The 72,089-nt window shown below is 38.6% G+C and overlaps 1 protein-coding gene and 4 non-coding genes across 5 annotated transcripts; 3 read left to right on the top strand and 2 right to left on the bottom strand.

Annotated features, from left to right (window-relative positions):
- Window positions 1–12,056: 12,056 nt before the first annotated feature.
- Window positions 12,057–12,160, top strand: LOC148581027 (small nucleolar RNA R71). Its single transcript, XR_015895047.1, has one exon. It is a non-coding gene; the product is annotated as a small nucleolar RNA R71 (small nucleolar RNA).
- A 9,512-nt stretch (window positions 12,161–21,672) lies between these two features.
- LOC148581028 (small nucleolar RNA R71) lies at window positions 21,673–21,779 on the top strand. Its single transcript, XR_015899542.1, has one exon. It is a non-coding gene; the product is annotated as a small nucleolar RNA R71 (small nucleolar RNA).
- A 6,804-nt stretch (window positions 21,780–28,583) lies between these two features.
- LOC107620642 (uncharacterized) lies at window positions 28,584–29,021 on the top strand. The gene has a single exon (XM_016322774.1). It carries the CDS (start codon window positions 28,584–28,586, stop codon window positions 29,019–29,021), a length of 438 nt encoding a protein of 145 aa, XP_016178260.1.
- Window positions 29,022–33,280: 4,259 nt separating this feature from the next.
- Window positions 33,281–33,388, bottom strand: LOC148581029 (small nucleolar RNA R71). The gene has a single exon (XR_015895612.1). It is a non-coding gene; the product is annotated as a small nucleolar RNA R71 (small nucleolar RNA).
- A 14,773-nt stretch (window positions 33,389–48,161) lies between these two features.
- LOC148581030 (small nucleolar RNA R71) lies at window positions 48,162–48,265 on the bottom strand. The gene has a single exon (XR_015899701.1). It is a non-coding gene; the product is annotated as a small nucleolar RNA R71 (small nucleolar RNA).
- Window positions 48,266–72,089: the final 23,824 nt, after the last annotated feature.

The raw sequence follows: 72,089 nt of genomic DNA on the forward strand, positions 1-72,089 counted from the left end.
ATCCATCCACTCTTCCCCATAAACCTACCTCATAAACCCCACCTACCTTCAAAATTCAAAACCAATTTCCCACCCAAACCCACCCATATGACCGAAACCTTCCCCCCTACCTTCCCTATATAAAGCCCTCCATTCTTCTTCAAATTCACACAACACAACCCCTCTATACCCTTCTTGGCCGAACCACATCACCTTCTCCCTCTCCTCCATTTCTTCTTCTTCTTCATCTATTCTTTCTTCTCTTGCTCGAGGGCGAGCAAAATTCTAAGTTTGGTGTGGTAAAAGCATAAGCTTTTTGTTTTTTCATTACCATTGATGGCACCTAAGACCGGAGAATCCTCTAGAAAGGGGAAGGGGAAGACAAAAGCTTCCACCTCCGAGTCATGGGAGATGGAAAGGTTCATCTCTAAAGCCCATCAAGACCACTTCTATGATGTTGTGGCCAAGAAGAAGGTGATCTCTGAGGTCCCTTTCAAACTCAAAAGAAATGAGTATCCGGAGATCCGACATGAAATTCAAAGAAGAGGTTGGGAAGTTCTAACAAATCCCATCCAACAAGTCGGCATCCTAATGGTTCAAGAGTTCTATGCTAATGCATGGATCACTAAGAACCATGATCAAAGTAAGAACCCGAATCCAAAGAACTATGTTAAAATGGTTCGGGGGAAATACTTAGATTTTAGTCCGGAGAATGTGAGGTTGGCGTTTAACTTGCCCATGATGCAAGGAGATGAACGCCCCTACACTAGAAGGGTCAACTTTAATCAAAGGTTGGACCAAGTCCTTATGGACATATGCGTGGAAGGAGCTCAATGGAAGATTGACTCCAAAGGCAAGCCGGTTCAACTAAGAAAATTGGACCTCAAGCCTGTAGCTAGAGGATGGTTGGAGTTCATTCAATGCTCAATTATTCCCACTAGCAACCGGTCTGAAGTTACTATAGACCGGGCCATCATGATCCATAGCATCATGATTAGAGAAGAGGTGGAAGTTCATGAGATTATACCTCAAGAACTCTACAAGGTGGCTGACAAGTCCTCCACTATGGCAAGGTTAGCCTTTCCTCACCTCATTTGCCACCTATGCAATTCAGCTGGGATTGACATAGAGGAAGATATCCTAATTAAAGAGGACAAACCCATCACTAAGAAAAAGATGGAACAAGCAAGAGAGCCCAGTCATGGAGCTCAAGAGGCGCAAGAAGCTCATTACCATGAGATCCCGGAGATGCCTCAAATGCACTTTCCTCCACAAAATTATTGGGAGCAAATCAACACCTCCCTAGGAGAATTGAGTTCCAATATGGGACAACTAAGGGTGGAACATCAAGAGCACTCCATCATGCTTCATGAAATAAGAGAAGATCAAAAAGCAATGAGGGAGGAGCAACAAAGACAAGAAAGAGACATAGAAGAGCTCAAGGACATCATTGGTTCCTCAAGAAGGAAACACCACCATCACTAAGGTGGATTCATTCCTTGTTCTTATTTCTTCTGTTTTTCGTTTCTATTTTATGTGCTTATCTGTGTTTGTGTCTTCATTACATGATCATTAGTAGTTAGTAACTGTGTCTTAAAGTTATAAATGTCCTATGAATCCATCACCTCTCTTAAATGAAAAAAATGTTTTAATTCAAAAGAACAAGAAGTACATGAGTTTCGAATTTATCCTTGAACTTAGTTTAATTATATTGATGTGGTGACAATGCTTCTTGTTTTCTGAATGTATGCTTGAACAGTGCATATGTCTTTTGAAGTTGTTGTTTAAGAATGTTAAATATGTTGGCTCTTGAAAGAATGATGACTAGGAGACATGTTATTTGATAATCTGAAAAATCATAAAAATGATTCTTGAAGCAAGAAAAAGCAGCAAAGAACAAAGCTTGCAGAAAAAAAAATTTAGGCGTGTAAATCATGTTGCTTGTATGCGAAGTTTGTATTCGTAGGTTTTGATGAATGACAAACCAACAAACGACATGAAAGACAAACCAACAAATAACTTGAATGAACAAGCATGTTGAAAGATCAACCAACATTCAACGTTGAGGAATGAAGAATTGAAAGCAACACAACAACAACAAGAAACTCAAGTCCACAACATTTGAAGACAAGTATAGTGTCTTAGGACTTAGGTAACTTCTTGTTAAGAACCAATTGCTAAATCTCTCAACACACACTCACAAAATGTTTTGATGCACATCTTGCAATTCGATGCTAGCCAAATGGTTTAAAAACTTGTTTTCAAAGGTACAAAAGCATAGGAATTGACTCCAACAAGTTTGAGATCAATCCTAAGTATTTTGAAGTGATTTTAAGCCATTCTTTAAGGTTTGCATCGATGCACACTCATCTTGCATCGATGCAAAGCATGCGACGACTTGTTGCATCGATGCAAAGATGTTTGCATCGATGCAACCTAGCTGAAAATTCAAATTTCAGCTTCAAAGACACATTTGCATCGATGCAAAGTGTTATGCATTGATGCAAATGATTCAAAAACATAAAAAACGGCTAGTTTTGACAAAAAGGCTCCATCCCATTAACTCCCCAGCGTTTCTAAGGTTTGGGGAGTCTATAAATAGATGGATTGAAGCCTTATTTCATATACTTGAGTATTTGCAAACTATCTTGTTCATATTTTTTCATTCTACACATTTTTTTAAGGTGTTATAATACACAATTTGAGAGAGCAATATCAATTGGTTCAATAGTGCTAAACTTGTAATCATACACTCTTCTAGAGAGTACTCATTTCGTCTCAACAATTCTTTGAGAATTGTTTTCTTGTACACTTTGTAAATTGGAGTGTGATCTCCAAGGTTGAGTCAAGAGTTATAAACACTATAGTCGGTGAGGATACCAAAGAAGTATACTAAGTACTCAAGGCAAATCTTAGAGAAGGTATCTCTAAGTGGAGTGGGTTAGTATACGAGTGGTGATCATATACCGTGAGGTGTTAGAAACTAAGGACTCGGATTGTAAAAGGTTTTGCGCGAGCACCTTGAAGCTTGGCAATAGTGGAACTTCTCAATAGCGATTGAGAAAGAAAGTGGACGTAGGACAAGGATTGTGCCGAACCACTCTAAATAGCGTTTGCATCTCTCCAAACTCATCTCTTCAATATTATTGTCTTTTACCTTTGAGCAAATAAATTGTGATCGAAAAGTAGCTTCGTAAGTACTTAAGGAATAGCTTAAGTCCGATTGGTGAAAAGCTTGATCAATTTATTTGAGTTGGTGTCTATTGGAAAGTAAAAGCTCCTTATAAATGCTTAGCAATTGAGTTAAGCTCTTGGAAAAATACTAGTACAATAACACTTTTGTATATTGTCTTTAACTTTCGCAAAAAGATTCATTGTTGTTGCAATACTCAATTCACCCCCCCTCTTGAGTAATTGTGCATAGGTTCTACAAGGCGAAAAAAAAATAGAAAGAAAAAGAAAAAGCAAGCAGAAAAAGCCAAAAGCTCTTAAAACCAAAAGGCAAGAGAAAAAAGCCAATAACCCTTAAAACCAAAAGGTAAGGGCAAATAAAAAGGATCCCAAGGCTTTGAGCATCAGTGGATAGGAGGGCCTAAAGGAATAAAATCCTGGCCTAAGCGGCTAAACCAAGTTGTCCCTAACCATGTGCTTGTGGCGTGTAGGTGTCAAGTGAAAACTTGAGACTGAGCGGTTAAAGTCAAGGTCCAAAGCAAAAGAAGAGTGTGCTTAAGAACCCTGGACACCTCTAATTGGGGACTTTAGCAAAGCTGAGTCACAATCTGAAAAGGTTCACCCAATTATGTGTCTGTGGCATTTATGTATCCGGTGGTAATACTGGAAAACAAAGTGCTTAGGGCCACGGCCAAGACTCATAAAGAAGCTGTGTTCAAGAATCATCATACTGAACTAGGAGAATCAATAACACTATTGGTGCACAAATTGTGAATCACACTTTTCACAACTCGTACCACTGACCAGCAAGTGCACTGGGTCGTCCAAGTAATACCTCACGTGAGTAAGGGTCGAATCCCACGGAGATTGTTGGTTTGAAGCAATCTATGGTTATCTTGTAAATCTTAGTTAGGAAGTCAATTATGTTTATCAGTTGAATTGCAAATAAACAAGAGAGCATGGATTAAAGGTTACTTGTTATGCAGTAATGGAGAATATGTTGGAGTTTTGGAGATGCTTTGTCTTCTGAATCTCTGCTTTCCTCTGTCTTCTTGTTCACGCACGCACGTCCTCCTATGGCAAGCTGTGTGTTGGTGGATCACCGTTGTCAATGGCTACCTTCCATCCTTCCAGTGAAAACTATGCTCACGCGCTCTGTCACAGCACGGCTAATCACTGGTTGGTTCTCGATCCGGTTGGAATAGAATCCCTTGATTCCTTTGCGTTTGTCACTAACGTCCAGCCTTCAGGAGTTTGAAGCTCGTCACAGTCATTCAATCCTTGAATCCTACTCAGAATACCACAGACAAGGTTTAGACTTTCCGGATTCTCATGAATGCCGCCATCAATTCTAGCTTATACCACGAAGATCCTGATTAAGAGATCTAAGAGATACTCATTCAATCGTATATAGAACGGAGGTGGTTGTCAGGCACACGTTCATGGTTTGAGGAAGGTGATGAGTGTCACAGATCATCACCTCCATCACAGTTAAGCGCGAATGAACATCTTAGATAGGAACAAGCGTGTTTGAATGAAAAACAGAAATACTTGCATTAATTCATCGAGACACAGCAGAGCTCCTCACCCCCAACAATGGAGTTTAGAGACTCATGCCGTCAAAGAGTACAAAGTTTAGATCTAAAATGTCATGAGATGAAAAATAAGTCTCTAAAAGTTGTTTAAATACTAAACTAGTAGCCTAGGTTTACAAAAAATGAGTAAACTATGATGGATGATGCAGAGATCCACTTCTGGGGCCCACTTGGTGTGTGCTGGGGCTGAGATTTAAGTAATTCACGTGCAGAGGCCATTTGTGGAGTTGAACGCCAGTTTTTGTGCCAGTTTGGGCGTTCAACTCCAGCTTTTGATCCTTTTCTGGCGCTGGACGCCAGAATTGGGCAGAGAACTGGCGTTGAACGCCAGTTTACGTCGTCTATCCTTGTGAAAAGTATGGACTATTATATATTGCTGGAAAGCCCTGGATGTCTACTTTCCAACGCAATTGGAAGCATGCCATATCGAGTTTTGTAACTCCAGAAAATCCACTTTGAGTGCAGGGAGGTTAGAATCCAACAGCATCAGCAGTCCTTTTTCAGCCTAAATCAGATTTTTGCTCAGCTCCTTCAATTTCAGCCAGAAAAATACCTGAAATTACAGAAAAACACACAACTCATAGTAAAGTCCAGAAATATGAATTTTTCCTAAAAACTAATGAAAATAGACTAAAAACTAACTAGAACATACTCAAAACTATATGAAATTAACCCCAAAAAGCGTATAAAATATCTGCTCATCAACTATCTGAACCCTGAGTTCCTATAGATGCCAATCGTTCTGAACCTCAATGGATAGAGTGAGATGCCAAAACTATTCAAGAGGCAAAAAGCTATAAGTCCCGCTCATATGATTGAAACTATGTTTCATTGATAGTTTGGAATTTATAGTATATTCTCTTCTTTTTATCCTAATTGATTTTTAGTTTCTTGGGGACAAGCAACAATTTAAGTTTGGTGTTGTGATGAGCGGATAATTTATACGCTTTTTGACATTGTTTTTAGTATGTTTTTAGTAGGATCTAGTTACTTTTAGGGATGTTTTCATTAGTTTTTATGTTAAATTCACATTTCTGGACTTTACTATGAGTTTGTGTGTTTTTCTGTGATTTCAGGTATTTTCTGGCTGAAATTGAGGGACTTGAGCAGAAATCAGATTCAGAGGTTGAAGAAGGACTGCTGATGCTGTTGGATTCTAACCTCCCTGTACTCAAAGTGGATTTTCTGGAGCTACAGAACTCGAAATGGCGCGCTTCCAATTGCGTTGGAAAGTCGACATCCAGGGCTTTCTAGAAATATATAATAGTCCATACTTTGGCCAAGAATAGATGACATAAACTGGCGTTCAACGCCAGCTTTCTGCCCAAATCTGGCGTCCAACGCCAGAAAAGGAGCCAAAACCAGAGTTGAACGCCCAAACTGGCACAAATACTGGCGTTCAACTCCAAGAAGAACCTCTACACGTGCAACACTCAAGCTCAGTCCAAACACACACCAAGTGGGCCCCGGAAGTGGATTTATGCATCAATTACTTACTTCTGTAAACCCTAGTAACTAGTTTATTATAAATAGGACCTTTTACTATTGTATTAGACATCCTGGATTGTATTTTGATCCTGTGATCACGTTTTGGGGGCTGGCCTCTCGGCCATGCCTGGACCTCTCACTTATGTATTTTCAACGGTAGAGTTTCTACACTCCATAGATTAAGGTGTGGAGCTCTGCTGTTCCTCAGAGATTAATGCAAAGTACTACTGTTTTCTATTCAATTCATCCTATTTCGCTTCTAAGATATTCATTCGTACTTCAATCTGAATGTGATGAACGTGACAATCATCATCATTCCCTATGAACGCGTGCCTAACAACCACTTCCGTTCTACATTAGAATTGAATGAGTATCTCTTAGATCTCTTAATCGGAATCTTCGTGGTGTAAGCTAGAATGATGGCGGCATTCAAGAGAATCCAGAAGGTCTAAACCTTGTCTGTGGTATTTCGAGTAGGATTCAATGATTGAATGACTGTGACGAGCTCGAAACTCGCGATTGCAGGGCGTTAGTGACAGACGCAAAAGGATAGTAAATCCTATTCCAGCATGATCGAGAACCGACAGATGAATAGCCGTGCCATGACAGGGTGCGTTGACCATTTTCACTGAGAGGATAAGATGAAGCCATTGACAAGGGTGATGCCTCCAGACGATTAGCCGTGCCGTGACAGGGCATTGGATTATTTTCCCGAGAGATGACCGAAAGTAGCCATTGACAGTGGTGATGTATCACATAAAGCCAGCCATGGAAAGGAGTAAGACTGATTGGATGAAGATAGCAGGAAAGCAGAGGTTCAGAGGAATGAAAGCATCTCCATTCGCTTATCTGAAATTCTCACCAATGAATTACATAAGTATTTCTATCCCTATTTTATTATATTATTTTCGAAAACTTCATAACCATTTGATATCCGCCTGACTGAGATTTACAAGGTGACCATAGCTTGCTTCATACCAACAATCTCCGTGGGATTCGACCCTTACTCACGTAAAGTATTACTTGGACGACCCAGTGCACTTGCTGGTTAGTTGTGCGAAGTTGTGAACCATGGTATTGGCATCATATTTTTGGCGCCATTACCAGGGAAAGAAAGAGCGATGAATTTTACATAATTAAAGTGTAATCACAATTTCTGCGCACCAATGGTACTTTACTTTGGGGTTTTCCCCCATGTTGCCCAGATAATGCTTGAGTCTTTGTCCATTCACTGTAAAAGTCCTCTCTGAACCTTCATCCGTGATTTCGATGTGGCCATATGGTGATACTTTTGTAACCATGAAAGGTCCGGACCACCTTGACTTGAGTTTTCCTGGGAACAGCCTTAATTTAGAATTGTAAAGGAGTACTTGCTACCCTTTTTCGAAACTCCTGGGTGCCAGATGCATGTCATGTTTTCTCTTTGCCTTCTCTTTATACATCTTAGTGTTTTCATAGGCTTGTGACCTGAATTCCTCCATCTCTTGCAGCTGCAAGATCCTTTTTGCACCAGCAGCAATACTGTCAAAATTTAGTATCTTGATAGCCCAAAGAGCTTTTTGTTCCAGCTCCAGTGGTAAATGACAAGCCTTCCCATAGACTAGTTGATATGGAGACATTCCAAGTGGAGTTTTGAATGCTGTTCTGTATGCCCAAAGAGCATCATCCAACTTCTTCGACCAATCTTTTCTAGATGCGCCCACAGTCTTTTCCAGGATCCTCTTCAACTCTCTGTTGGATATCTCAGTTTGCCCACTTGTTTGAGGATGGTAAGGTGTGGCTACTTTGTGTTTTACCCCATATCGTAAGAGGAGAGCTTCTAGTGGTTTGTTACAAAAGTGGCTCCCTCCATAACTGATAAGGGCTCTTGGGACTCCAAACCGGCTAAAGATATTCTTCCTGAGGAAGTTCATGACTACCTTGTTATCATTAGTTGGGGTTGCAATAGCCTCTACCTACTTGGAAACATAATCCACTGCTACCAGGATGTACTTGTTTGCATATGAGGTTGGGAATGGTCCCATGAAATCAATTCCCCAAACATCAAACAGTTCCAGTTCCAAGATGAAATTTTGTGGCATGGCGTTTCTTTTGGGCAGGTTTCCAGATCTTTGGCATTCATTGCAGCTTTTTACTAGTTCCTTGGCATCTTTGAAAAGGGTGGGCCAAAAGAATCCGCTTTGTAACACCTTTGCTGCAGTTCTGTCCCCTCCAAAGTGCCCGCCATAGCATGAACTGTGGCAGTTCCACAGGACTTCTCTCCCTTTCTCTTCCGAAACACATCTTCTAAGAATTCCATCTGAACATTTCTTGAAGAGATATGGCTCGTCCCAGACAAAGTATTTTGTATCATTCATGAGCTTCCTCTTTTGATGTTTATTGATCCCTGGGGGTAATGCCCCAGTTGCCTTGAAATTTGCAATATCTGCGAACCATGGTGCTTTGTGAACTGTCATCAACTGCTCATCAGGGAAGAGCTCGTTCACATTTGTATCATTTTCTCCACCTTGGTCATCAGAGATTCTGGATAGGTGATCTACCACCTTGTTCTCCACTCCTTTCTTGTCTCTGATTTCAATATCGAATTCCTGCAACAATAAGATCCACCTTATTAGTCTTGGCTTTGATTCTTGCTTGGCAAACAAATATTTAAGTGCTGTGTGATCTGTAAAAACAATCACTTTAGCACCAATGAAGTATGATCTAAATTTGTCAAATGCAAAAACTATTGCTAGCAACTCCTTTTCAGTAGTGGTATAATTTCTTTGAGTTTCATTAAGGACTTTGCTAGCATAGTATATCACACGAACTAGGTTATCTTTTCTTTGTCCTAACACTGCCCCAACTGCAAAATCAGATGCATCGCACATCAATTCAAATGGTAGGTTCCAATCAGGTGGGGAAATGATAAGAGCAGAGGATAACCTCATTTTCAAATGTGCAAATGCTAGCATGCATGTTTCATCAAAGATGAATGGTGTATCAGATACATGGAGATTGCTTAAGGGCTTGGCTATCTTTGAAAAATCTTTAATGAACCTTCTGTAAAAACCAGCATGCCCTAAAAAACTTCTAATTGCCTTGACATCACTGGGTGGGGGTAGTTTTTCAATAAGTTCTACTTTAGCTCTATCAACCTCAATGCCTTGGTGAGAGACCTTGTGACCAAGGACTATTCCTCTTGTCACCATGAAGTGGCATTTTTCCCAGTTCAAGACCAAATTGGTCTCTTGGCATCTTTTCAATACCAAGGCGAGGTGATGTAGGCAACTAGGAAAAGAATCTCCGAATACCGAGAAATCATCCATAAAAACTTCAATGAATTTTTCTATCATATCTGAAAAGATAGAAAGCATGCAGCGTTGGAAAGTTGCAGGGGCATTACATAATCCAAATGGCATGCGCCTATAGGCAAACACTCCATACGGACAGGTAAATGAGGTTTTCTCTTGGTCTCTTGGATCAACCACTATTTGGTTATATCCTGAATAACCGTCGAGAAAACAATAATATGCGTGCCCTGCAAGTCTTTCCAACATCTGATCCATGAATGGAAGGGGAAAATGGTCCTTTCGTGTAGCCTCATTGAGTTTCCTGTAGTCTATGCACATCCGCCATCCTGTGACGGTCCTTGTAGGTATGAGCTCGTTTTTCTCATTGGTAACCACAGTGATCCCTCCCTTCTTTGGCACAACATGTATGGGGCTAACCCAAGGGCTGTCCGAAATTGGGTATATGACCCCTCCTTGCCAAAGCTTCATAACCTCTTTCTGTACCACTTCCTTCATGATTGGGTTCAGCCTTCTTTGGGATTGAATGGATGGCTTGGCATCGTCTTCCAACAGTATTTTATGCATGCATATGGCTGAACTGATTCCCTTCAAGTCAGCAAGGGTCCATCCAATGGCATCCTTATGCTCCCGCAGCACCTTGAGTAGCTCGTCCTCTTGATCTTGACTGAGGGATAAATTTATGATCACTGGGTAGTTTTCATTTTCTCCTAGATATGCATATTTGTGAGTGGGTGGCAATGCTTTGAGTTCAGGTTTGGGTGCTTCTGATTTTTTGTTCCCTTCCTTTGGTGCATCTGGTATATGTATTTCTGCTGTAGCTACCTCTTCACTTGATTCAGATTCTTCCTCCACCAATCTCTCATTCTCTTCAGGTTCATCTTCTTCAAAATTCTCCTGCACTTCATCCTCAAGTGCATCTAACCTCATGCATTCCCTCAATTGTTCCGGTGGATAACTCATGGCCTTGAACACATTGAATGTCATCTTTTCATTGTGTAATCTCAGGGTGAGGTCACCCTTCTGGACATCAATGACAGCTTCAGCAGTGGCCAAGAATGGCCTTCCCAAGATGATGGAGGTCTTGGCGTCTTCCTGCATGTCCAGCACCACAAAATCTGCTGGGAATATGAAATCTCCTACTTTTACTAGCAAATCCTCTACTATCCCGTGAGGGAATTTGAACAACCGGTCTGCCAGTTGTAGAGCCATTTTTGCTGGTTTAGACTCCTCAATTTTTATCTTTCTCATCATAGCTACTAACATCAAATTGATGCTGGCCCCTAAGTCACAAAGAGCCTTTTCTACTGTGATTTCTCCTATAATGCAAGGGATCTGAAAACTCCCAGGATCCTTCAGTTTCTGAGGTAGTTTATGCTGAATGATAGCACTGCACTCTTCAGTTAGTATCACAGTCTCATTGTTCTTCCAGCTTCTCTTCTTAGTCATTAGCTCCTTCAAAAACTTGGCATAAAGTGGCATTTGTTCTATGGCTTCAGCAAATGGTATGTTGATTTGTAGCTTCTTGAATATTTCCAAGAATCTCAAGAACTGGTTGTCATCTTCCTTTTTCTTCAATAGCTGGGGGTATGGAGCTCTTGAGACGTTCAGTTGGGGTATCTTTTTTCTTTCTGCAGACTTGGCGTAGGGGGTTGCATCCCATCTTGCTCTTCTTCCTTTTCATTTGAGCCTTCTTCTTGTGGTTTTTGGGGATGTTCCTTCAGTTCCTTCCCACTCCTAAGTGTGATAGCTTGACACTCCTCCCTTTTGCTTGAATGGGCATCATAGCAAAAATTGTGGTTAGGAAGCTGGTTAAACAGATAGCTGATTTGTGTCTCCAGTTTTGTGATGGCAGCATTTTGATTCTGCATGTTTGACTGCACTTCCTCTCTGAATGCTTTACTGTCTTGAATGTCTCTGCATATTCCTTCAATGAAGGTTTCGATCTTAGAGAGCTTGTCATCAATTGATGGGTGATTCGGAACAGATGTGCTATTTTGATTTTGATAATCATATGAAGAAGTGTTGTTGTAGGGGTGTTGAGACGTCCTCTGTGCGACTTGCTTTTGATCTTGCTCACTTCCCCACCCAAAGTTTGGGTGGTTTCTCCATCCAGGGTTGTTAAGTCTTGGAATATGGATCATAGTTTTTCCTTGGTGAATTCCCAATGTAGTAGGCTTGCTCCTGACTCCCCTCTGCTTCTTCATTCACTCCTTCTTGGATTGTTGATGAAGATGAGATTGTTGCTACTTGGTTCCTCTCCATCTTCTTGGTGAGGTCAGCCAGCTGCTAGGTAATGAGCTTGTTTTGGGCCAACAGAGCATCTACATTGTTTAGCTCCATCACTCTTCTTGTGTTCCCTCTTTCGGAAGCATAGAAGTAGTCGTTTTCTGCTACTGTTTCAATAACATCTATGGCTTCCTCAATGGTCTTCTTCTTGTTCAAGGATCCTCCAGATGAATGGTCTACGGCCTTCTTTGACTCATAAGAGAGCCCTTCATAGAAAATGTGCAGCTGGACCCATTCGTTGAACATGTCAGGTGGACACCTCCTTGTTAAGTCCTTGAACCTCTCCCATGCTTCATACAGAGTCTCACCATCTTGTTGCCTGAAAGTTTGAACCTCAGCTCTCAGCCTATTGATTCGTTGAGGAGGGTAGAATCTTGCTAAGAATTTGTTCACCACATCCTCCCAAGTTGTCAAGCTCTCCCTTGGGAAGGATTCCAGCCACTTGGCTGCCTTGTCCCTGAGTGAGAAGGGAAATAAGAGCAGTCTATAGGCGTCAGGATGAACACCATTAGATTTCACTGTGTCACATATTCTCAGGAAGGTGGTCAAATGTTGATTGGGGTCTTCTTGAACACCTCCTCCAAATGAACAGTTGTTCTGAACAAGGGTGATGAGCTGTGGTTTAAGTTCAAAGTTGTTGGCATGGATTGTTGGTTTTTGGATGCTACTTCCACAATTGCCTGGGTTTGGATTGATGTAAGAGCCCAAAACTCTTCTATCCTCCCCAGCATGATTTGCTCCACCTCCTCTGCCATGGTTGTGAGTCTCTTCTTCATGATGATTTTCCATGTTTTCTTCCATGTTAGGTTCAAAGTATTCCTCAAAGTGTTCCTCCTCTTCTTCAGTACCAACTACACGTTTTTCTTTTGCCTCCCTCCTTAGTCTAAGGAAGGTTCTCTCAGGTTCAGAATCAAAGGAAGTTGAAGCCCCGCTTCTTCTCCCTGTCATACAACCAACAAGTACAAGCAAAGAGAATAGGTGCAGACAGTATTTGTGTCAGAATTGCTGTTAGTTGTGGGTGATACAATATATTAAACAGTTAGTGGGTTAGCAAACAGAATTGAAAATAACAAAGAAAAACAAAAGAGTAGAGGGGGAAGGGAAGAAGTTTAACTAAAACAAAAAGCAAATCACTCAAACAGAAAAATAAAATTCACAAAATAAAAATGCTCAATCTAGTGATCTTCCAATTTAATCATTGTTGATGCACAATCAATCCCCGGCAATGGCGCCATAAACTTGATGCACGGAAAATATGTCTCTCAACAAATCTCCCTTCGGCAAGTGTACCGAATTTGTCGTCAAGTAAAAACTCACAATAGAGTGAGGTCAAATCCCACAGGGATTGATTGATCAAGCAAATTTAATTAGAAGAATGTTCTAGTTGAGCGAATCCAGAATTTGGGTTGAGAGTTGCAGAAAATAAAATGGCAGGAATGTAAATAACAGAAAAGTAAATGCTTGAATTAAAGGACTGGAAGTAAATGACTGAAAATAAATTGCAGAATTGTAAATGGGAATGGGGGATTTGCTCATAAAAGTAAATGGCAGAAATTAAAGAGAATGGGTAAGATCAGAGATTGGGAGTTCATTGGGCTTAGGAGATGTTGCAATTCTCCGGATTAAGTTCATTTTCATCTCTTCCTCAATCAATGCACTCATTGATCTCCTTGGCAATCTTAAGTGATTGAATTACAATTTCTTGCAATTCAATCTCTCAAATCTTGATCAATAGCCAATTCCTTGGTCAATTGCTCATGAGAAGAGATGAAGTATGGTCACTGATTATACCACATGCATTTCCCAAATCAAGTATTGAGAGGGTTATAGTCACATACCCATCCAAACCCAATTTGGTCCAGCATGAGAAAGCATTTCTAGCTTGATCTCTTCATTCCTCTTTCAAGGTTCAAAAGAGATCCAAGTTTGAATAGCTTCTCTTCCAAGATAACTACTCAATTAGATGAAGATCGAAAGCTTTCAAGTAAAATCAAGAGGAAAGATAGAAGAAGAATAATGAAAATTAGTATTGATCCATCAAATTACAACAGAGCTCCCTAACCCAATGAAAGGGGTTTAGTTGTTCATAGCTCTTGAAAATGAAAACAAAGATGAAGAATACATCATAAAACTAGAAATTGCAAAGAAAGTAAAATACAGAGAGTAGTTCTCTTTTTCCTAGCCTCCAGAACTTCTTCTCAATTCAAAGCTACTCCTATATATACTACTCTTCTCAGCTTCTAGTGTGATTCTTCAAGTCTTGGGCCTTTGGATCTTGAGTTTCAAGCAATTCCTTTCTTTATTTGGGCTTGGCTTTACTTGCAGAGAGAAAGTGCGAAGTGGGCGGAGACTTTAGTTCAGGACGTTAGGGGTGTTAATATTTAGTGAGAATATAAGTTCGAGAACGTTAGTGACACTTAACATTGTCACTAACGTTCCAATGCACCCCTTTGCCTCACGTTAAAACCCACGTTAACTAGGTTAACGTGGCTTTTAAAGTTGCCTTGTTAACCTTCGAGAACGTTAGTGACACTCAACATTGTCACTAACGTTCCAGTGTGCCCCTTCTTGCTTCACATTAAAGCCCACGTTAACTAGATTAACGTGGCTTCTAACATGGCCCTTGCCATCCTTCGAGAACGTTAGTGACATTCAACATTGTCACTAACGTTCCAATGTGCCCCTAGGTCTCATGTTAGAGTCCACGTTAACTAGGTTAACGTGGCGTCTAATGTGGCCATCTTTAGCCATCCCAACGTTAGTGACAATGTTGAGTGTCACTAACGTTGGCTCATCCTTCATTCCTCATCGTTAGCTTCCACGTTAACCAAGTTAACGTGGAAGTTAACGTGACTCTTGGGGGTTGTGTGGTTGCTTCAACGTTAGTGACAATGTTGAGTGTCACTAACGTTGTCGACAACTCTTCATCCTTTACGTTAGTTCCCACGTTAACCAAGTTAACGTGGGAGTTAACGTGGTACTTTGCACCATAGGCCAACGTTAGTGACAATGTTGAGTGTCACTAACGTTGGCTTCTCTTCCCCCCTTAACGTTAGAGGCCACGTTAACTAGGTTAACGTGGCTTCTAACGTGGCCACTTATGAGTAATTGCCAACGTTAGTGACAATGTTAAGTGTCACTAACGTTGGCTCAACTTCTCTTCTCCATGTTAGAGTTCACGTTAACTTAGTTAACGTGACTCTCTAACGTGGGCATTGATGGCTTTTTTCTTGAGAGTGTTATTGGCAATCACTTTTCTCATTAACCATGCAAGTTACCTCCCCTTTTCTTGCTTCCTTTTGGTCTTGAAATCAAGCAATAAAGTGCATCAAAACTCTAGTCCAAGTCATGAGTAATGCAACATAATATTTGTCACTAAACTTATGCAAAATCCTCATGAAATTATGTAAAATGCACAATGTATGCTTGAATCAAGGCATAAGTGAATATCTACCCAAAACTAGCTTATTTCCTAAAGAAATGCATGAAACTAACCTAAAAACAGTAAAGAAAAGGTTAGTGAAACTGGCCACGATGCCCTGGCATCACAACACCAAACTTAAAGCTTACTTGTCCCTAAGCAAGTACTGGAACAAGAAAATGATGAATGGAATATCCAGAGGAATGAGTCATTCTTGTGGAGGTCATGTTACTGATTTTATGGTGGTTTCATGCATAGCAACTTAGGTTCATTCCATTACTGGCTTTCAGACCTTTATCATGTCCCTAAACACCCACTTTGTTTATATCCTATGAGACTTTTATTCATTGATCCTTTTATTGTTATTTCAAGGGTTATTTGTGTTATTTAGGCTAAGTGCTCTGTACGGGGGCAACTCTTTAAGATAAGTTTTCAGCCAACACTCCCGAACCAGTTGGTTCAAGGTGCTAGGTGTTGAAGCACCCCTAAGGACTTACTCCCTCAAGTCTCTCCCCCATACATACACACCACAGGCATATAGTTTGTTTATTTTCTTTTCTTGAGACCTTGGTGTCTAGCACCTCTTTGGATTACTAAATGCTCTGTAGTGAGGGTTACTCTTGATAGTGGATTTTCAGCTGATAATCCCGGGTTAGTTAACCCAAGTTACCAAGTGATAAGGCACCCCTAAGAGCTTATTCATCCAAGTAGATCCCTCACACAGGAGCACCACAGACACTTGCCTCAAGATTAAAACCATTGATGCCTAGCCTTATTGCTTACTCTTTTTCTTTTGTTTTTCACTTCCATTGTTCTTTCCCTTTTCTCTTCTTAGGATCTTGTTATTAACTTAGTCTCATGAGTGTATCCAAAGCAAAGTATTTAGGCCAGATAATTGTCATCCCAGCCTTGTAGTTGAACCAACTTAGCTAACTTATGACTACCCCAAAGATTCATGAATGCACTTCCACAATATGAACTCTACCCTGGTCTTTTGAAAACAATCATTCTCTTTTTATTTGATTTAAAGGGACAAGCATACAAGTAAGTTAAGTGATGGTGCAGTAACATAAAGACTAGTGCACATAGACCTATTCAGAACTTAAAAGACAGAATTTAAAAAGGGTTCAACTACGAGTAACTACAAATCAAAAGTGCATTCAGACTTCCAACTTTCAACAATTCTGAGTACAATGGAATTAGGTAACAATACAACCTTCGAGTGATGATCTCTTTGTCATCATCCTAGTTCTTGCTGCCTCGCTTCTTTGGGTGAAGGTGCACCATTTCCTTATAAGATTCCTACAAGGTTACTGGAAGTTGCTTGTTCCCAAAGCACTTGAGACATAGTTAGCTTACATGTATGCTTGTGCCTCTCGAGCTCAATTTGGTGTGTGAACACCAAACTTAGTTCTTTGCCCAGTACAAAACATTGCATATATGCAGAGACCCTCATATCTTGTTATCAACAAAGCAATGATCACCTATAGTCTAACTACATCTAAGTGGTTTCTCTTGATTGGATGGAGCTAGCAATGTTCTTTTGGAGTGGAGTGTAATTCTAATCAATGTCCTTTAGTGAAACACCAAACTTAGAACTACACTATCACTCTTGGATTGTTCTGGTGTGGAACACCAAACTTAGCTCCTTACAATACAGGGGAAACAACTTTATGATTTTTATTGAAATAAAGATGAAAGTGAAACTACCTGAGGTTGGGTTGCCTCCCAACAGAGCGCTCTTTTATCGTCACTAGCTCGACGAGTCCTTAATTACTTGAGATGGTACTTTACTCTGGGGTTTTCCCCCATGTTGCCCAGATAATGCTTGAGTCTTTGTCCATTCACTGTAAAAGTCCTCTCTGAACCTTCATCCATGATTTCGATGTGGCCATATGGTGATACTTTTGTAACCATGAAAGGTCCGGACCACCTTGACTTGAGTTTTCCTGGGAACAGCCTTAATTTAGAATTGTAAAGGAGTACTTGCTGCCCTTTTTCGACACTCCTGGGTGCCAGATGCATGTAATGTTTTCTCTTTGCCTTCTCTTTATACATCTTAGTGTTTTCATAGGCTTGTGACCTGAATTCCTCCATCTCTTGCAGCTGTAAGATCCTTTTTGCACCAGCAGCAATGCTGTCAAAATTTAGTATCTTGATAGCCCAAAGAGCTTTGTGTTCCAGCTCCAGTGGTAAATGACAAGCCTTCCCATAGACTAGTTGATATGGAGACATTCCAAGTGGAGTTTTGAATGCTGTTCTGTATGCCCAAAGAGCATCATCCAACTTCTTCGACCAATCCTTTCTAGATGTGCCCACAGTCTTTTCCAGGATCCTCTTCAGCTCTCTGTTGGATATCTCAATTTGCCCACTTGTTTGAGGATGGTAAGGTGTGGCTACTTTGTGTTTTACCCCATATCGTAAGAGGAGAGCTTCTAGTGGTTTGTTACAAAAGTGGCTCCCTCCATCACTGATGAGGGCTCTTGGGACTCCAAACCGGCTAAAGATATTCTTCCTGAGGAAGTTCATGACTACCTTGTTATCATTAGTTGGGGTTGCAATAGCCTCTACCCACTTGGAAACATAATCCACTACTACCAGGATGTACTTGTTTGCATAGGAGGTTGGGAATGGTCCCATGAAATCAATTCCCCATACATCAAACAGTTCCAGTTCCAAGATAAAATTTTGTGGCATGGCATTTCTTTTGGGCAGGTTTCCAGATCTTTGGCATTCATTGCAGCTTTTTACTAGTTCCTTGGCATCCTTGAAAAGGGTGGGCCAAAAGAATCCGCTTTGTAACACCTTTACTGCAGTTCTGTCCCCTCCAAAGTGCCCGCCATAGCATGAACCGTAGCAGTTCCACAGGACTTCTCTCCCTTCCTCTTCCGAAACACATCTTCTAAGAATTCCATCTGAACATTTCTTGAAGAGATATGGCTCGTCCCAGACAAAGTATTTTGCATCATTCATGAGCTTCCTCTTTTGATGTTTATTGATCCCTGGGGGTAATGCCCCAGATGCCTTGAAATTTGCAATATCTGCGAACCATGGTGCTTTGTGAACTGTCATCAACTGCTCATCAGGGAAGAGCTCGTTCACATTTGTATCATTTTCTCCACCTTGGTCATGAGGGATTCTGGATAGGTGATCTGCCACCTTGTTCTCCACTCCTTTCTTGTCTCTGATTTCAATATCGAATTCCTGCAACAGTAAGATCCACCTTATTAGTCTTGGCTTTGATTCTTGCTTGGTAAACAAATATTTAAGTGCTGTGTGATCTGTAAAAACAATCACTTTAGCACCAATGAGGTATGATCTAAATTTGTCAAATGCAAAAACTATTGCTAGCAACTCCTTTTCAGTAGTGGTATAATTTCTTTGAGTTTCATTAAGGACTTTGCTAGCATAGTATATCACACGAACTAGGTTATCTTTCCTTTGTCCTAACACTGCCCCAATTGCAAAATCAGATGCATCGCACATCAATTCAAATGGTAGGTTCCAATCAGGTGCGGAAATGATAGGAGCAGAGGATAACCTCATTTTCAAATGTGCAAATGCTAGCATGCATGTTTCATCAACAATGAATGGTGTATCAGATACAAGGAGATTGCTTAAGGGCTTGGCTATCTTTGAAAAATATTTAATGAACCTTCTATAAAAACCAGCATGCCCTAAAAAACTTCTAATTGCCTTGACATCACTGGGTGGGGGTAGTTTTTCAATAAGTTCTACTTTAGCTCTATCAACCTCAATGCCTTGGTGAGAGACCTTGTGACCAAGGACTATTCCTCCTGTCACCATGAAGTGGCATTTTTCCCAGTTCAAGACCAAATTGGTCTCTTGGCATCTTTTCAATACCAAGGCGAGGTGATGTAGGCAACTAGAAAAAGAATCTCCGAATACCGAGAAATCATCCATAAAAGCTTCAATGAATTTTTCTATCATATCTGAAAAGATAGAAAGCATGCAGCGTTGGAAAGTTGCAGGGGCATTACATAATCCAAATGGCATGCGCCTATAGGCAAACACTCCATACGGACAGGTAAATGAAGTTTTCTCTTGGTCTCTTGGATCAACCACTATTTGGTTATATCCTGAATAACCGTCGAGAAAACAATAATATGCGTGCCCTGCAAGTCTTTCCAACATCTGATCCATGAATGGAAGGGGAAAATGGTCCTTTTGTGTAGCCTCATTGAGTTTCCTGTAGTCTATGCACATCCGCCATCCTGTGACGGTCCTTGTAGGTATGAGCTCGTTCTTCTCATTGGTAACCACAGTGATCCCTCCCTTCTTTGGCACAACATGTATGGGGCTAACCCAAGGGCTATCCGAAATTGGGTATATGACCCCTCCTTGCCAAAGCTTCATAACCTCTTTCTGTACCACTTCCTTCATGATTGGGTTCAGCCTTCTTTGGGATTGAATGGATGGCTTGGCATCATCTTCCAACAGTATTTTATGCATGCATATGGCTGAACTGATTCCCTTCAAATCAGCAAAGGTCCATCCAATGGCATCCTTATGCTCCCGCAGCACCTTGAGTAGCTCGTCCTCTTGATCTTGACTGAGGGATGAATTTATGATCACTAGGTAGTTTTCATTTTCTCCTAGATATGCATATTTGAGAATGAGTGGCAATGCTTTGAGTTCAGGTTTGGGTGCTTCTGATTTTTCGTTCCCTTCCTTTGGTGCATCTGGTATATGTATTTCTGCTGTAGCTACCTCTTCACTTGATTCAGATTCTTCCTCCACCAATCTCTCGTTCTCTTCAGGTTCATCTTCTTCAAAATTCTCCTGCACTTCATCCTCAAGTGCATCTAACCTCATGCATTCCCTCAATTGTTCCGGTGGATAACTCATGGCCTTGAACACATTGAATGTCATCTTTTCATTGTGTAATCTCAGGGTGAGGTCACCCTTCTGGACATCAATGACAGCTCCAGCAGTGGCCAAGAATGGCCTTCCCAAGATGATGGAGGTCTTGGCGTCTTCCTGCATGTCCAGCACCATAAAATCTGCTGGGAATATGAAATCTCCTACTTTTACTAGCAAATCCTCTACTATCCCGTGAGGGAATTTGAACAACCGGTCTGCCAGTTGTAGAGCCATTTTTGTTGGTTTAGACTCCTCAATTTTCATCTTTCTCATCATAGCTACTAACATCAAATTGATGCTGGCCCCTAAGTCACAAAGAGCCTTTTCTACTGTGATTTCTCCTATAATGCAAGGGATCTGAAAACTCCCAGGATCCTTCAGTTTCTGAGGTAGTTTATGCTGAATGATAGCACTGCACTCTTCAGTTAGTATCATAGTCTCATTGTTCTTCCAGCTTCTCTTCTTAGTCATTAGCTCCTTCAAAAACTTGGCATAAAGTGGCATTTGTTCTATGGCTTCAGCAAATGGTATGTTGATTTGTAGCTTCTTGAAGATTTCCAAGAATCTCAAGAACTGGTTGTCATCTTCCTTTTTCTTCAATAGCTGGGGGTATGGAGCTCTTGAGACGTTCAGTTGGGGTATCTTTTTTCTTTCTGCAGACTTGGCGTAGGGGGTTGCATCCCATCTTGCTCTTCTTCCTTTTCATTTGAGCCTTCTTCTTGTGGTTTTTGGGGATGTTCCTTCAGTTCCTTCCCACTCCTAAGTGTGATAGCTTGACACTCCTCCCTTTTGCTTGAATGGGCATCATAGCAAAAATTGTGGTTAGGAAGCTGCTTAAACAGATAGCTGATTTGTGTCTCCAGTTTTGTGATGGCAGCATTTTGATTCTGCATGTTTGACTGCACTTCCTCTCTGAATGCTTTACTGTCTTGAATGTCTCTGCATATTCCTTCAATGAAGGTTTCGATCTTAGAGAGCTTGTCATCAATTGATGGGTGATTCGGAACAGATGTGCTATTTTGATTTTGATAATCATATGAAGAAGTGTTGTTGTAGGGGTGTTGAGACGTCCTCTGTGCGACTTGCTTTTGATCTTGCTCACTTCCCCACCCAAAGTTTGGGTGGTTTCTCCATCCAGGGTTGTTAAGTCTTAGAATATGGATCATAGTTTTTCCTTGGTGAATTCCCAATGTAGTAGGCTTGCTCCTGACTCCCCTCTGCTTCTTCATTCACTCCTTCTTGGATTGTTGATGAAGATGAGATTGCTGCTACTTGGTTCCTCTCCATCTTCTTGGTGAGGTCAGTCAGCTGTTGGGTAATGAGCTTGTTTTGGGCCAACAGAGCATCTACATTGTTTAGCTCCATCACTCCTCTTGTGTTCCCTCTTTCGGAAGCATAGAAGTAGTCGTTTTCTGCTACTGTTTCAATAACATTTATGGCTTCCTTAATGGTCTTCTTCTTGTTCAAGGATCCTTCAGATGAATGGTCTACGGCCTTCTTTGACTCATAAGAGAGCCCTTCATAGAAAATGTGCAGCTGGACCCATTCGTTGAACATGTCAGGTGGACACCACCTCCTTGTTAAGTCCTTGAACCTCTCCCATGCTTCATACAGAGTCTCACCATCTTGTTGCCTGAAAGTTTGAACCTCAGCTCTCAGCCTATTGATTCGTTGAGGAGGGTAGAATCTTGCTAAGAATTTGTTCACCACATCCTCCCAAGTTGTCAAGCTCTCCCTTGGGAAGGATTCCAGCCACTTGGCTGCCTTGTCCCTGAGTGAGAAGGGAAATAAGAGCAGTCTATAGGCGTCAGGATGAACACCATTAGATTTCACTGTGTCACATATTCTCAGGAAGGTGGTCAAATGTTGATTGGGGTCTTCTTGAACACCTCCTCCAAACGAACAGTTGTTCTGAACAAGGGTGATGAGCTGTGGTTTAAGTTCAAAGTTGTTGGCATGGATTGTTTGTTTTTGGATGCTACTTCCACAATTGCCTGGGTTTGGATTGATGTAAGAGCCCAAAACTCTTCTATCCTCCCCAGCATGATTTGCTCCACCTCCTCTGCCATGGTTGTGAGTCTCTTCTTCATGATGATTTTCCATTTTTTCTTCCATGTTAGGTTCAAAGTATTCCTCAAAGTGTTCCTCCTCTTCTTCAGTACCAACTACACGTTTTTCTTTTGCCTCCCTCCTTAGTCTAAGGAAGGTTCTCTCAGGTTCAGAATCAAAGGAAGTTGAAGCCCCGCTTCTTCTCCCTGTCATACAACCAACAAGTACAAGCAAAGAGAATAGGTGCAGACAGTATTGTGTCAGAATTGCTGTTAGTTGTGGGTGATGCAATATATCAAACAGTTAGTGGGTTAGCAAACAGAATTGAAAATAACAAAGAAAAACAAAAGAGTAGAGGGGGAAGGGAAGAAGTTTAACTAAAACAAAAAGCAAATCACTCAAACAGAAAAATGAAATTCACAAAATAAAAATGCTCAATCTAGTGATCTTCCAATTTAATCATTGTTAATGCACAATCAATCCCCGGCAACAGCGCCATAAACTTGATGCACGGAAAACTTGTCTCTCAACAAATCTCCCTTCGGCAAGTGTACCAAATTTGTCGTCAAGTAAAAACTCACAATAGAGTGAGGTCGAATCCCACAGGGATTGATTGATCAAGCAACTTTAATTAGAAGAATGTTCTAGTTGAGCGAATCCAGAATTTGGGTTGAGAGTTGCAGAAAATAAAATGGCAGGAATGTAAATAACAGAAAAGTAAATGCTTGAATTAAAGGACTGGAAGTAAATGACTGAAAATAAATTGCAGAATTGTAAATGGGAATGGGGGATTTGCTCATAAAAGTAAATGGCAGAAATTAAAGAGAATGGGTAAGATCAGAGATTGGGAGTTCATTGGGCTTAGGAGATGTTGCAATTATCCGGATTAAGTTCATTTTCATCTCTTCCTCAATCAATGCACTCATTGATCTCCTTGGCAATCTTAAGTGATTGAATTACAATATCTTGCAATTCAATCTCTCAAATCTTGATCAATAGCCAATTCCTTGGTCAATTGCTCATGAGAAGAGATGAAGTATGGTCACTGATTATACCACATGCATTTTCCAAATCAAGTATTGAGAGGGTTATAGTCACATACCCATCCAAACCCAATTTGGTCCAGCATGAGAAAGCATTTCTAGCTTGATCTCTTCATTCCTCTTTCAAGGTTCAAAAGAGATCCAAGTTTGAATAGATTCTCTTCCAAGATAACTACTCAATTGGATGAAGATCGAAAGCTTTCAAGTAAAATCAAGAGGAAAGATAGAAGAAGAATAATAAAAATTAGTATTGATCCATCAAATTACAACAGAGCTCCCTAACCCAATGAAAGGGGTTTAGTTGTTCATAGCTCTTGAAAATGAAAACAAAGATAGAGAATACATCATAAAACTAGAAATTGTAAAGAAAGTAAAATACAGAGAGTAGTTCTCTTTTTCCTAGCCTCCAGAACTTCTTCTCAATTCAAAGCTACTCCTATATATACTACTCTTCTCAGCTTCTAGTGTGATTCTTCAAGTCTTGGGCCTTTGGATCTTGAGTTTCAAGCAGTTCCTTTCTCTATTTGGGCTTGGCTTTACTTGCAGAGAGAAAGTGCGAAGTGGGCGGAGACTTTAGTTCAGGACGTTAGGGGTGTTAATATTTAGTGAGAATATAAGTTCGAGAACGTTAGTGACACTTAACATTGTCACTAACGTTCCAATGCACCCCTTTGCCTCACGTTAAAAGCCACGTTAACTAGGTTAACGTGGCTTTTAACGTTGCCTTGTTAACCTTCGAGAATGTTAGTGACACTCAACATTGTCACTAACGTTCCAGTGTGCCCCTTCTTGCTTCACGTTAAAGCCCACGTTAACTAGGTTAACGTGGCTTCTAACGTGGCCCTTGCCATCCTTCGAGAACGTTAGTAACATTCAACATTGTCACTAACATTCCGATGTGCCCCTATGTCTCACGTTAGAGTCCACGTTAACTAGGTTAACGTGGCTTCTAACGTGGCCATCTTTAGCCATCCCAACGTTAGTGACAATTTTGAGTGTCACTAACGTTGGCTCATCCTTCATTCCTCATCGTTAGCTTCCACGTTAACCAAGTTAACGTGGAAGTTAACATGACTCTTGGGGGTTGTGTGGTTGCTTCAACGTTAGTGACAATGTTGAGTGTCACTAACGTTGTCGACAACTCTTCATCCTTTACGTTAGTTCCCACATTAACTAAGTTAACGTGGGAGTTAACGTGGTACTTTGCACCATAGGCCAACGTTAGTGACAATGTTGAGTGTCACTAACGTTGGATTCTCTTCCCCCCTTAACATTAGAGGCCACGTTAACTAGGTTAACGTGGCTTCTAACGTGGCCACTTATGAGTAATTGCCAACGTTAGTGACAATGTTAAGTGTCACTAACGTTGGTTCAACTTTTCTTCTCCACGTTAGAGTTCACGTTAACTTAGTTAACGTGACTCTCTAATGCGGGCATTGATGCCTTTTTTCTTGAGAGTGTTATTGGCAATCACTTTTCTCATTAACCTTGCAAGTTACCTCCCTTTTTCTTGCTTCCCTTTGGTCCTGAAATCAAGCAATAAAGTGCATCAAAGCTCTAGTCCAAGTCATGAGTAATGCAACATAATATTTGTCACTAAACTTATGCAAAATCCTCATGAAATTATGTAAAATGCACAATGTATGCTTGAATCAAGGCATAAGTGAATATCTACCCAAAACTAGCTTATTTCCTAAAGAAATGCATGAAACTAACCTAAAAACAGTAAAGAAAAGGTCAGTGAAACTGGCCACGATGCCCTGGCATCAATATTGCATATTTTAGGACTGATTTTAAGTGTGGAATGGTTGATATTTGAATGGTGAATCAATGAAATAGAGGTTGGAAGGTTTTTGTAAAAATTTAATTTTTGGCCGAATTTCGACGGGCCATAACGTGGCTTCCAGATCCCCAAATTGTTTCACATTTATCTCATATGAAAATTGGGTCTGTGAAGTTTACACCGTTTGAAGAACGGATGAAAAATATTTTAAACTAAAAACGTTATGCGCGTCAGAAGTTCGGAGGACAAAACTGAAAATTCTACAGCATTCAACATTTTGCTGGTTCTGCACAACTTGCGTACGCGACAACTGCACGTGATGTAACTCTTGGGGTTTGGCTGCTTGAGTACATGAGCAGTGTGTTTGCGTACGCGAACACTGATTTTTAAGGGGTTGCGTACACGACCAACCCTTTCGTGTTGGGATTTTCGCGTACGCGAGCAAGTATTTTCTCACGCCCACGCATACGCGTGGCCCCTGTTTCAGCAGAAAATGATTTTTGTGTTTTAAGTCAAATTTCAAACTTCTAAACCTCTATTTTCATTCTTTTAGACCCAAATCATAGTAGTAACTCTAGTAGTAAGATAAAGTTAGAAAATTGAGGTAGCTTGGAGGTGAAGTAAAGTGGAAAAAGTGATGAAATAAATATGGAAAAGAGTATATTTGGAGTATATATAATACCATGGCTTATATGATATGATTATGCAAAGATTACAGTGATTATGAATATTATCTGGCTTATATACTCAATTGATCTGAGATACGAGTTTTCCTCGGTAAAGTACTGTGGCTTGCACCACGTGTACCAGGTTGAGACTCGATACTCTGTTGACCCTACGATGTAAGTGTGACCGGACACTTATAAATTCCCAGGAATGTTGACCCCCATTGAGAAAATTTATATATTTGAGAAAAAGCTATGTATAGACTCTTGGGGATGTGCGTTGGGAGACAGTCCATGGCCTTGTTTTGCTTGTTTGTCTGTGCAACTCTTAAGTGATAGAGGAATGGAGGAAAGGTGGAAGTTTAGTGTACAGGTTAAGTTTAGTTAAAATTTGAGAACCTTTAGATGACCACCTACTTATAGCTTCTGTTTTTAATTCCTTAAATTTTATACCTGAGTGTCGGCATTCTAGGATTGCCTCTGGCATTTCAAAGACCTTATATCTTATATGCGTGATACCTTTACCATGCTGAGAACCTTTGGTTCTCACCCTATACTATGTTATTATTTTTCAGATGCAGGTCGAGAGGCACCTCACTAGATGTCTGAACTTCTGAGGTGCAGTGGTTTCTGGGTTTTATTTTGTTGTATAGTAATGAAAATATGTACTTAACTTTCTCTCCGAATAACTTGTTCATTTTGCTTCTCTTAGAGGTTTATGGAGAGCTAGGATTCATGTATGTATTTTGGGTTTTGGAATATGTATATATGTATATGAATATTCTCCGGCCAGCCTTAGCTTCGCAGGCTGAGTTAGGAGCTTGTTATTTTGTACTTTTGGCCCTCTATTCTCACTTTCTGTTTATTTATACTTATGAACCTTAGTTTTCTTCGTACACAAGTAACCTCGTTTTCTTAGCATTGCGCTTTTATTTTTGCGATTTTGTTTTATCCGTTTTTTAAGAATCCTCGTATATTATATCCTTTCTGCTATTACATGTATATATCTTATTTTAGAGGTCGTAATACTACACCACCTTTGTTTTACGGCTTAAGCATAAAGCTCTGTGAGGTAGAGTGTTACAATGACATACTGATTTATTCTAAGAATGAAGAAGAGCTTGTAGAAAGTTTGAGAACTGTGTTGCAGATACTGAAGAAAATGAAACTCTATGCAAAACTGTCCAAATGTGAGTTCTGGACAGACGAGGTGAAGTTTTTGGGCCGCATAGTAAGCAAACAAGGGATAGACGTAAATCCTTCTAAGGTAGAAGCAGTAATGGGCTGGGGGCGACCGACATCAGTAACTGAGATAAGGAGTTTTCTTGGTTTAGCTGGTTATTATCGAAGATTCATTAAAGGTTTCTCACAAATAGCTTTGCCATTGACGAAGTTAACCTGTAAGGATGCGCCTTTTGTCTAAACGTCTGAGTGCGAAAAAAGCTTTCAAGCTTTAAAGCAAAAGTTGACTACAGTGCCTATACTCGTATTACCCGAAATGAATAAACCATTTGAGGTGTATTGTGATGCTTCATTGAAGGGTCTGGGGTGTGTGCTGATACAACACCGGAATGTGGTTGCATATGCCTTATGACAGTTAAGACCTCATGAAGTTAATTATCCGACGCACGACCTGGAGCTTGCTGCAGTTGTGTTTATGCTGGAGGTGTGGAGGCATTACCTCTATAGGGTTAAGTTCCGAGATTTCTCTGATCATAAAAGTTTGAAATATCTCTTTGATCAGAAAGAGCTAAATATGCGGCAGAGAAGGTGGATGGAATTACTGAAAGATTACGACTTTGAGCTGAGTTACCATCCAGGAAAAGCAACTGTGGTGGCGGACGCCTTAAGTTAAAAATCATTATGTGCTGCATGGATGATGCTTGAAGAGGAGAAATTATGGAAGGAATTTGAAAACCTGAGCTTAGAAGTTAAAAAAAGTAGCTGGGGGTGTATGTTTGAATCAACTATAGATTTCGAGTACCTTTAAGGCTGAAATTGAGAGATCTCAACAAAATGATTATGAATTACAGAAGGTATTACTGGCAATTGATGCAGGAAAGCGATGGAGTGTCTCTTGGGACAGAGATGGAATCTGGAGGTACAAAGGAAGAATTTGCGTACCAAATGTCGGGAATTTATGGCAAGACAACCTGAAAGAAGCCCATCAGAGTAAGTTCTCAATCCATCCGGGGAGCACAAAGATGTACCACGATCTAAAGTCGATGTTTTGGTGGCCTGGTATGAAAAATGACGTAGCGACGCATGTTTCAAAGTGCCTAAATTGTTAGAAAGTAAAGATTGAACACCAGAGACCATCCGAGGCTTTACAACCTTTAGAAGTTTCGAAATGGAAATGGGAGAGCATTGTAATGGATTTTGTGTCGGGTTTGCCAAGAACTCGAGCCGGATTTGTTGCTGTCTGGGTGATTGTGGACCGGCTGACAAAGTCGGCTCACTTTTTTCCCGTTCGAATGAATTGCACCTTAGAGGAGCTAGCACACTTGTACATTAAGGAAACTTTTAGGTTACACGGCGTGTCTACCACTATAATCTCTGATAGAGACCCTCGTTTCACATCAAGATTCTGGGGAGCTTTCCAGCGAGCATTTGAGCCTCAGTTGAGTTTAAGTACTGCATATCACCCTTAGACCGATGGTCAATTAGAAAGAACAATCCAAACACTGGAAGATATGTTGAGGGCTTGCGTATTGGACCAACCGACAAGTTGGGATCGGTACATACCATTGGTGAAATTTGCGTGCTACAACAGCTAACATGCGAGTATCGGAATGGCTCCATATGAGGCTCTGTATGGTAGAAAATATCAATCTCCACTATACTGGTATGAAATTGGGAATCAAGTTTGTTAGGGCTTGAGTTTATAGCTAAAATCACCAAACAGATCAAGAAAATCCAAAACAGGATGCTCACTACTCAAAGTCGCCAGAAGAGCTACGCCGATCAGAGGCGGAAACCTTTAGAGTTTGATGACGGGGATTGCATTTTTATTAAGGTTACTCCGATAACCAGAGTGGGTCGAGCCATTAAAGCGAAGAAACTGAATCTTCGTTACATCAGTCTGTTTCATATTATGAAGAGAATTGAGCCGGTAGCCTATAAAATTGCATTACTGCTGCATCTTTCGAACCTGCACGATGTATTTCATGTGTCACAACTTCAAAAATACACTCATGATGCTAGCCATGTGTTAGAACTCGAACCTATCCAGTTGAAAGAAAATCTAACATTTCAAGTGACTCTAGTCAAGAATGATGATACCAGTGTTAAACGGTTGCGTAAAAAAGAAGTTATGTTAATCAAAGTTGCTTGGAGTCAACTTGGTATAGAGGAGCATACATGAGAACTCGAATCCAATATAAGGAAAGACTACCCACGCCTTTTTCAGGTAATTGAATCCAAATTTTGAGGGCAAAATTCTTAATTAGGTAGGTAGAATGTAAACCCTGAATAATTCACGAATAATTAGTGAATAAATTAATTATTACTCAAGAAAATTAGAAACTGAAATTTTATGATTAAATGAGATAGAGCTACTTAAAATAAGAATTTTGACACCAATTTTAAAGAATTCGACCCAAGATTGGGCCGAACAGGCAAAACCGAACGAACCAGGTCCAAAGGCCTATCCAACCCACTTAATTCAATGAGCCTCAGGTCATTTCTTCCTTATGCATGATGAAATGCTGAACAAGTTCAACCAAGAGGGGAAGAACACCTTCCAAACTTAAACCCTCACTTAGATATTCAAATCCAAATAACTTTTGATCCGGTGCTCTGATCGCTGCACTATTTGCCAGCGCGACGATCTCTACAAAGCCCAGTCCTTGATTAGGTATGTGATGAGCGGATAATTTATACGCTTTTTGGCATTATTTTTAGGTAGCTTTTAGTATGTTTTAGTTACTTTTTATTATATTTTTATTAGTTTTTAAATAAAAATCATATTTCTGGACTTTACTATGAGTTTCTGTGTTTTTCTATGATTTCAGGTATTTTCTGGCTGAAATTAAGGGACCTGAACAAAAATCTGATTCAGAGGCTGAAAAAGGACTGCAGACGCTGTTGGGTTCTGACCTCCCTGCACTCAAAGTGGATTTTCTGGAGCTACAGAAGCCCAATTGGCGTGCTCTTAATTGCTTTGAAAAGTAGACATCCTGGGATTTCCATCAATATATAATAGTCCATACTTTGCTCGAGATTTGATGGCCCAAACTGGCATTCCAAGTCAGCATAAAAATTGTGGCGTCAAAACGCCAGAACTGGCATAAAAGCTGGAGTTAAACACCCAAACTGGCACCAAAGCTGGCATTTAACTCCAAGAAAGGTTTCTACATGTGAAAGCTTCAATGCTCAGCCCAAGCACACACCAAGTGGGCCTAGAAATGGATTTCTGCATCATTTACTCATTTCTGTAAACCCTAGGTTACTAGTTCTTTATAAATAGGACCTTTTGCTATTGTATTTTCATCTTGGAATCTTTAGTTCATCTTTTGATCTCTTGATCACGTTTTGGGGGCTGGCCTCATGGCCATGCCTAAACCTTTTTTTCTTATGTATTTTCAACGGTGGAGTTTCTACACCCCATAGATTAAGGTGTGAAGCTCTGCTGTTCCTCATGAATTAATACAAAGTACTATTGTTTTGCTATTCAACTCAAGCCTATTTCTTCTCCAAGATATTCATTCGCACTCAAGAACATGATGAATTTGATGATTATGTGACACTCATCACCATTCTCACCTATGAACGCGTGCCTGACAACCACTTCCGTTCTACATGCAAACAAGCTTGGATGTGTATCTCTTGGGTTTCTAATCTAAGATTAGAACCTTCGTGGTATAGGCTAGAATTATTGGCGGCCATTCCTGAGATCCGGAAAGTCTAAACCTTGTCTGTGGTATTTCGAGTAGGATTTGGGAAAGGATGACTGTGCCGAGCTTCAAACTCGCGAGTGTTGGGCATAGTGACAGACGCAAAAGTATCAATGGATCCTATTCCAACATGATCGAGAACCAACAGCTGATTAGCCGTGCGGTGACAGCGCATTTGGACCATTTTCACTGAGAAGACGGGAAGTAGCCATTGACAACGGTGATGCCCAACATAAAGCTTGCCATGGAAAGGAGTATGGATGATTGGATGAAGGCAATAGGAAAGCAGAAGTTCAGGAGGAACAAAGCATCTTCATACGCTTATCTGAAATTCTTGCCAATGAATTACATAAGTATTTCTATCTTATTTTATGTCTTATTCATCTTTTAATTATCAATTCTCCATAACTATTTGAATCCACCTGACTGAGATTTACATGATAACCATAGCTTGCTTCAAGCCGACAATCTCTGTGGGATCGACCCTTACTCACGTAAGGTTTATTACTTGGACAACCCAGTGCACTTGCTGGTTAGTTGTGTGGAGTTGTGACAAAGAGTTGAGATTACAATTGTGCGTACCAAGTTGTTAGTGCCATTGATGATCGCAATTTCGTGCACCAAGTTTTTGGCGCCGTTGCCGGGGATTGTTCGAGTTTGGACAACTGACGGTTCATCTTGTTGCTCAGATTAGGTAATTTTATTTTTATTTTCAGAGTTTTTAAGAATGAATTCTAGAGTTTCAGATGATGTTTTTATCATCACAGGAGCTAATTGATTCCCATCAATTGGGCTATTGTATGTAATGTCTGCTGAAGCTTGGCTAGCCATGTCTAATCTTTTTAGACTGAAGCTTTAGACTAACATTGCATGATTCCTGGAATTCTTATTAAAAATTTTGAAATTCTTATTTTTCTTTTTCAAAACAATTTTCGAAAAATCACAAAAAAAAAATTTTAACAAAATAAAAAATAAAAAATAATGTGTGTTTCTTGTTTTAGTCTAGTGTCTATTTTTAAGTTTTGTGTCCTGCATATTTTTAATTTTCTTGCAATCTTCGAATATATGCATTATGTTCTTCATTAATCTTCAAGTTATTCTTGATGATTTCCTTACTCTGATCTTTAATCTCTCTTGTTTTGTGTGTTTTGTTGATTTTCATATGCTTTCTCAATTTGTTAGTGTCTCTAATATGAAAATTTCTAAGTTTGGTGTCCTGCATGCATTGTTTATTTGATCTTGGTTTTACATGATTAGTTTCATTTTGTTGTTTTTCATCATTAAAAATTCAAAAAAAAATTTCAAAATTATGTCTTTTCAAGTCAATAATACAGAGAATTGAAGATTCAGAACATGCAGCAGAGGAATTACACAGGAAAAGCTGGGCGTTCAAAACGCCTAGTGAGGAAGGAAAACTGGCGTTTAAACGCCAGTCAGGATATCTGGCTGGGCGTTAAACGCCCAAAAAGGTAGTATTTTGGGCGTTAAACACCAGAATGGATACCATTCTGGGCGTTTAACGCCAGGATGGCACAGGAGGGAAGATTTTGTTTTTAATTCAAATCTTTTTCAAATTTTCATAATTTTTCAAAATCAAATCTTTTTCAAATCATATCTTTTCAATCATATCTTTTCAAAATCAAATCCTTTCCATTTTTTTTCAAAAATCCTTGCTAACAATTAGTGATGTGATTCAAAAATTTCTTCCTTGTTAAGAAAGGTTCAATAATTGAATTTTAGAATCATATCTTTTAAATTTCTTGTTAGCCAAGATACTAATTTTAAAAATCAAATCTTTTTAATTGTTTGTCAATCATATCTTTTTAAAACAATATTTTCTCAATCATATCTTCTCAGCCACATCTTTTTCAAAAATGATTTTCAATCATATCTTTTTGATTCTCAATTTTAATTTTAAAAAATTATCAATCAATTTTTCAAAATTTCTTTTAATTATTTCAAAATCTTTATAAATTTAATTTAAAAAATTCTTTCCCCCATTTTCACATTCTTCTATTTAAGGGACTAACACTCTTCCTCAATGTGCAATTCAAACTCCCTCTCTCTATAAGTTCGAATTCTCTCCTCTCTACCTCCTCCTTCTATTCTCCTTTTCCTCTGACATCTCAAGGAATCTCTATACTGTGACATAGAGGATTCCATACTTTCTTCTTCTCTCTTTCATATGAGCAGGAGCAAGGACAAATGCATTCTTGTTGAAGCTGATCCTGAACCTGAAAGGACCTTGAAGAGAAAGCTAAGAGAAGCTAAAGCACAACTCTCTGGAGAGGACCTAACAGAAATTTTCAAATAAGAAGAAGACATGGCAGCCGAAAACAACAACAATGCCAACAATGCAAGGAAGGTGCTTGGTGACTTTACTGCACCTACTCCCGACTTCTATGGGAGAAGCATCTCAATCCCTGCCATTGGAGCAAACAACTTTGAGCTTAATCCTTAATTAGTTTCTCTGATGCAACAGAATTGCAAGTTCTACGGACTTCTATTGGAAAATCCTCATCAGTTCTTGACTGAATTCTTGCAAATCTGTGACACTGTTAAGACCAATGGGGTTGATCCCGAGGTCTACAGACTTATGCTTTTCCCCTTTGCTGTAAGAGATAGAGCTAGAACATGGTTGGGTTCACAACCTAAGGAAAGCCTGAACTCTTGGGAAAAGCTGGTCAATGCCTTCTTGGCAAAATTCTTTCCACTTCAAAAATTGAGTAAGCTTAGAGTAGAAGTCTAAACCTTCAGACAAAAGGAAGGTGAATCCCTCTATGAAGCTTGGGAAAGATACAAGCAATTGATTAGAAGGTGTCCTTCTGACATGCTTTCAGAATGGAGCATCATAGGTATCTTCTATGATGGTCTGTCTGAACTGTCCAAGATGTCATTGGACAACTCTGCTGGAGGATCTCTTCATCTGAAGAAGACTTCGGCAGAAGCTCAGGAACTCATTAAAATGGTTACAAATAACCAATTCATGTACACTTTTGAAAGGAATCCTGTGAATAATGGGACAAATCAGAAGAAATGAGTTTTTGAGATTGATATTCTGAATGCCATATTGGCTCATAACAAAATATTGACTCAGCAAGTCAATATGATTTCTAAGAGTCTGTCTGGCATGCAAGCAGCAACAGGCAGTACTAAAGAAGCTTCATCTGAAGAAGAAGCTTATAATCCTGAGAACCCAGCAATGGAAAAGTTGAATTACGTGGAAGAACCCTATAGAAACACCTATAATCCTTCATGGAGAAATCATCCAAATCTCTCATGAAAGGACCAACAGAGGCCTCAATAAGGCTTCAACAACAGTAATGGTGGAAGAAATAGGTTTAGCAATAGCAAGCCTTTTCCATCATCTTCTCAGCAATAGACAGAGAATGTTGAGCAGAGTCTCTCTAGCTTAGCAGCTATAGTCTTTGATCTATCTAAAACCACACTAAGTTTCATGACTGAAACAAGGTCCTCTATTAGAAATTTGGAGGCACAAGTGGGTCAGCTGAGTAAGAAAGTTACTGAACTCCCTCCTAGTACTCTCCCAAGCAATACAGAAGAGAACCCAAAGAGAGAATGCAAGACCATAAACACGTCCCACATGGCCGAATGCATAGAGGAGGGAAAGGCAGTGATTTCCACTGAGGAATACCTCAATGGATATCCACTGGCCTCCAAGGAGTTCCTTAATGAGGAACCATGGGAATCTGAGGCTCATACAGAGACCATAGAGATTCCATTGAATTTACTTCTGCCATTCATGAGCTCTGATGAGTATTCTTCCTCTGAAGAGGATGAAGATTTTACTAAAAAGTAAGTTGCTAAGTACCTTGGAGAAATCATGAAGCTAAATGCCAAGTTATTTGGTAATGAGACTTGGGAGGATGAACCCCCCTTGCTCACCAAAGAACTGGATGACTTGACTAGGCAGAGGTTACCTCAGAAGAGATAGGATCCTGGAAAGTTCTCAATATCTTGTACTATAGGCACCATGATCTTTGAGAAGGCTCTGTGTGACCTGGGGTCAAGTATAAACCTCATGCTTCCCTCTGTAATGGAGAAGCTAGGAATCCTTGAGGTACAAGCTGCAAGAATCTCACTAGAGATGGCAGATAATTCAAGGAAACAGGCTTATGGACTTGTAGAGGATGTCTTGGTAAAGGTTAAAGGCCACTACATCCCTGCTGATTTCATAATCCTAGACACTGGGAAGTGTATGGATGAATCCATCATCCTTGGCAGACCCTTCCTAGCCACAGCAAAAGCTGTGATTGATGTTGACAGAGGAGAATTGGTCCTTCAAGTGAATGAGGACTCCCTTGTGTTCAAAGCTCAAGGATCTCGCTCTGTAACCATGGAGAGGAAGCATGAAAAACTTCTCTCAATGCAGAGTCAAATAGAGCCCCCACATTCAAACTCTAAGTTTGGTGTTGGGAGGCCATCATCATGCTCTGAGTATCTGTGAGGCTCCATGAGAGCCCAATGTCAAGCTATTGACATTAAAGAAGCGCTTGTTGGGAGGCAACCCAATTTTATTTAGTCATATCTATTTATTTTCCATTGTTATTTTATGTTTTCTGTAGGTTGATGATCATGTGAAGCCACAAAAATAACTGAAAAAGTAAAAACAGAATGAAAAATAGTATTAAAAATAGCACACCCTAGAAGAGAAGCTTACTGGCGTTTAAACACCAGTAAGGGTAGCAGAATGGGCGTTAAACGCCCAGTCTGGCACCATTCTGGGCGTTTAACGCCAGAAATGGGCACAGAACTGGCGTTTAATGCCAGAAAAGGGAGAAAAGTTGGCATTTAAACGCCAGAAAGGGGAGAAAAGCTGGCATTAAATGCCCGAAATGGGCAACAACCTGGCGTTTAACGCCAGTATTGGCAATCAAGGGGGCGTTTACACGCCAACATGGTGCAGGGATGAGAAATCCTTGACACCTCAGGATCTGTGGACCCCACAAGATCCCCACCTACCTCCTCTCTCTCTCTCTCTTCTTCACACCTTCCCATAACACCCTTCCCCAAATACCCTTTACCAATCACCTCAACACCTCTTTCCCAAAAACCCCTCACCTATCAAATCCTACCCTCTTCTCCATAATCACTTCCCTAATCCACATCCATCCACCCTAAAACCCCACCTACCTCCCCATTCAAATTCAAACCACTTTCCCTCCCAAACCCACCCATACATGGCCGAACCCTACCCCTTTCTCCACTCCTATATAAACCCCTCTTCACTCTTTCATTTTCACACAACATAAACACTACTTCTCCTCCTTAGTCGAACCACTAAACCCCCCTCCATCTCCTCTATTTCTTCTTCTTCTACTCTTTTCTTTCATCTTTTGCTCAAAGACGAGCAAATCTTCTAAGTTTGGTGTGGTAAAAGCGTTGCTTTTTGTTTTTCCATAACCATTTATGGCACCAAAGGCCGGAGAAACCTCTAGAAAGAGGAAATAGAAGGCAAAAGCTTCCACCTCCGAGTCATGGGAGATGGAGAGATTCATCTCAAGGGTGCATTAAGACCACTTCTATGAAGTTGTGGCCAAGAAGAAGGTGATTCCCGAGGTCCCCTTCAAGCTCAAAAAGGGTGAGTATCCAGAGATCTGACATGAGATTCGAAGAAGAGGTTGGAAAATTCTCACCAACCCCATTCAACAAGTCGGGATCTTAATGGTTCAAGAGTTCTATGTCAATGCATGGATCACCAAAAACCATGATCAAAGTGTAAACCCGGACCCAAAGAATTGGCTTACAATGGTCTGGGGGAAATGCTTAGATTTCAGTCCGGAAAATGTAAGGTTGGCATTCAACTTGCCCATGATGCAAGGAGATGCACGCCCCTACACTAGAAGGGCCAACTTTGATCAAAGGTTGGACCAAATCCTCATGGACATATGTGTGGAAGGAGCTTAGTGGAAAAGAGACTCAAGAGGCAAGCCGGTTGAACTAAGAAGGCTTGACCTCAAGCCCATGGCTAGAGGATGGTTGGAGTTCATCCAACGCTCAATCATTCCCACTAGCAACCGGTCTGAAGTTACTATAGACCGGGCTATCATGATCTATAGCATCATGATTGGAGAGGAAGTAGAAGTTCATGAGGTTATATCCCTAGAACTCTACAAGGTGGTGGACAAGTCTTCTACTTTGGCAAGGTTAGCCTTCCCTCATCTCATTTGTCACCTCTACAATTCAGCTGGAATTGATATAGAGGAAGACATCCTCATTGATGAGGACAAGCCCATCACTAAGAAAAGGATGGAGCAAACAAGAGAGCCCACTCATGAACCTCACCAAGAGCATGAGGAAATTCCTCATCATGAAATTCCTGAGATGCCTCAAGGGATGAATTTTCCTCCACAAAACTATTGGGAGCAAATCAACACCTCCCTAGGAGAATTAAGTTCCAATATGGGACAACTAAGGATGGAGCACCAAGAGCATTGCATCCTCCTCCATGAAATTAGAGAAGACCAAAGAGTCATGAGAGAGGAGCAACAAAGGCAAGGAAGAGATTTTGAGGAGCTCAAACACTCCATAAGATCTTCAAGAGGAAGAACAAGCCGCCATCACTAAGGTGGACCCCTTCTTTAATTTTCTTGTTCTTTATTTTCTATTTTTTGAAATTTTATGCTTTATGTTTATTTATGTTTGTGTCTTATTACATGATCACTAGTGTCTTAGTGTCTATGCCTTAAAGCTATGAATGTCCTATGACTCCTTCACCTTTCTTAAATGAAAAATGTTTTTAAAAGAAGTACATGAATTTTGAATTTTAAAATAGTTTAATTATTTTGATGTGGTAGCAATACTTTTTGTTTTCTGAATGAATCCTTGAACAGTGCATATTTTTGAATTTGTTGTTTATGAATGTTAAAATTGTTGGCTCTTGAAAGAATGATGAAAAAGGAGAAATGTTATTGATAATCTGAAAAATCATAAAATTGATTCTTGAAGTAAGAAAAAGCAGTGAAAAGCTTGCAGAAAAAAATGGCAAAAAATAAAAGAAAAAGAGAAAAAAAAGAAAAAGCAAGCAGAAAAAGCCAATAGCCCTTTAAACCAAAAGGAAAGGGTAAAATAAAAAGGATCCAAGGCTTCGAGCATCAGTGGATAGGAGGGTCCACAGGAATAAAATTCTGGCCTAAGCAGCTAAACCAAGCTGTGTCCCTAACCATGTGCTTGTGGCGTGAAGGTGTCAAGTGAAAAGCTTGAGATTGAGCAGTTAAAGTCGTGGTCCAAAGCAAAAAAAGTGTGCTTAAGAGCTCTGGACACCTCTAATTGGGGACTCTAGCAAAGCTGAGTCACAATCTGAAAAGGTTCACCCAGTTATGTGTCTGTGGCATTTATGTATCCGGTGGTAATACTGGAAAACAAAATGCTTAGGGTCACGGCCATGACTCATAAAGTAGCTGTGTTCAAGAATCAACATACTGAACTAGGAGAATTAATAACACTATCTGAATTATGAGTTCCTATAGATGCCAATCATCATTCTGAACTTCAAAGGATAAAGTGAGATGCCAAAACTGTTCAGAAGCAAAAAGCTAATAGCCCCGCTCATCTAATTAAGGCTGATCTTCATAGATGTTTTTGGAATTTATTGTATATTCTCTTCTTTTTATCCTACCTTGTTTTTAGTTGCTTGGGGACAAGCATCAATTTAAGTTTGGTGTTGTGATGAGCGGATAATTTATACGCTTTTTGGCATTATTTTTAGGTAGTTTTTAGTATGTTTTAGTTACTTTTTATTATATTTTTATTAGTTTTTAAATAAAAATTACATTTCTGGACTTTACTATGAGTTTGTGTGTTTTTCTATGATTTTAGGTATTTTCTAGCTGAAATTGAGGGACCTGAGCAAAAATCTGATTCAGAGGCTGAAAAAGGACTGCAGATGCTGTTGGATTCTGATATCCCTGCACTCAAAGTGGATTTTTTGGAGCTACAAAAGCCCAATTGGCGCGCTCTCAATTGCGTTGAAAAGTAGACATCCTGGGATTTTTCGCAATATATAATAGTCCATACTTTGTTTGAGATTTGATGGCCCAAACAGGCATTCCAAGTCAGCATAAAAATTTTGGCGTCAAAACGCCAGAACTGGCATAAAAGTTGGAGTTAAACACCCAAACTGGCACCAAAGCTGGCGTTTAACTCCAAGAAAAGTCTCTACATGTGAAAGCTTCATTGCTCAGCCTAAGCACACACCAAGTAGGTCCAGAAGTGGATTTCTGCATCATTTACTCATTTCTGTAAACCCTAGGTTACTAGTTCTCTATAAATAGGACCTTTTGCTATTGTATTTTCATCTTGGAATCTTTAGTTCATCTTTTGATCTCTTGATCACGTTTTGGGGGCTGGCCTCACGGCCATGCCTAAACCTTTTGTTCTTATGTATTTTCAACGGTGGAGTTTCTACACCCCATAGATTAAGGTGTGGAGCTCTGTTGTTCCTCATGAATTAATACACGGTACTATTGTTTTTCTATTCAACTCAAGCCTATTTCTTCTCCAAGATATTCATTCGCACTCAAGAACATGATGAATGTGATGATTATGTGACACTCATCACCATTCTCACCTATGAACGCGTGCCTGACAACCACTTCCGTTCTACATGCAAATAAGCTTGAATGTGTATCTCTTGGGTTTCTAATCTAAGATTAGAACCTTCGTGATATAGGCTAGAATTATTGGCGGCCATTCCTGAGATCCGAAAAGTCTAAACCTTGTCTATGGTATTCCGAGTAGGATCTGGGAAGGGATGACTGTGACGAGCTTCAAACTCGCGAGTGTTGGGCGTAGTGATAGACGCAAAAGGATCAATGGATCCTATTCCAACATGATCGAGAACCAATAGCTGAATAGCCGTGCGGTGACAGCGCATTTGGACCATTTTCACTGAGAGGACGGGAAGTAGCCATTGACAACGGTGATGCCCAACATAAAGCTTGCCATGGAAAGGAGTATGAATGATTGGATGAAGGCAATAGGAAAGCAGAAGTTCAGGAGGAACAAAGCATCTTCATACGCTTATCTGAAATTCTCACCAATGAATTACATAAGTATTTCTATCTTATTTTATGTCTTATTCATCTTTTAATTATCAATTCTCCATAACGATTTGAATCCGCCTGACTGAGATTTACAAGATAACCATAGCTTGCTTCAAGCCGACAATCTCCGTGGGATCGACCCTTACTCACGTAAGGTTTATTACTTGGACGACCCAGTGCACTTGCTGGTTAGTTGTGCGAGTTGTGACAAAGAGTTGAGATTACAATTGTGCGTACCAAGTTGTTGGTGCCATTGATGATCACAATTTCGTGCACCAGTATGGAATCCACTTTTTAGTTTTAGTTCTCTCCTCCCCAAATTTCGAAATTCAATGTGTAATTATGTTGAATTTTGCTTGATTTCGGTGTTTAGGTTTGAATTAACTTGTGGTTATTGTCGGATTTATCTCACTTAAGCTGTGGGCAAGGTAAGCATCCTCAAACCCTTTGTAGAATATTGAATTAGTGAGCTTTATTTTGATTGTGGGGATAATTGTGATGTTAAATTGAAAGTTTACGGTTGGTTGGGGTCAAGATTGAGAATGTGGAGCTTGGATTTAGCTTTGGTGGCCAGAGGGCTGTTTGGTGAAGGTTTGGTGTCTTAGAAGCTTGGAAAATGCTGAATTGTGAGATGTTCTAGGCTTTAGGAGGAATCCGCCAATGTATGGTTTCAGTTTCTCATAACTAAAATATAATGTGCCGTTAAAACTTAGGCTAGATGACCTAGGATAAGTTGAATCTTGTGTTTGATACATACTATGTTAATTGATGTTTTATGTTTGATTGATAATTATTGGGCATGAGAAAAGTTGATGATGGTGGCAAAATTATTTAGAGGTGTATGATGATGTAGGTATTGATGAGTATGCATATTGTTATGTTGAACATGAATTATTGTGTTAAAATTGTGAAATGATTAGATTGGAGTGTTGTGCAGCGTTTAGTATATTCCAGGCATAGATTGGCTAGTTTGGTGTTGTTGTGGTAAGGTTTGGTAAGTTAAAAAGGTTTTGGATTGGAAAAGTTTGGAAAAAATTGAGAAGTTAGCTTTTGGTAAAAATATGATTTTAACGAACTTCGGCGGTTCATAACTTGAGCCTCGAATTCTGGATTTGAATGAAATATATTTCAAATTAAAGATATTTTCAATAGCTTAAAAATGGTATAAAATTTAAGGAAAATAGGAGCAGAAAATTGATTTTTGTTAAGTTGCAGAATTTCGGAAATGCTGGTGCGTGTGCGCATGCACACTGCTGTGCGTACACATCGGGCAGAATGTGAGTTTTGGCTCGTGCGTACACATATCCTGGGAATTTGGCAAGTATGCGCATACACACTATGGTACGAACGCACACACATGGGAATTCTTGTTGTTGCCTACATACGCATACCCTTGTGCGTACGCATACTTTTAAAAGATTGAGTAGGGTGTGCGCATACACACATGTGTGCGTACGCACACTACCTTGTTTTTCCAAAAACTCTATTTTCTACTAATTGACTTCCCGACAAGCTTGTTACCCTCCGAAACTACTATTTTGGATAAAATACACTATTTTTACACTATTGACCATTATTCTGGTTTTTTCCAAACTCCTAAAAAATTCTATTTAAAGGCTAATAGGTGGTTATTGGGTAGCGAATTGTGGATATGATTGTGGACAGAAGTATCTTGTTGGTAAAGAAAGAGGTAAAGTGAATGATAATGATGGTGGAAGTGTCGTACATATTATGAGCCAGATGGCTATATTGATAATGAATTATGGCAGATAATGATTATATGATTATTGATTGATTATATGGTTTGTTTTACTTCTAAATATCTGAGATACAAGTTTTTCTGGGTGAAAGCAGTGGCTTGCCACCAAGTGCTCTAGGTTGAGACTCGATACTCTCACTACAAAAAATGAGGTTTAAAATGACATTTATATTACGGTGGTTTTTAAAACTGCTGTAATATTCAAGTATTATGGCATTTTATGATGCTGCCATAATTAATTTAAATAAAATGGCAATTTTTGGTAATTTTGACGGTTAAAAACTGCCATTATCAGAGCACAATGTTAAAAAAAAAAACCCAACCGAAGGAAAATCGAAAAGCAAGGAAAACCCAAATATCTTAAATTGAATGTGTTTCCCCAACAAGGAAACCCTAACACGCGTTGCCACCACCGTCAAATCAAAAAATGACGATATGTGCTCTGCTCCGGCAACGTTCTGCAACAGCGACTGCTCCGGCAACGATCTGCTCCAGCGAATGATCCGGCGATGATCTGCTCCAGCGAATGCTCCGGCGGTGATTTTCTCGGTGTTCTCCTCTGAGGAGATTGTGTGCTGTGAACTGAAATGCTGTCTCCAGCGACGATCTCCTCTGGCGGCGCGTTCTCCTCCTTCAGCGAGCTTCTATGATTTGGATTTGATATGAAGATTGCCGCTCATCTCATCGCCATCATTCATCTCTGCGCCATCGCAAGCAACACCGCTTTCAATTTGGCTCATCTCCTCGCCGTGGCAAGCAATGCCATTGTTGCTGCCTTCACAAGCTTCTACAGTTTGGTTTCGCGATCTCTATCACTTCTAATAGGTAACTCTTCGTTCTTTTAGATCTACTTCATGCTCTAGTAGGAAGAAACAAAGAATGATGGTTCTGTTTTTATTATTGTGTTTTTAACTTTCATTGATCTTTTGTGATGTTGTTGTTGTTAGCTTGTTACTGCTGCATTTTCTATTGTGGTGTTGTTTTTTTGCTTCTGATTTTATTTAGTTTGAGACCTAATATATTCTATTGAATTGATTAATCTGCATCATTTGTTCGAAATTAGTATAAAACATGGCGTGTGTGTATTTTCTGATGTAAGTGTTTGAATGATGGTTAAATGCAATAATGAAGAGACACAAAGCACTGCTAATCTGTTCCATGAATGTTGCGTTAGTGTTTGAATGATGTAAGTGTGTATTTTGGCTTTCAATTTTTAATTTTCTTACTGATGCAGAGGTATATAAAAGATCATAAAGGTGTTTGAACAATTTTTCTTCTGGATTTGAGGCTTTTGCCCCCTCAGAAATTCTAAAGGTGATGCTTACTATCTAGTTAAATAAAAGATGTTGAGAAAGCTTCCTCATTGTGAATGAGAGCACCAGCTTTGCATGTAAATGGTGATATGATGCATTTTAATAATTAAAAAAAAAAACCGTTTTGATTGCAGATTCTGGTCCCTAGGATTGAAACCATGACAGAGCAACAAAGGTCAGACATAAGCAACTTTGGAAAATCTTGTCAGCAAGCAGAAGATGCTCTTTCACAAGGCATGGACAAACTTCAACAAATGGTTTTAGAATCTGTAGCAGCAGGACAACTTGATGAACAAACTAACACTCCAAACATGTCTACGGCAATAGAGAGATTGGCAGGTCTAGTGAGCTTTGTGAACCAAGTAAAAAATTTTCTTCACTTTCTTGAATGAAAAGCCGTTAGTTATATTCAATTTAACTTTCACCAATTTATTATTTTACCGCTGTGTCAGTGACAGCAATGATTGAACATAATTCTGCAATAAAGAATAACCCAATTTGATTTCAACAAATTTGTTTTAGAAGTGATGAAACTAGGAAACAATATAGTGTTGTTCCAACTCATGTTACTTAAAGGAAAAGAAAACAAACAAAAGAAGGAAATGAAACATCTTCATTCACTAACTTGAAGATTGAGCACTAGAAAATAGAAGGAAGCTTTACTATGTTTGAAACTTGACAAGATTGTCATTTATATGCTCATAGTTTACAAGGGCGCCATGATGCTTCAGTCCCTCAAACCCGTGAAGCAGTTCAGCCACCACGTTTGCTCCTTTGCCATCTACATCCACGACATGTCTCGCCAGATCTAGATTCACCACTACTGCTCCCGCCTCAACCAGGACTTCCTCCAGTGCGCTGTCTACAACTCCGACAACACCAACGCCCACCTCCTCGGTCTAATTACTCCCTCACTTCCCATGCATCATGCATGCATGTTTCTTCTTGTTATTTAAACTAACTCGCTCACTCCATATGAATGTGTGCCAAGTGTGGAGTACATCATTTCTGATAGGATCTTTGAAGATCTTCCTGACGAGAAGAAGAAGCTTTGGCACTCTCATGCTTATGAGGTTTTTCACTTTCATTCTCTGTTTTTATTTTGTTTTCCTGTGTCATAAATATTTTATTTTGTAATTTCATTAATTAGAGTCTTTCATTACATTCTTATTATGTTTTACATTTTTCTCTCTTTTCTCCATGCTTTAAATAATAACCTAATTCTATATAATTGCTTTTAAACTTATGAATAAATACTTAAATATTTCAATCAACTATCAAAAAGGCATTTATGTTTTTATTATTTTTATTTTTCAGTGCTTCTGGATGCAACAAATCATGGCTTTTCTAATTTTAAGTTCCAAATTTTTATAAATATTTGATATTTGATTTAGCCATTTAGCTTTTAGTGCTAGTATTTTGTGTTTATGGAAAGCCATGTTCCTCAACAATGTCTTGATGTCATATTAATGTGATATGTCCTTGATGAGCGGATAATTTATACGCTTTTTGGCATTGTTTTTAGTATGTTTTTAGTAGAATCTAGTTACTTTTAGGGATGTTTTCATTAGTTTTTATGTTAAATTCATATTTCTGGACTTTACTATGAGTTTGTGTGTTTTTCTGTGATTTCAGGTATTTTCTGGCTGAAATTGAGGGACTTGAGCAAAAATCAGATTCAGAGGTAGAAGAAGGACTGCTGATGCTGTTGGATTCTGACCTCCCTACACTCAAAGTGGATTTTCTGGAGCTACAGAACTCAAACTGGCACGCTTTTAATTGCGTTGGAAAGTAGACATCCAGGGCTTTCCAGCAATATATAATAGTCCATACTTTGGCCGAGTTTAAATGACGTAAAAGGGCATTGAACGCCAGTTCTACGCTGCTGTCTAGAGTTAAACGCCAGAAACAAGTCAGAAACCAGAGTTGAACGCCAGAAATACGTTACAACCTGGCGTTCAACTCCAGAAAGAGCCTCTGCACGTGTAACATTCAAGCTCAGCCCAAGCACACACCAAGTGGGTCCCGGAAGTGGATTTATGCATCAATTACTTACTTCTGTAAATCCTAGTAACTAGCTTAGTATAAATAGGACTGTTTACTATTGTATTAGACATCTTAGGACGTTTTGTTCTTAGATCATGGGGGCTGGCCATTCGGCCATGCCTGGACCTTTCACTTATGTATTTTCAACGGTAGAGTTTCTACACTCCAGAGATTAAGGTGTGGAGCTCTGCTGTTCCTCAAAGATTAATGCAAAGTACTACTGTTTTTCTATTCAATTCAACTTGTTCCATTTCTAAGATATTCATTCGCACTTCAACCTGAATGTGATGAACGTGACAATCATCATCATTCCCTATGAACGCGTGCCTAACAACCACTTCCGTTCTACCTTAGATTGAATGATTATCTCTTAGATCTCTTAATCAGAATCTTCGTGGTGTAAGCTAGATTGATGGCGGCATTCATGAGAATCCGGAAAGTCTAAACCTTGTCTGTGGTATTCCGAGTAGGATTCAGGGATTGAATGACTGTGACGAGCTTCAAACTCGCGAGTGCTGGGCGTAGTGACAGACGCAAAAGGAGGGTGAATCCTATTCCAACATGATCGAGAACCTCAGATGATTAGCCGTGCTGTGACAGAGCATTTGGACCATTTTCACAAGAGGATGGGATGTAGCCATTGACAACAGTGATGCCCTTACATAAAGCCAGCCATGGAAAGGAGTAGGACTGATTGGATGAAGACAGCAGGAAAGCAGAGATTCAGAGGAACGAAAGTATCTCTATGCGCTTATCTGAAATTCTCACCAATGATTTACATAAGTATTTCTATCCTTATTTTATTATATAAATTTCGAAAACTCCATAACTATTTGATATCCTCCTTACTGAGATTTACAAGGTGACCATAGCTTGCTTCATGCCAACAATCTCCGTGGGATCGGCCCTTACTCACGTAAGGTTTATTACTTGGACGACCCAGTGCACTTGCTGGTTAGTTGTATCGAAGTTGTGAATGAAAAACGATTTATTAAGACGTGCGTACAGAGTTTCTGGCACCGTTGCCTGAGATCACAATTTCGTGCACCATGTTTTTGGCGCCGTTGCTGGTGATTGTTCGAGTTTGGACAACTGACGGTTCATCTTGTTGCTCAGATTAGGTAATTTTCTTTTTGTTTTCAAAAATTTTTCAAAAATCTTTCAAAAATTTCTCCTTTGTTTTCGAAAAAAATTTTAAAATAAAAATGTTTTCAAAAATATATTTTTCTTCAAAATTTTTAAGAATGAATTCTAGTGTTTCATGAAGCATGTTGAAGCCTGGCTGGCTGTAAAGCCATGTCTAATTCTTCGGGATAGGGCATGTTAGGCGTGTCATGTCTGAGTTACATACTAAAGCTTGGCTGGCTATTAAGCCATGCCTGACCCTTTGATTGGAGCTTTAGACTAAAGAGCATAAGATTCCTGGAATTCATATTAAAAATTTTGGAATCCTTATTTTTCTTTTTCAAATAATTTTCGAAAAATCCAAAAAAAATTATAAAATCATAAAAATCAAAAATATTTTGTGTTTCTTGTTTGAGTCTTGAGTCAAATTGTAAGTTTGGTGTCAATTGCATATTCATTTTGCATTTTTCGAAAATTCATGCATTCATAGTGTTCTTCATGATCTTCAAGTTGTTCTTGGTAAGTCTTCTTGTTTGATCTTTATGTTTTCTTGTTTTGCATCTTTTCTTGTTTTTCATGTGCATTTTTGCATTCATAGTGTCTAAACATGAAAGATTTCTAAGTTTGGTGTCTTGCATGTTTTCCTTGCATATAAAATTTTCAAAAATATGTTCTTGATGTTCAACATGATCTCCATAGTGTTCTTGGTGTTCATCTTGACATTCATAGCATTCTTGCATGCATTCATTGTTTTGATATAAAATTTCCATGCATTGAGTATTTTTTGTGTTTTTCTCTCTCATCATAAAAATTCAAAAAAATCAAAAAAATATCTTTCCCTTTTTCACTCATAAATTTCGAAAAATTGAGTTGACTTTTTCAAAACTTTTTAAAATATAGTTGTTTTTATGAGTCAAATCAAATTTTCAATTTAAAAATCTTATCTTTTTCAAAATCTTTTTCAAAAATCAAATCTTTTTCAATTTTCTTAGTTATTTTCGAAAATTCTAAAAATATTTCTCAAAAATCTTTTTCTTATCTTTACCTCCTAATTTTCGAAAATAACATCATCAATTAATGTTTTGATTCAAAAATTTCAAGTTTGTTACTTACTTGTTAAGAAAGATTCAAACTTTAAGTTCTAGAATCATATTTTGTGATTTCTTGTGAATCAAGTCATTAATTGTGATTTTAAAAATCAAATCTTTTTCAAAACTAATTTCAATCATATCTTTTCAAAATATCTCTTTATCTTATCTTTTTCAAAATTTAATTTCAAAATATCCTTTCTAACTTCTTATCTTCTTATCTTTTCAAAATTGACTTTCAAATTTGTTTCAACTAACTAACTAACTTTTTGTTTGTTTCTTATCTTTTTCAAAACTACCTAACTAACTCTCTCTCTCTAATTTTCGAAAATATCTCCCTTCTTTTTCAAAATTTCTTTTTAATTAACTAATTATTTTAACTTTTGATTTTAAAATTTTAAAAAAAAATTACTAACCTTTTTCAAAAACTATTTTCGAAAACCACTAACTCTTTTTCAAAAATTATTTTCGAAAATTCACTTCCCGCTCTCATCTTCTTCTATTTGCTTGTTTATTCACTAACATCTCTTCCTCACTCACCAAAAATCTGAACCCCCTCTCTCTCTCTGAGTTCAGATTTTCTCTTCTTTTCTTCTATTCACACAGGGACCTCTATATTGTGGTAAAAAGGATCCCTATTATTATTATTATTATTATTTTTCTGTCCCTCTTTTTCATATGAGCAGGAGCAAAGACAAGAATATTCTTGTTGTAGTAGATCCAGAACCTGAAAGGACTCTAAAAAGGAAACTAAGAGAAGCTAAATTACAACAATCCAGCAAGCACCTTTCAGAAATTTTTAAACAAGAAAGAGGAGATGGCAGCCGAAAATAATAATAATGCAAGGAGGATGCTTGGTGACTTTACTGCACCTAATTCCAATTTACATGGAAGAAGCATCTCCATTCCTGCCATTGGAGCAAACAATTTTGAGCTTAAACCTCAATTAGTTTCTCTGATGCAGCAGAACTGCAAGTTTCATGGACTTCCATCTGAAGATCCTTTTCAGTTCTTAACTGAATTCTTGCAGATATGTGATACTGTTAAGACTAATGGAGTAGATCCTGAAGTCTACAGGCTCAAGCTTTTCCCTTTTACTATAAGAGACAGAGCTAGAGTATGGTTGGACTCTCAACCTAAGGATAGCCTGAACTCTTGGGATAAGCTGGTCAAGGCTTTCTTAGCCAAGTTCTTTCCTCCTCAAAAGCTGAGTAAGCTTAGAGTGGATGTTCAGACCTTCAGACAGAAAGAAGGTGAATCCCTCTATGAAGCTTGGGAGAGATACAAAGGACTGACCAAAAAGTGTCCATCTAACATGCTTTCAGAATGGACCATCAAGGATATATTCTATGATGGTCTGTCTGAATTAGCTAAGATGTCATTGGATACTTCTGCAAGTGGATCCATTCACCTAAAGAAAACGCCTGCAGAAGCTCAAGAACTCATTGACATGGTTGCTAATAACCAGTTCATGTACACTTCTGAAAGGAATTCTGTGAATAATGGGACGCCTATGAAGAAGGGAGTTCTTGAAATTGATACTCTGAATGCCATATTGGCTCAGAATAAAATATTGACTCAGCAAGTCAATATGATTTCTCAGAGTCTGAATGGAATGCAAGCTGCATCCAACAGTACTCAAGAGGCAGCTTCTGAAGAAGAAGCCTATGATCCTGAGAACCCTGCAATAGCAGAGGTAAATTACTTAGGTGAACCTTATGGAAACTCCTATAACTCATCATGGAGAAATCATCCAAATTTCTCATGGAAGGATCAACAAAAGCCTCAACAAGGCTTTAATAATGGTGGAAGAAATAGGTTTAACAATAGTAAACCTTTTCCATCATCCACTCAGCAACAGACAGAGAACTCTGAACAAAATACCTCTAATTTAGCAAACTTAGTCTCTGATCTATCTAAGGCCACTGTAAGTTTCATGAATGAAACAAGGTCCTCCATTAGAAATTTGGAGGCACAAGTGGGCCAGCTGAGTAAAAGGATCACTGAAATCCCTCCTAGTACTCTCCCAAGTAATACAGAAGAAAATCCAAAAGGAGAGTGCAAGGCCATTGAATTGATCACCATGGCCGAACCTGTAAGGGAAGGAGAGGACGTGAATCCCAAGGAAGAAGTTCTCCTGGGACGTCCAGTGATCAATAAGGAGTTTCCCTCTGAGGAACCAAAAGAATCTGAGACTCATCTAGAGACCATAGAGATTCCATTGAACCTCCTTATGCCATTCATGAGCTCTGATGAGTATTCCTCTTCTGAAGAGAATGAGGATGTTACTGAAGAGCAAGTCACCAAGTACCTTGGTGCAATCATAAAGCTGAATGCCAAATTATTTGGTATTGAGACTTGGGAAGATGAACCTCCCTTGTTCACTAATGAACTAAGTGATTTGGATCAACTGACATTGCCTCAGAAGAAACAGGATCCTGGAAAGTTCGTAATACCTTGTACCATAGGCAACATGACCTTTAAAAAGGCTCTGTGTGACCTTGGTTCAGGGATAAACCTCATGCCCCTCTCTGTAATAGAGAAACTGGGAATCTATGGGGTGCAAGCTGCTAAAATCTCATTAGAGATGGCAGACAATTCAAGAAAATAGGCTTATGGACAAGTAGAGGACGTGTTAGTAAAGGTGGAAGGCCTTTACATCCCTGCTGATTTCATAGTCTTGGATACTGGGAGGGATGAGGATGAATCCATTGTCCTTGGAAGATCCTTCCCAGCCACAGCAAGAGCTGTGATTGATGTTGACAGAGGTGAATTAGTCCTTCAATTGAATGAGGACTCTTTTGTGTTTACAACTCAAGGTTACCCTTCTGTAAACATGGAGAGGAAGCATAAAAAGCTTCTCTCAAAGCAGAGTCAACCAGAGCCCCCACAGTCAAACTCTAAGTTTGGTGTTGGGAGGCCACAACCAAACTCTAAGTTTGGTGTTGAACTCCCATATCCAAACTCTAAGTTTGGTGTTGGGGAGTCTCAACAATGCTCTGAACATCTGTGAGGCTCCATGAGAGCCCACTATCAAGCTATTGACATTAAAAAAACGCTTGTTGGGAGGCAACTCAATTTTTATCTAATTTTATTTTTTCTTGTTCTTTCATGTTTTATTAGGTTCATGATCATGTGGAGTCACAAAATAAATATAAAAATTGAAAACAGAATCAAAAACAGCAGAAGAAAAATCACACCCTGGAGGAAGACCTTACTGGCGTTTAAACGCCAGAACGGAGCATGGTTCTGGCGCTGAACGCCCAAAATGGGCAGCATCTGGGCGTTTGAATGCCAGAATTGCACCCTGGAGAAGAGCTGGCGCTGAACGCCCAGAGCAAGCATGGTTCTGGCGTTCAACGCCAGAAATGGGCAACAAATGGGCGTTCAACGCCCAAAACAAGCACCAATCTGGCGCTGAACGCCCAGAGTTGTGTGCAAGGGCATTTTGCATGCCTAATTTGGTGCAAGGTTATAAATCCTTGAATACCTCAAGATCTGTGGACCCCACAGGATCCCCACCTACCTCCACTCACTTCTTCTCACCCCTCTTTTACACAATCCCATAAACACTCTTCCCCAAAACTCTTCACCAATCACCTCAATCTCTCTTCCCTATCACCACTTTACCACTCACATCCATCCACTCTTCTCCATAAACCTACCTCATAAACTCCACCTACCTTCAAAATTCAAAATCAATTTCCCACCCAACCCCACCCTAAATGGCCGAACCTAACACCCTCTCCCCCACTATATAAACCCCTCAATTCTTCTTCATTTTCACACAACACAACCCTCTCTTCTCTTCTTGGCCGAAACACAACCCCTTCTCCCTCTCCTCTATTTCTTCTTCTTCTTCATCTACTCTTTCTTTTCTTGCTCGAGGGCGAGCAATTTTCTAAGTTTGGTGTGGTAAAAGCATAAGCTTTTTGTTTTTCCATTACCATTGATGGCACCCAAGACCGGAGAATCCTCTAGAAAAGGGAAAGGGAAGACAAAAGCTTCCACCTCCGAGTCATGGGAGATGGAAAGATTCATCTCCAAAGCTCATCAAGACCACTTCTATGATGTTGTGGCCAAGAAGAAGGTGATCCCCGAGGTCCCTTTCAAGCTCAAGAAGAATGAGTATCCGGAGATCCGACATGAAATCCAAAGAAGAGGTTGGGAAGTTCTAACAAAATCCATCCAACAAGTCGGCATCCTAATTGTTCAAGAGTTCTATGCCAATGCATGGATCACTAGGAACCATGATCAAAGTAAGAACCCGGACCCAAAGAATTATCTCACCATGGTTCGGGGGAAATACTTAGATTTTAGTCCGGAAAATGTGAGGTTGGCATTTAACTTGCCTATGATGCAAGGAGATGCACGCCCCTACACTAGAAGGGTCAACTTTAATCAAAGGTTGGACCAAGTCCTCATGGACATATGTGTGGAAGGAGCTCAATGAAAAATTAACTCCAAAGGCAAGCCGGTTCAACTAAGAAGACTGGACCTCAAGCCTGTAGCTAGAGGATGGTTGGAGTTCATCCAACGCTCCATCATCCCCACTAGCAACCGATCTGAAGTTACTGTGGATCGGGCCATCATGATTCATAGCATCATGATTGGAGAGGAAGTAGAAGTTCATGAAGTTATCTCCCTTGAACTCTACAAAATAGCCGAAAAGTCCTCCCCCATGGCAAGGCTAGCTTTTCTTCATCTTATTTGCCATCTATGTTACTCAGCTGGAGCTTCCATAGAAGGAGACATTCCCATTGAGGAAGAGAAGCCCATCACTAAGAAAAGGATGGAGCAAGCAAGAGAGCCCATTCATGGATCTCAAGAGACGCATGAAGCTCATCACCATGAGATCCCGGAGATGCCTCAAATGCATTTTCCTCCACAAAACTATTGGGAGCAAATAAACACCTCCCTAGGAGAATTAAGTTCCAATATGGGACAATTAAGGGTGGAACATCAAGAGCACTCCATCATCCTTCATGAAATAAGAGAAGATCAAAAAGCAATGAGGGAGGAGCAACAAAGACAAGGAAGAGACATAGAAGAGCTCAAGGACATCATTGGTTCCTCAAGAAGGAAACGCCACCATCACTAAGGTGGACTCATTCCTTGTTCTTACTTTCTCTGTTTTTCGTTTTCTCTATGTTAAGTGCTTATCCATGTTTGTGTCTTCATTACATGATCATTAGTAGTTAGTAACTTTGTCTTAAAGTTATGAATGTCCTATGAATCCATCACCTCTCTTAAATGAAAACTGTTTTAATTCAAAAGAACAAGAAGTACATGAGTTTCGAATTTATCCTTGAACTTAGTTTAATTATATTGATGTGGTGACAATGCTTCTTGTTTTCTGAATGAATGCTTGAACAGTGCATATGTTTTTTGAAGTTGTTGTTTAAGAATGTTAAATATGTTGGCTCTTGAAAGAATGATGATAAAGAGACATGTTATTTGATAATCTGAAAAATTATAAAAATGATTCTTGAAGCAAGAAAAAGCAGCAAAGAACAAAGCTTGCAGAAAAAAAAAAAGAGAAAAAAAATAGCAAAAAAAATAGAAAGAAAAAGAAAAAGCAAGCAGAAAAAGCCAAAAGCTCTTAAAACCAAGAGGCAAGAGAAAAAAGCCAATAACCCTTAAAACCAAAAGGCAAGGGTAATAAAAAGGATCCCAAGGCTTTGAGCATCAGTGGATAGGAGGGCCTAAAGGAATAAAATCCTGGCCTAAGCAGCTAAACCAAGCTGTCCCTAACCATGTGCTTGTGGCGTGAAGGTGTCAAGTGAAAACTTGAGACTGAGCGGTTAAAGTCAAGGTCCAAAGCAAAAGAAGAGTGTGCTTAAGAACCCTGGACACCTCTAATTGGGGACTTTAGCAAAGCTGAGTCACAATCTGGAAAAGTTCACCTAATTATGTATCTGTGGCATTTATGTATCCGGTGGTAATACTGGAAAACAAAGTGCTTAGGGCCACAGCCAGGAGTCATAAAGTAGCTGTGTTCAAGAATCATCATACTGAACTAGGAGAATCAATAACACTATCTGAACTCTGAGTTTCTATAGATGCCAATCATTCTAAACCTCAATGGATAAAGTGAGATGCCAAAACTATTCAAGAGGCAAAAAGCTACAAGTCCCGCTCATCTGATTGGAGCTATGTTTCATTGATAGTTTGGAATTTATAGTATATTCTCTTCTTTTTATTCTATTTGATTTTCAGTTGCTTGGGGACAAGCAACAATTTAAGTTTGGTGTTGTGATGAGCGGATAATTTATACGCTTTTTGGCATTGTTTTTAGTATATTTTTAGTAGAATCTAGTTACTTTTAGGGATGTTTTCATTAGTTTTTATGTTAAATTCACATTTCTGGACTTTACTATGAGTTTTTGTGTTTTTCTGTGATTTCAGGTATTTTCTGGCTGAAATTGAGGGACTTGAGCAAAAATCAGATTCAGAGGTAGAAGAAGGACTGCTGATGCTGTTGGATTCTGACCTCCCTGCACTCAAAGTGGATTTTCTGGAGCTACAGAACTCAAAATGGCGCACTTCTAATTGCGTTGGAAAGTAGACATCCAGGTCTTTCCAGAAATGTATAATAGTCCATACTTTGGCTGCGTTTAGATGACGTAAAAGGGCGTTGAATGCCAGTTCTACGCTGCTGTCTGGAGTTAAACGCCAGAAACAAGTCACAAACCAGAGTTGAACGCCAGAAATACGTTACAACCTGGCGTTCAACTCCAGAAAGAGCCTCTGCACGTGTAACATTCAAGCTCAGCCCAAGCACACACCAAGTGGGCCCCGGAAGTGGATTTATGCATCAATTACTTACTTCTGTAAACCCTAGTAACTAGTTTAGTATAAATAGGACTGTTTACTATTGTATTAGACATCTTAGGACGTTTTGTTCTTAGATCATGGGGGCTGGCCATTCGGCCATGCCTGGACCTTTCACTTATGTATTTTCAACGGTAGAGTTTCTACACTCCATAGATTAAGGTGTGGAGCTCTGCTGTTCCTCAAAGATTAATGCAAAGTACTACTGTTTTTCTATTCAATTCAACTTGTTCCGTTTCTAAGATATTCATTCGCACTTCAACCTGAATGTGATGAACGTGACAATCATCATCATTCCCTATGAACGTGTGCCTGACAACTACTTCCGTTCTACCTTAGATTGAATGAGTATCTCTTAGATCTCTTAATCAGAATCTTCGTGGTGTAAGCTAGATTGATGGCGGCTTCATGAGAATCCAGAAAGTCTAAACCTTGTCTGTGGTATTCCGAGTAGGATTCAGGGATTGAATGACTATGACGAGCTTCAAACTCGCGAGTGCTAGGCGTAGTGACAGACGCAAAAGGAGGGTGAATCCTATTCCAGCATGATCGAGAACCTCAGATGATTAGCCGTGCTGTGACAGAGCATTTGGACCATTTTCACAAGAGGATGGGATGTAGCCATTGACAACGGTGATGCCCTTACATAAATCCAGCCATGGAAAGGAGTAGGACTGATTGGATGAATGCAGCAGGAAAGCAGAGATTCAGAGGAACGAAAGCATCTCTATGCGCTTATCTGAAATTCTCACCAATGATTTACATAAGTATTTCTATCCTTATTTTATTATATAAATTTCGAAAACTCCATAACTATTTGATATCCGCCTGACTGAGATTTACAAGGTGATCATAGCTTGCTTCAAGCCAACAATCTCCGTGGGATCGACCCTTACTCACGTAAGGTTTATTACTTGGACGATCCAGTGTACTTGCTGGTTAGTTGTATCAAAGTTGTGAATGAAAAACGATTTATTAAGACGTGCGTACAGAGTTTCTGGCACCGTTGCCTGAGATCACAATTTCGTGCACCAGTCCTCTTGTTCTGATTAGCTCAAGGCTCTCTTGCATGGACATTCTAACTTTGCACATGCTTTGGGTTGCATGGCTGCTGTTAAATCAATCTAATGGTTTAAAGATCCTTGTTCCAACCCTAATGTCACATCCGGGGGAAGATTACTTAAGGAGGTATGATTAAGTGCAGGCTTTTTTCTTTAAACTAGTTAGTTTGTATGATTTTCTTAAAATTATGAGATCTGATTCCGACATGATTATCTTTGGTTTATAATATATACCCACTCGAGTTTATCATTGTTCACTATAAAGTTATGTTCATTTGATATTGTGTTGTGTATTTTCAATTATGGGATGATATTGTTGTGTATTAATGTATGCATTCTCTAAAAATGTAATATGTCATCATCATCATTATTACTAGCATCTTGCATATATATAAACATAATACAAAAGCAAAAAATAAACTATAATTTAATTGTTAGGGATTATATGTGTAATCAAGTTTAATGTCTAAAGATATCTAGTTTAATTCCTTGAATGGACATAGTTCAATCGGCTAAACAAACTAGTTAAATTTAATAACTATGGCAATATATATGAATAGATATAGACATAGATATACTAATATAAATGATTCTCATTTTATATAAGTATAGATTAATTCCTTGAAGACAATGTAAAATTGACAGAGGGCGTTTTAGAATTATAGTCTAATTTATGAAGATGTGATAGATAAAGCAAATTTTTTTAACTGGTTTCTTGTTGCCTTTGGGGTTATTTCTGTAGACTACTCATATTTGATAACATAAAGAATGGAAGCTTAAAGGAACAACGGTAAATTTTGAAAGAAATTAGAAGGATTTTAGAGGAGCCTCTTAATAATAATTGGAACTATTTTTATTTATTTATTTATTTATTTCTTATGTTAAATTAGTTTTTTAACTGTGTAAAGTTCAATTATTAAAATCATGAAAAAAGGAAACTCATGCCTACACCAGCATTGCAACCTCATAAAGTTTAAAGCAGGTGGTGGGATTTGACCTTGTAGATGATGAAAGTAAACCTGAAAGGCATCCAACTAAGCACATGCCTACACCAGCAGAGTGGACTAATGAATTCAATCCAGGATACTCTTACTATCTTTATTATTGTTATGCAAACCTGTACACCCTCGACAAGGTTCTAGTTATTGTCTTCTCTTTCTTTTTTCAACTTATTTAAATAGTTGATGGTGAATAGAAAAAGATTCAAATTCTAATTTTTTTTTCAAAATTACTATGATTTTTTATGTAGAACATCCAAAGGTTGTGTCGGTGTTCTTGAACAGAGGATTGAAGTTACACACTACACGGTCGTGGGGTTTATGTCAATGGAGTACCAAAGTGGTGTGATTAGCCCTGCTTCGGTGTTTAGCAAAGCTAGGTTTGGTGAAGATACCATAATTGGGAACCTTGACACCAGTAAATTTTACATCTTTCTACCATTATTTTCTTTTATTTTCTTGTAGCACGTCAATTTTGAAAGTGACTAATAAAAGTACCGTATACTCTGGACCCCCATAATGATAGCCTTATGAGTATTTATGATAAATTCTCCTTATCTTTTAACTATCTTTCTCTTTTCTAAAATTTAAATGCCAAAAGTAGTTTACTTTCGTTATATCTGAAATTCTGTTATATTTCAACCTGCAGATGTCTAAATGCGCGGAAAGTCTTACTTCCTGATGACCATATTCAGGTTTGTTGTTCCCTGTAGTAGTTACTTTTGAATATCAAAACTAAATCAAATTATCTTAGGCTTGTTTCTTTTTCTAATTCCAATTATCTTAAGCTAGATTGTCAGGATCTATTAGTAATATGGTTATTGTGCAGTTATAAGAAATTTTCATAGTAGAATTGCTAATTTTCATAGTAGAATTGCTAATTACCATATTATTTGACTAGTTATATATTGTTTATAATGACATCTTTTCATTGTTATAATTTTAATTTATAACAGCCGGCTTGATAGAAATTCCCTGACAGGAGAGGTTCCTACAAATCTTTGTAAGAGATGAGTTTGGATAATGAAGTTGGAGTGTTGGAGCAAGTTCCCGAGAAGAATCTCACACAAGAGACCAAGAAACTAAGGCAGGCCTGTTTTAAAATTAATTACAAAAGGAGGAAACTTTTGGCCTCCAAATCTTATTCATCATCACTTAGCTAAGCTACATGTCTTGTATATTCATATTCTAAGTAGTAAAAACAGCACTTATTAGATGGTTTAAATACATTATTAGATATTAACATAGTTTAGGGAACTGGATGGTAGATTTGACTGATTAGTGTTTATTGCAATGCTTGTATTTTGGTAAGTTTAGTAAGACAAGGTTTTGTATAGGAGTTATTACTTTTGATTTTCAATAATAAAAAATTATATATTATATTAATATTTTATTTGAGTTATATAATATTTCATTTATGGATTATTAGTTTTTTCTAATGTGAAATTTTAATCACAATTATTTATTTAATGCGATAAAAATGACGGTAAAAATTGTTTTTTTTTTTTAACGATAACAAATGTCACTGTCAGGGTAAAACAGCGGTTAAAAAATGCCATTTTAACCAACCAAAACTCCACTCTGTCAGGATAATAATGGCGGTTCAAACTGCCGTTTTAACCTATCTAAAAACCGCCATTTTAACCCTGGAAATAATGGCAGTTTGAACCGCCGTTTTAACCAATCAAAATGCTACTCTGTCAGGGTAATAATGGCGGTTCAAACCGCCGTTTTAACCTATCCAAGAACCGCCATTTTAACCCTGGAAATTGTGGCGATTTTCTAAAAACCGTCGTAATAACCAGAATGGCACCCAAAATTACGTTGCTTTACGAAACCACCATTATTGGTAATAACGGCGGTTCAAACCGCCGTAAATACCAAAAAAACCGCCGTTTTTACCAAAATTTTTTGTAGTGTCTGCCGACCCTATGTCATAAGTGTGGCCGGACACTTATACCTTTCTGGATGAGCTTGCTCCCGTAGATATACAACGGTGTGTGTTATATGATTATGATATTGATGATTTGAGATTTTGGGGATGCACGATAGAGGGACAGTCCAATGGTTCGCTACCAGGACTTGTCAAGTTGGCTATATAACCGACAGATGAGACTCATCAGTCATAGGACAAGCATGCATCATATGAATCTATGTGTTTGTTTGCTGTGCCTTGTTGAGAATGCCTAACTGATCATATGAACTACTTGCTACTTGTTTATCTATTGTATCTGCATTCAAGTTATGATTTCTTTGTATGTAATACCTGTGTTTGAAAATAAATAATTCCAATGGTGTTTGGAATATTCGGAGGAGTTGGAAAGGGGAGTGTTAGACTAGAAGGAAGATCATTAGTTAGTTGTCTAATTTACTTTTGGTTTAGTTATATTTTATAAGATTAAATCAAATGTCGAAAGTTCTAGGATTGCCTCTGGCTTTCCCAGGACCTTATATGTTAGTTATGTGGGCACTGTTACTATGCTGAGAACCTCTGATTCTCACCCCATACATATTTTTGGGTTTTCATATGCAGGATGTAAGGCACCTCGCCGAGGCATTCTGGGAGCGTCTGAAAGTGAAGATCTTTTGTGCTTTTGGGACTTATTTTGGTTTTGATGTATATATGTAGACACTTATTATCTCTACTATATATGTATATTATGCTTATCTATCTTAGAGGTTGATTTTGGAGAAATAGGTTCTGTACACTGTATTTTGAACATTTTGAGATTCTCAGGTATATGTATATATATGTATATGTGCTCTGGCCGGTTTTTAACTTCATGAGCCGAGTCAAAAGCTTTGCTATTTGTCATCTTGGAATTCTTTTCCTATGTATATATTTGTCTCTTTACTCTTATCCTGTTCCGTTTACGTATCGCTTATGTGAGTACTGCGCTTTTCTGTTTAACGCTTTTGTTTTAACCTTTCTTCAAAGGCTCCTAGATAAATCCTTTTCCATCTATGTTATATAAATAATTTTACTTTTAGAGGTCGTAATATCTCGTCACTTCAATTTTATGACTTAAGCATCAGACTCTGTATGATAGGGTTTACAATTCTCATAATTTAATCATCTCAACTCATTTTCATCATTCAATCATCTCAACTCATTCTCGTCATTCAATCATCTCAACTCATTATCGTCATTCAATCATCTCATCTCATTCTCATTATTCTCTTGAATTAACTCAATATCATCATTTAATTATATCATCTCATTCTTATTATCCTCTATACCCATTATAGAATTTACAAAAGTTTAAAACATTAAGAAAATGGTTTAGTGGCATAAGATTTGTTCCAAATAATAGAAAATAGTTATCGGATCTCAAATAGGGATTACGGAAGTGAAAATGCGGAATAGAATAGGCAAAACAGTTAAAAATCACATTTGCAGCAAACATGACATTCATGCGTATGCATGCCTCATGCGTACGCGTGAGTTCCCTTTTGTGCGTGCGCATGGTATGTGCACAAAAAACATTCAGTTTAAGAAATACAGGTTGTGCATACGCATGCCTCGTGTATACGCGCAACTCCATTTTTTGTGCGTGTGCATGAAACTCGAACGAAATCATTTCACTTCCGTTTCACTCATCATGCGTACGCATGACCTCAGTTTTCTATAACTGCTACAGAATTCAGTTTTGAAACCAGATTTTTAAACGTTCATAACTTTTTCGTTAGAAATAATTTTCCATCCGTTCTTCGAATGTTATAAAATAGACAAACCCAATTTTTATTTAAAACAAGTTCCACAGAATTTAGAGGTCCAAGGGACAAGCTGTGGCCCGTCGAATTTTGTCAAAAATCTATTTTTACCCAAAAATTTTTGCATAACCATTTTCACCAATTCCAATTCCAAATTAGTTCAAAACCATTCCAATACCACTTCTAAGCTCCCTCAACATACATTTATCGATTCTCTACCCTTTCTAATCATTCAATACCCATTCAATCAATTTCTCAAGGCAACCTCAACATACACACTCATACAAACAAAATCCACAACCAATCATCATCAAATATCTCATTCTCACTCAATATTTCACACTACTTACCTCAACTTGCCACACAAGAGATTTTCTCACCCCATCATGGCGTCTGACCCAATTTTCACAAATCACAATATTCATACATCTAATTCTTAATTAAAACTTCAACAAATATATTCATTTTCATGCAACATAGCACCAACATATATCACAATATCCAATTGCAAGAATATCACATAGGACTTCTCAATTCATCAAAAACTCATTATTTCTACTCTCAATTTTATGCCAAAACACATTAACCAACACAATACTCATACTAACTATTCTTCAAGCATATCAACAATCAATTCCATTTAACTTATCCTAGGAACAAGTGACCTAAGTTTTCACATAATCTTACATAATACCTACTCGAAACTACCACCCGTACCTTAACGTCGCAATTCCAAGCTTTCAAACTTTCCTTTCCAAAATTCTACCAAGCTAGGCTTCTAATTACTCAATCTAACATCATATTATATAATTTGACACAATATTAAAAACTACGATTTTCATAAATTGATGAACCAAGAGGGAAAAAGGGTTTTTTACTTTTGCCCACTGCAATTAGTGATGGATACCAAAAACGTAATTTCAGAATTGAATAAGAAACTAGAGCTGGGATTTCAAGTTACTTGCCAAAATATTTAGATAGAATTGAAGAGGAGGAGACAAGCTTTGCATGGCCGCGAGCGGCTCATCAATCGGAGTTTCGGAGCAAAATTTTTCAAAGTTTGAAGTTGATGGTGGCTAGGATTTCTCTTCTCATATTTTCTCTCTTCCAATTTCTTGTCTCTCTTCTCAAATAGGGAGAACGGTGGCTGAAATATCATTAATTATGGCTGAAATCTCTTGAACATCGCAACATGTCATCCAGTTTAACCACGCATTTATCTGAGAATAATTCAATTTAATTCATTAGACTTAGCTACACTATATTCAAAGCTTGAAAATGAGTTATCGAACTTTAGTGAGGGATTACACGGGTTTACAAGCTTGCTGAAAAAGCCAAATAGTAAAAAACAGAGTTTATTTGAGAAAACAGGTTCTGTGCATATGCATCACCTCATGCGTACGCATCACCTCATGCGTACGCACAACTTGAAATTTCTCCTTGGCGTGCGTATGCACGAGCTCTTGCACTGCTCTGTGTGGTGCGCACGTACTATACTGTGCGTGGGCACGCAGACCAGAATTTCTAGTTGCTGCATAATCTTAGATTTTATATTTTTACACCAGTTTTTAATCGTTCATAACTTTCTCTATAAAATTCTGTTTTCCTTCATTCTTAAACCATTTTAATGCTCTCATCACTATCTTTAATTTAGGTAAATTTCATCAAATTCTGAACTCCAAGCACCAAGTCATGGCTCGTCGAAGTTCGCTAAAAACTCATTTTTACCAAAATCTCCAAAATGTTATTTTCTCACAAAATCTCCAATTCGCTCCATTCCACACCATCACAAACCACCTTTAGACACAAACAATACATATTCCTCAATACCCAATCACCTCCTAATCATTAAAGCTTAGCTAACCAAAACCAAATCAAATTCTCAACATATAGCACTTAAACTTCACAAATCAAAATCAAACCAACAAATCAATCATTCTACTCATTCTCAGTTATTCAACAACATATCACACGTGGCAACGCCATCGCTAACCTCAACTTACCAAGTAGGAAATTTCTCACCCTATCACGGCCTTAGGCCTAAACTCTCACATTAAACATCATTCTCAACCATCGTCAAGCACAATCTTTACACTAATTCATCATTCAAGCACATCATGATTCATACATACCAATTCATGAGACTCACATAATCACTAAAAATATAATTTTCATATCGATATCGATTTATAACAATCTTTGGTAATAAAATGGTTTTAAGGGAAATTCCTACCTTGTTGACGGTGGTTTTCCATTACTTAGATTCTCTTCTTAATCACACCCAAGACTCCATCCATAGGACCAAGCCTCTACCAAGTGCTCGAAAATTAAGACAAGCCACAATACTGCAAGACATACTCAATCCAAACAAGCTATCGTTCCTTATTAAATCTAATTACACCAAACATTCATATCTCAAGCTAGGGTTTCATACATAATTAGGGAAAATCAAAGGGAAAGAGTTTTCTTACCTCATACCACATAATCTTAGGTCGAGACCCCTCTAAAATTGATGGTTAAGCTTTCCCTAAACATCAAAATTGCAAAAATCTCAATACTACATATCCAAAACACGAATTGAAGGGAAGAATAAAAAATGGCTCATGATTCTTGGGAGTACTTACCGCAAAAGTGGAAATAAATTGAAGAGCACGACGAGAGCAATGTGTGGCCGCAAACGATACTTCGATCGGAGCTATGGATTGAAAGTTATGTAGGGTTAAAGATTGGAGTGAATAGTGAACAAGGATTTTTGTTCTTCCTCTCTTCTCTCTATGCATGCCTCTCATTCAAATGAGGGATATGTGTGCTGAATTATTAAGTTATAAGGGTTATAAACCTTAGGCTTGGGACCAACATGGGCTCGTTTGTGGTTTTTTGTCCGTTTGACCCTATCTTAGACCAAAACCTTTAAGATAAGAGTCTAGGTTTTCGTTTTAAATATTTTTATTTGTCATTCATAAAACGAAGTTCAAAATCTCAAATAACTCATATTTTTATTTTCAAAAATCCGGGGTCTTACAACCCCTCTGTGGATTGAAGCTATCCAGTTTATTTCCATTCCACAAGATGGAGAGGGAAGAAGAGCAAACACAGTTCATAATCGGATGGGTCGTACTGCTTGGGAAACTAAAACTGCGCAAGGAATGCTCAAGCAACCTCCAATCAACCCTATCATAAGTCTTTTTCAAGTCAATTTTAAAGGCTAAAATGCCTTTTTTTTATTTATCCATTTTCATATGATGCAGAATCTCCTGTGCAACAATAATATTATCAGTGGTCACTCGGTCAGGAAATAAAGCCTCCTTAAAGAGGTTTTACTATCTCAGTGAGAAAGGAGGGCAAGCGATAAAAACTTTTGTAATGATCTTGTAAACTACATTGCAAAGACTAATAAGATGAAACTCCTTAAACGAAGTGGGAGACTCTACCGTGGGAATAAGCACAATGAGAGTCTCTAGAATAGAAGCATGAATATGACCCCAAGTAAAGGCCATACTCATAATATACCGAATATCCTCATCAATAATATCCCGAAACTCCTTATAGAAGAAAGCCTAAAAACCATATGGACTAGGGGCCTTGAAAGAGTTCATGCCCATGACAGCAATCCTAACTTCTTCTAAGGTGACCGGCACAGTAAAAGACCTACAAGCATTCTGACTCAACTGAGGAAGAGGGATATTCCTTAATGTATCAATATCCACAGACGTTCGAGAACAAAAAAGTCTCTGAAAAAATTTATTAGCTTCCATGCTGATGACATCATCCTCCATAGACCAAGTACCATCCTCAATGAAAATCATTCCTCTTACTCGATGATCGTTTGAAGATGGAAAAATTTAGTATTTCGGTCACGACATCTGACCCATTGTTCTCTAAATTTCTAGTACCAAAAAATTTCTTCTTGCAAAAGAATAGTATTGTATTCCTAATTCAGAGCTTTCTCCTTCAACCATAAATTAGAATTTCCAAAAGTATCTATGCTCCACTAAAGGCTATAAATTTGCTTTTCTACTATCTCTTCATAACAAAAATATTACCACACACCTCTTTATTAAACTTCAGAGCATTTTTCTGAACCTCCTTGAGACTATCCGACATTATTAGTGCTCCCTTTCTCCAGGCCTCCTTAACTACCCTAGAGAAGGCATGATGAGTCGTTCAAGCTGCTTGAAATCTAAAAGGCTTTGATAAACCATTATTTTATGATTTATATCGTGTTTAATTGAGTAGTTTTATCAAGTCTTTACCTACTTATTCATATAGATTGCATGAATTTTATAATTCCTTCCTAGTATTGTTTATGGTTGAAAACTTGCTTCCTAGAAACCTTTAATTAGTACATTTTAACTCTCATTTATACCATTCGATGTCGTGATCCGTGTGTTAAGTGTTTTAGGCTTCATAGGGCAGGAATAGCTTGGAGAATGAAGAGGAAGTTTTCAAAAATGGAAGGAACACAAGAAACTAAGGAGATGATCAGCGAACACTGACGCGATCGCATGGCTCACACAAGCGCGCGAAATGAAGAAATCGCAGCAACGCGAATGCGCGACAAGGAAAAATAATGAATGACGCGAACGCATGGACGATGCGAACGCGTGACAAGGAAAATCGCTGAATGACGCGAATGTGTGGATGACGCGTACGCGTGACCTGCGCGATCTGCAAACATAACAGAATATGCTGGGGGCGATTTCAGGCCGCATTTTGACCCAGTTTTCGGTCCAGAAACACAGACTAAAGCTAGGGAACATGCAGAGACTTAATACGCATCCACACACATTCAGATACATCGATATTAGGATTACTTTTAGTTTTAGATCTGAATCTAGATTAGCTTTACATTGATAGTTTATGCTTTCGCTTTGGATTTTGGATGCTGAAGAGTCATTACCTCCGTGAAGATATCACTTTAGTTTGTTTCCTTATTCCTTTACTCTTTTTAGTTGAGCATTGACCCTATTCAAATAAGTATGTTGCATTTTGAATTTATTAATATATAGAGTTACTTTTATTTTTAATTAATTTTAAATCTCTATTTTATTTCATTTAATTATGTCTTCTTATATTTTTATGAGTATTGATGAGTTTGGAAAACTCCTATTTAATTGTGATGATGAACAAACATTATTGAAATATTTAATTACAAAATTATTAATTTAATCTTAAATCATATTTGCTTAATTAATAATTTTGTTGTGCAGATTTTGCGTTGGGCCGAAAATAAAATTCTGGTTTCAGCCCAATGTGTCAAATAATCAGCCTTGCTACATGACTTCTATTATGTGGCTGAATTATTATATCAAAGGGCCAAGCTCAATGTTGATGCAACCAAGCCCATGTTTAATTTTGATGAAAGTTTCCTATGCTTGATCCGAAATCAAATTCATCAGGAAAGCAAATGTTATCAATTAGGCCAGATTAAATTTTGTTGCTACCAAGCCCAATGTTATTTTTGATGAATGTTTCCAAGCTTGGTCCGAAACCAAGTTTAAAGAAAAGGCAAATATTGCTACTTGCCTCCAACGGATTCCATTTTACTTTGGATGGATTTCAAATTTAATTTAAAGCATTGGAAACATAAGTAAGAGAGAGAAGATTGATTTGATTGCTATAATGACTATGCACGCCTCTCAGCAAAGGGAAGTAGAAAACATGAGTGCACTTTTATTCTTTCTCTTTGCTACATTAATTATTTGATCAAAACCATTGAATATCTTCTTCTCTCTCATCTCTTTCTCTCTTTCGGTCAATACACAGAAAATAAAGGAAGCCATGGAAGCTACATGGAGCTACCGAAAAGAAGGAAAGGCATGTCTAAAGACCATCACAATGATGGCAAGAAAACATACTAAAATAAAAATGAGCTGTGGCTGAGATCTTCACCAAATATGGTTAGATTTGGTGAGATAAACTCGAGCTCTTCATGCTCAAAAATGGACAATGAAGATTCAGCCAGCAAGGGAGATTCTTGAAGCATGGCTTGTCTTTGATTCTGCTCAACCACCACAGGAAGTAGCTAGAGTGACGAAGTGATGGTTGAGGCAGAAATTGAAGCAGATGAAGTCATCATCATCATGAAGCATCAAGGGCCAGAAATCCATCTTGGAGAGCAAGCCAAGGATGGAGAGCTCGGATTGATGAAGGGTGATGATCAAGAAAGGACTAGAGGTAATTGCATGTTGGGTTTTGCATGGTTATCTCTTCTCTCTCTATGTGGCCGAACCGGTTTTGTTTGTTGAAGGAGGAAGAAGTTGGTTTGGGTGTTGGCTTCAAGTGTGGAGGCTTCCCTCTTCTTTAAAAAGAGAGAACAGCCACTGTTTGGAGCAAGGAGAAAATTTGAGAGTGCAAGGCACAGATTTCTCAAAGCTACCTGAGCTAACAGTTTTCTCTTCTCCTTCAATGTATTCTGTTTTGTATTTTTCTGTTTAATTTTGTCATGTCTTGAGTCTCATGGAGAAAAGGCAAACAGTGAGGTTTGTATGAAAAAGCCATAGAGCGAAAAAAGGCAGAGAGTGCAAAATTAAAAGAAAAAGCCATAGATGTCTTAGAGTTCCTTTGTTCATCTATGTTGTGTTTCATGATTCTGTGGGAATCCCCTTGTAAGTTGGGTTAGCACTTTACAGTTTGTAATCAGGTTGATTATAGTGAAATTCCATCATGTTTGTGATGGAGACTGGATGTAGGCTGCACTGCACTTAGCAGCTGAACCAGGATATATCTGGGTGTAATCTTCTACTCTTCTCTCCTACATTTATGTTTCTACTGCAAAGGAGCAAAAACCAAAATTATCTCGTGCCAAGTGACGAGAAAAAAAAGAAAAGTCTCGTGGCTAGGGACGAGACAAAAGAAAAAGTCTCGTGTAAAGTGATGAGCAAAAACAGAAAAGTCTCCTCTAAGTCCAGCAAGGATTATTAAGCAAAAAAGGGGGCTAAGATTCAACCCCTCCTTCTCTTAGCCACTGAAACCATCAATTGGTATCAGAGCTTGGTCTCAAAGAGATCAAGCTTTGCAGCTTTGAGTAAAGATCCTTATGGCGGAAAACAGTGGCGCAAATGTGGTGTCCTATAATCTGACTAAAGGACAATCAAGCAACAGACCTCCTCTTTTCAATGGGAAAAATTATACCTATTGGAAAAAAAGGATGAAGATATTTGTACAAGCAGTGAATTACAGACTTTGGAAGATTATTCTGGAAGGGCCTCAATTTCCAACTACCACAAGTGCAGAAGGAGTAGTCTCTCTCAAACCAGAAGCAAGATGGACCGAAGAAGATAGGAAGAAAATAGAGTTAAATGCCAAGGCAGTAAACCTGCTTAATTGCGCTATCAGCTTTGAGGAGTATCAACGAATATCACGATGCACAACGGCAAAGGAAATCTGGGACAAGCTACAAATCACTCATGAAGGAACCACAATTGTAAAGAAGACTCGGACAGATATGCTAAACAGGGAATATGAAATGTTTGTAATGAAGGAAGGAGAGTCCATTGATGAACTATTCGAACGATTCAACACCATCATTGTTGGCTTAGATGCTCTTGGAATTACACATTCAGAATCTGTGCTAGTGAGAAGAGTGTTGAGATGTCTTACAAAAGAGTGGGAAACAAAAGCTTTAATTATTTCTGAGAGCAGTAGCTTAGACTCCATGACACTTGATGATTTGAGAGGGAATCTTCTTGCTTTTGAAAATACCTATTTGAAAAAGAAAGGAATTGTTTTTTCTTCTATGACTAATCCTTTGGATGATAAATCCAGTGATAACTCTTCTGAAAATGAGTTTGTGTTGTTTGCAAAAAAATTCAGGAAAATGGCAAAGCTCAAAAGCAAAGGCAGCAGCTCAAGGAAAGTGAAGAAAGACCTTAGCAAGGTAACTTGCTACAATTGCAAGGAAATGGGGCATTTCAAATCTGATTGTCCCAAGTTGAAGAAGGAGGAAAAGCCAAAAAAAGGAAAGAAGAAAGGACTGATGACTTCATGGGAAGACTTGGAGAATGACTCCGATGATGATGATGAAGAAACCGAGACCAAGTCACAAACATGTCTCATGGCAGACCACATAGATCAGGTAGTCTTTCATAACCCTAACACTGAAGATCTTCATCTTATGATAGACCACATTTCTGAAAAAATAAGATGTTTTCTGCTGGAAAATCAAGAACTTGAACAACAAATCACCATTCTTAAGGCTGAAAACAGTTTTTTAAAAGAAAAAGTGAGAGAGGCCGAAACTACTTGTGATCTTGTTGAAGAAAATAAGCAGTTAAGAGCCCAAGTCAGAAGCTGTGAAAGTAACCATTTTGTTCTTGTATATGTAGATTGTTTTAAGCAAAATGAAGAGTTGCTTAAAGAGGTTAAAAGACTTAAGGAAGACTTAGCCAAGTTTACCCAAAGTTCCGAAAATCTGAATCACATCTTGGCTAGTCAAAAACCTCTTTATGATAAGGCTGGGTTGGGGTTTTATAAATCTGAAAAATCTCATTTTGAAAATATTGGCTCATCTTCAAATGATACAAGGTATCAAGACATAACCTACTTTAACAAAATAGCAACTCCAAGATTTTGTAGACTATGCAACCGAAATGGACACTTTCCCATTCAATGTTTTTTTGGTGAAAGAATGATTGGTGACAAGGTTTATAAAATTATTTTTGATTACAATGGCTTAGGACATAGAAGATGGTTTAACGTAAAAGGATCCAAAAAGATTTGGATACCTAAGGTCACTTAAGCTTGTTTTGTAGGTGTGCCTAGCATCCAAACGGAAAGAAAACATGTGGTATATGGATAGCGGATGCTCTAGGCATATGACCGGAAAGACAACCTTCTTCATAAAGCTTGATGACTATGATGGAGGACTTGTCACATTCGGTGATGATGCAAAAGGAAAAATTGTGGCTGTTGGGAAAGTGGGTAAAAGTTTCTCATCTTGTATAAATGATGTCCTTCTTGTACATGGCTTGAAACATAATTTACTTAGTGTCAGTCAATTATGTGATTTGGGTTTTGAAGTTATTTTTAAGAAATTTGTTTGTTTAGTTGTTTGTGAGAAAACTGGGGATGTCCTTTTTGAAGCTAAAAGATGCAACAATGTGTATGGATTAACTCTTGAGGATTTAAAGGAACAAAATGTAACATGCTTTACATCTTTTGAATCTGAAAAATGGCTTTGGCATAGAAAGTTGGGACATGCTAGCATGTACCAAATTTCTAAGCTAGTCAAAAGGAATTTGGTTAGAGGAATTCCAAACATCAAGTTTGATAAGGATCTTACTTGTGATGCTTGTCAATTGGGTAAACAAGTAAAATCTTCTTTTAAATCAAAAGATAGAATCTCAACCAAAAGGCCATTGGAGATGTTACATATTGATCTTTTTAGTCCTACTAGAACTCAAAGCTTAGGAGGTAAAAATTATGGCCTTGTGGTGGTAGATGATTACTCTAGATTTAGTTGGGTACTTTTCCTTGCTCATAAGAATGATGCCTTTCATGCTTTTTCCACCCTTTGCAAGAAAATTCAAAATGAAAAGGATTTAAAAAATTACCCATTTGAGAAGTGATCATGGAAGAGAATTTGAAAATCAAGACTTTGAAAAATTCTGTGATGACTTAGGAATTTCTCATAATTTTTCATGCCCTAGAACCCCCTAACAAAATGGGGTGGTTGAAAGGAGGAATAGAAGCCTTCAAGAAATGACTAGGGCTATGTTGTGTGAGAGTGAAATTCATAAATTCTTATGGGCTGAAGCTGTGAACACAGCATATTATATTTTGAATAAAACAATCATTAGAAAAGGGTTAAAGAAAACACCTTATGAGCTATGGAAAGGAACCCCTCCAAATCTTAAGTATTTTCATGTTTTTGGATGCAAGTGCTTTGTGCTCAATAATAAGGAAAACCTTGGAAAATTTGATCCAAAATCCTATGAAAGAATGTTTGTTGGATATTCCACCACAAGCAAGGCCTATAGAGTTTATCTCAAAGAGCATAGAACCATAGAGGAATCCATACATGTTACTTTTTGTGATTCTAACTTAATTCCCAGTATTGTGAAGGATATTGATTCAGATTGTGAAGAGGCTGGAACAAATAAAGAAAATCTCAAATCTGTGCAAAATGAAGAATCTGTCAGCACGGTTTTGTCTCGTCAAATAGAAGGAGACACTTCCATTTTGTCTCCTGAGTTGGCACGAGCAACTGAAACAGAGAGACCACCAGAAGTTCATCAAAGCTCTACACCTGTCCGAAAGCTTAGAGAATGGAAGTCTATGAGGGGTTATCCTCATGACTTCATCATTGGTGATCCCTCTCATGGTGTAACAACAAGATCCTCCACCAAAAGGCAAACCAAACCTAGCAACTTTGCTTTCTTGTCACAAATGGAGCCCAACAATGTCAAACAAGCTCTTGAAGATCCATCATGGGTCAAGGCCATGCAAGAGGAGCTAGCCCAATTTGAAAAGAATGAGGTTTGGACATTAGTACCTTATCCGGATGGTAAGAAGGTAACGGGTACTAAGTGGGTATTTAAAAAAAAAACTTGGTGAGGATGGACAAGTTGTTCGTAACAAGGCTAGATTAGTGGCCCAAGGTTATGATCAAGAAGAGGGTATAGATTTTGATGAGTCTTTTGCTCCGGTAGCTAGAATGGAAGCAATTAGATTGCTTCTTGCCTATGCCGCCCATAAAGGTTTCAAAATGTTTCAAATGGATGTTAAATGTGCTTTCCTTAATGGCTTTATTGATAGAGAAGTGTATGTGGCACAACCCCCCGGTTTTGAACATAAAGAGTTTCCTAATCATGTTTTCAAACTAACTAAGGCTCTTTATGGTCTTAGACAAGCTCCAAGAGCTTGGTATGAAAGGCTTAGTGCCTTCTTGTTGGAAAATCAATTTCAAAGGGGTACCACTGACACTACTTTATTTATTAAAGCATCTAATAATGATATACTCCTTGTTCAAGTTTATGTTGATGACATTGTATTTGGATCGGCCAACATTTCCTTGTGTGAAGAGTTTGGAAAACTCATGACTAGTGAGTTTGAAATGAGTTTAATGGGAGAGCTTACTTTCTTTCTTGGCCTCCAAATTAAACAAACTCCTAGTGGTACTTTTATTTACCAAGGAAAGTATGCAAAAGAGCTTATCAAAAAGTTTGGCCTAGAAAATTCCAAATCAATGGGTACTCCAATGCATCCCAACACAAAACTTGAAAAGGATGATGATGGTCAAGATGTGGATGAAACACGGTATAGAGGAATGATAGGATCGCTTATGTATCTTACCTCTTCTAGACCGGATATAGTCCAAAGTGTGGGTGTATGGTCAAGGTTTCAATCTCATCCAAAAGAATCCCACCTTACGGCCGTTAAGCGCATCATTAGATACATTAAGGGAACTTGTGGTTATGGGCTATGGTATCCTAAATCTGATGACTTTTGTGCAGTAGGGTTTTGTGATGCAGATTATGTGGGAGATAGAGTGGATAGGAGGAGCACCTCCGGCATGTGTTGCTTCCTTGGAAGCTCACTCAACATGTGGTCAAGCAAGAAACAAGCCACAGTGGCTCTATCCACAGCCAAAGCTGAATATATTTCCGCATCTGCATGTTGCTCACAATTAATTTGGTTAAAAATACAATTGGAAGATTACAAATTAAAAATCAATAGTATACCTTTATTTTGTGATAATATGAGTGATATAAACATTTCAAAAAATCCTGTTTTGCACTCAAGAACAAAGCACATTGAGATAAAATATCACTTTATTAGGGAACATGTGCAAAAGGGTACTATTGATATTCAATTTGTAAAATCTGAAGATCAAATTGCTGATATTTTTACAAAACCCCTCTGTGAAGACAGATTCTGTACCCTGAGAAAAAGTTTGGGACTGTTTGATTTAAGTGTCATTGAAAATTTGTGAATTTTTAACTCTGTTCAGTTTTGTCTCGTAGGTTTGGACAAGATAAAAATGCAAGCTTGATGGAGGAGCTATGATCAAGGGGGAGGCAACGCTGAGTTCAAATTCTATGGGCTCCACCAAATATCTTTTGACCCCACCAAAAATTCCTTGACCCCACCTTTAACAGTTTTGTTAGTTATCTCTCTATGCAAATAAGAATCTTCTTCCTTGTGTCATCATATCTTATTAGAAGTGGTTATTGTCAAAATCAAATCCCTTTCTCCATCTAATCCCTTGATTTAAGGCAACAACTTTTCAGTTTTAGATTTCAAAAATTAAAAGGGAAATCATTCTTGGGTAATAACTTCTCCATAATGGTCATTAACCGCCCACTAATGGTCATTACTTCCACCAAATTCTCTCTCTAGTCCTCATTTAATGTGTCTCTCACCTTCCTTCTTCCCCACACATTCGGTTACCTCACCAACCTTTCATATTTCATGCTTCCATCACCATGAAAAAGAAAACCGCGCCAAGAAAAAGTGAAAGGCTTATATTCTCTCAAAAATAGTCTACTCCACAATCACACACACACATTCACATCCATTCTACATCATCGT

Source organism: Arachis ipaensis, chromosome B10 (assembly GCF_059453495.1).
Source record: "Arachis ipaensis isolate K30076 ecotype BB chromosome B10, ASM5945349v1, whole genome shotgun sequence".
Classification (NCBI taxonomy): domain Eukaryota; kingdom Viridiplantae; phylum Streptophyta; class Magnoliopsida; order Fabales; family Fabaceae; genus Arachis; species Arachis ipaensis.

Bases quoted from the DNA above. Each gene is read 5' to 3' on its own strand.
- LOC107620642 (XM_016322774.1), top strand. From the start codon at position 28,584: ATGCTCACTACTCAAAGTCGCCAGAAGAGCTACGCCGATCAGAGGCGG.